At 40.1% G+C, this 72089-nt stretch overlaps 2 protein-coding genes and 1 long non-coding RNA gene across 4 annotated transcripts; 1 reads left to right on the top strand and 2 right to left on the bottom strand.

Annotated features, from left to right (window-relative positions):
* Positions 1-15546: 15546 nt before the first annotated feature.
* KIAA0408 (KIAA0408 ortholog) lies at positions 15547-37583 on the bottom strand. Its single transcript, XM_053974105.1, has 7 exons — positions 37369-37583; positions 30492-30598; positions 26298-26494; positions 23277-23618; positions 22852-22931; positions 20265-21639; positions 15547-18462 (listed from the first exon to the last, which is right to left on the bottom strand). Exons 2-7 carry the CDS (start codon positions 30496-30498, stop codon positions 18292-18294), a joined length of 2172 nt encoding a protein of 723 aa, XP_053830080.1. The 5' UTR covers positions 30499-30598; positions 37369-37583; the 3' UTR covers positions 15547-18291.
* Positions 37584-38272: 689 nt separating this feature from the next.
* On the bottom strand, positions 38273-65704 carry SOGA3 (SOGA family member 3). The gene is made up of 6 exons (XM_053974104.1): positions 64829-65704; positions 64284-64508; positions 60746-60904; positions 40803-40874; positions 38999-40174; positions 38273-38377 (listed from the first exon to the last, which is right to left on the bottom strand). The coding sequence occupies exons 1-6, from the start codon at positions 65702-65704 to the stop codon at positions 38273-38275; spliced, it is 2613 nt and encodes an 870-aa protein (XP_053830079.1).
* LOC128805421 (uncharacterized) lies at positions 55706-57613 on the top strand. 2 transcript variants are annotated; one of them, XR_008436428.1, is made up of 4 exons: positions 55706-55827; positions 56725-56787; positions 56876-57011; positions 57515-57613. It is a non-coding gene; the product is annotated as an uncharacterized LOC128805421 (long non-coding RNA). The 2 variants fall into 2 exon arrangements; XR_008436427.1 differs by lacking the exon at positions 57515-57613 and having other exon boundaries at positions 56876-57414.
* Positions 65705-72089: the final 6385 nt, after the last annotated feature.

Here is a 72089-nt window from a genome sequence, read left to right as displayed (position 1 = left end):
TGTTTTTACTGCCCATTTTGCTCAAAATGTCAGCCAGGCCTAAAACATCCAAGTTAATATATCATAGCAATAGAATTTCCTGTTATGTCATACCATGAAGGACGAATGAAAGACCTAGTCTTGCAAAAAACATTTAGTACCTTCAGAAGAATCTCAACCAACCTTCAGTGGCTCTTTATAACAAGTGCACCTTGCTTTGTGGTGCTCTGAGGTCTGGGGTCTGCTCTAGCAGAACCTGCAGCAAGCTGTATTTGTTCATAGCTAGTAAACAGCAGCATTTATTGTAGATCTTCTTCCACTGCTGTTTGCTACTCACTTTAAAATGCTACTCACTTTCTCTACCAGAAAGCTACACAATTAGTACCAGCAATCGCTACTAGCAATCCCAGTATGCTACACTTCTAAAACAACTTCCACTGAAATAGAGACCCCTCTGGGGTGAATTGCTCCAACACACCATGGATGTAGTAGGCTGCAAGCAGGGGGAAAAAAAAGACTATATTGGTGTATAGGATTTCTTAAGGATTGTCATGTTTCTTATAACATGCTGCTTTTTTTCCCTGCTTTTTCAGTTGAATGTTCCCTTGCTATCACCTTTTCCATCCTTTGGCTCCAGTTCAGTGGATTAGTTGGGCACATATTTAACTTCAAGCAGTTAATCATGGGCTTATATGCTTTGCTCTGCTGGGACTCCGGTTGTTAACTACCTGCTTCCTATCAGGAAGGAGGGCTTTGTATGACAGCAACCTCACCCTTGGGGCTGTGGGAGGTTACTCCAAAGCTTAGACCAAAGGGGCTTGTTCAAGAGCACTAAAATTGCTATTTTTCCTGGGAGCACATCATGCTGTCACAGCATCGATCTTAGCCTATATAAACCTCATTCTTGAGATGGCCACTTTCTGTGCCCTTGCAGAAAGCAGACTTTAAATCAGAGGCTTCCTGTGGTCCTGCACTATTACCAGCCTGCAGCAACAGCTCTGAAGGCAGCAAAGTTGAGCCTTCTGTGGCACTCAAAGCAAGGGGTAGGAAGAGTATTTTGCTAGCACAGTAGTTTTTCTCTAGTTGTGCATGCAGCTGCACTGCATTAGCCTAAAGGTGCTTTCCTGCTTACGTGCCTGCTAGCCTGCACCTCATTGAGCTGACTACAGTTTAAAGTGAATCAGGCCTGGCAGAGCACAAGCCTTGCTTTCCACTGCAAACCTCTTTAAGAAAGGTTCTCCTGGGACTGCAGATTCCTGGAGGGAGTGGAAAAAAAGCTGCAGAGCTGGGCACAGAGCCACTTTTGCAGGGAGAAAATACTGACATAGTGCCATCTGCCCTGTAAAAGTTGTTGGCAGAGTAAACATACATACCACATCTTCAACGTGTAGAACACCCCATAGAAAGAAAGTTTATATCCCTTGCTAAATCACACCCCTTTTCCTTTGGATTTCACTCTGCTTGCTTAGATTCTTACAGAAATGCTTAATATTATATTGTCTGGCTGACTTTACCCCCTGTCACTTTTGACAGGCTCAAGTTAGGGGGCTAATTGGAATGCATGTTTAATGCTTTGTTCATGATTGTACAATGAGGATGGAAAAGCTGTAACGACTGTTCCATGATGCAGGGCCTATAAATAGAGTGCATGGAGAAGGGTGCTCTCTAATGCATTATGTTCTAATCAATAACAACAATCTGACTCCAATTATATTTTATTGTCTCTGAGAAAAGTATTTACATGGCATAACAGCTGTGAATCACAGCAGTGGTTTCGTTAGGAGTCAGATTCACTTATAAATATTTGAGGTTGATGGCTATTGTTTTCTGCACTCAGGCACTGCACAATTGACTGCCCTTGCTGCAGTTAATATTTAATCCCTTCACTGAACTTGCACTACTTATCAGTAGGTGTGCTTCACAAGAGTACTCTCTAAGGCCATAGGAATGAAAAGGTTCATATCCTAGCTGGATGAAAAATCCAATAAGCTTATGAGTTCTTTGTATGGGGAAAGTGTAGAGATACCAAGTACATAAGATCCTTCAAGTAAATGAGAAAGAGAATAAAAGTAAAAGTGAAGAAAGAAAGATGACAGGTCAAAGTCACTTGTCCAAAGTTGCACAGCCAATGAATGGTAGAGAGGGGAGAACAACCTAAACTCCCTAAGCCCTGCATTGTTAGGTCTGGCTGTAGACCTTGGGTTCCATTTTTTGTTTTCTTGATGGTCTGAGTTGTTTTTGCATTACTTTGTGGCTGTGGAAGACTTGCAACAGGTACATAAAGGACTACTAGAGATAACACAGGTCTTGTGGGTCACATGACAATTAACCAGCAATTCAGTCATGTGGCACATATCTCATGTCCATATGACCTCAAGGAAAACCTTCACAAATCAATCAGCAGACTTCAGATACTCAGAACATAAAGAAATAAAATCCAAATACTGTGTACTTAATGAGAACTGGACCAAGGAGAAGCACATATTTTCAGCTTTCAGCCATTTTCCCTCTTCAGAAATGACAAACACTGAGAAAAGACCTTTTGTATCTGTTTCCTAACAGATACAAAAACATACAAAAAAAAAAAAAAAAAAAGAAAAACCTTCAATGTATATACTGCAATATGATAAGTACAATCGTAATTATTATAATTTGATGCATCTATTTTTCAAGTGGTGTTTATGTCCCTGGTTTCTCCAGAAAGCATAATGCTTTTTAACTTCTTGATAGGTGGAAAGCCGGGAGACAGAACACCTTTGGTATTCCAGGACAACATTCACATCTATGTGGAGGTTGCCTACAACAACTAATAGTATGAAGTTCCTTTTGTCTCACAAAAGGGAACATTTTAAGAAACTTGCTTGTGCTTTCTTGCTTTTTTTTTTTAACTGCGAGAGAAACATGACAAGAGTTAGACTGAGATTCAGTGGGAGTAATAGGTAGGAGTCAAGACCAAAATATAAAGTAGCCCCAAAGATAAACCAGTCATTTATCTCTTGTACACAACTATCCTTTGGTGAAACACATTGCTCTCAGTAAGTTACAGACATCAGAAGCCAGGACCTGGAAATACCCATTAGTACACTATTGTCAGGCTGGATCCCAATATAGCTTTGCCTTTGAGAAAGGTGATGTTGGCTTGCTCTTGTCTGTGCCTCTTGGGTGTTGAGACTTTGGACTCTGACAGTGTCCTGGGAAGTTGCTAATGTCTGGAGCCTGATTTTCAGAGAAACTGTGCATTATAGAGATGTACATTTTGCCAAAAGTTGTGTGTCTTTCCCTTTTGTAATGTCCTTGTATTGCTCAAGTAGCCCAAGCAAGCACCAGGTACTAAGGTAAACTTGTACTTGGATTGTCCAGTGGTGATTCTGACACAAAATGGGAATTCACATTAATCAAATCACTGCTTGCTCAATGTTTTAGGGATGCAGCATTTTGCATAGCATAAGGTGTACTTGACTCTCATGGTCGGTTGGTCACATCCTTCTCCTCCATTTCTGACAAAGCTATCTGGTTTCACAGGCCCCACTGAGGCCCATAGAGACAGAATGACCACTGCTGTGTAAATAGCATCACCAGGGTAAATCTGTAAACATGCAATGTTAGGAGGTGGTCAGACCTGATACTTCCAATACCAGACCATAGTTAGTATCTCTGCTATGATCTAGGCATGCAGAAATGAGTCATTGCTGACCTTGAACTTGGTAAGCCTCTGAGCTCACAGGAAAGAAGATTTACCTCACTTTGCATTAAAAAGATTCTTAATATTTGCATAGTCACATGAAATGCAAGGTGTAGGATGCCTCTTGGTGGGATAAATTGCACTGGAGCATTTGAAGATTCAGTAGTTACACCTTGTTTTGATCATAATAATCCCATGCACACAAATTATGATCACTGTGTTTGTTCGTCGGACACAATGCAGTCCAAATCTTCCCTGATGCCTCCAAAAAGTACTCAACTACATTTGTGTTTCTTACATTAAAATGCATGTCTCTTAGTGTTTCGATGTTTTAAAACAATTACCCAGGAAATTATTACTCTCCTACTTTATTTCATCTATCCTATTTTACAAGGCATCTTTTTTGGAACCCTACCTTGGCAGAATACGAAATACACTCTGGTAATCTAAGACAGCAGTTCACTTCCTGAAACAAATGAATCCACTTAAACACTTCTCAGATAAATCCAGGGATTGGGAGCACTAAACAGGATAAAGGTCTAAGCAATAGGATTCTGTGTACTGCATTTGCATTCTTTAATTATCATCTTCTTTAAAGGGAGAGAAGGTTCTATTTTGCTAAACAAGATAGCTGGCAACCTTAATGAAAGTGTATAATACTAATTTCCAGACAGTTTGGAGGCTGCTCCTGAGCAGATGTGCAAGTCCAGCCAGTGAACTTCTTATAAGCAGGACTTTTACATATATATTTCAAGAGCAGCTTTCAGCTATTTTTTCCCTGATATTGTTGTGCTCTTTGTTTGACCCTAAGGAACTGCTAGTATTTCCATTAGTCATTGGCAAAACGCCCATAGACTTCAATGTGAGTTAAATTTATCTGCAGAAAGAGACATGTCATTTAGTCTGTGGTTTGGTCTCACATTAACATGTGCTGCCCACTTCTATGCAAAACAAAATAACAAGCTGCTAAAAGGAAAGTTTGTTCTTTTTCATGTGTGTTTTCTAACCACACAAGTAACAAATAATCATGATAATTTCACTGCCTGCAAGTGAATGTCTAGATCTTCTTGAAAATGATATTTCAGAAGGACCACGTGAACCTATAGGGCTCACTGAGACCTAGGTGCTAATTCCATGACTAAGCTGTGTTGAAGTGACTCAAAGAAAACTGCAAAGTGACATTCAGTGGCTTACCATCTCTCACGTCAGTGAGTGGCCCAATTCCTCTTCTTTGTGTGGATATGCCCCAAGGCATCTGTAATCCATGTTAGGAATTAACTTTGTGTTGGCATAGGGTACCACAAAAAAAACCCTCTGCCCAGCCTGCAGCAGTGCTGACAAGAGCTGATGTTTGTCAGAATAAGAAAAGAAGGCGATAGAGAATAGTATGAAATATGCTCTGTGTCATTTCATAATTCAGGGGAAGTTTCTTATGCAAAACACATTTTTAATCCTATTTTGAGAGAACAGAATGGTATTAGAGACCATTCCAAAGCATAGCTAGAGGCAAAGCAAAATTCCCCTTAATGGATGCTTGAAAAGTCTGAGATATAAAATGTTTGGAAATAAAAAAAAATTAAATAAAAAGAAACAAGACTAAAAGCATATAAAATGATGCAGACAGAAGTTAATCAGGAAGACAATGAAGGCAGCTTCTTGAAAGGAAGTTTTTAACCTGTTTTTTTTTTTTTCCAAATGAAAGAAAAGCAGGTTAAAAATGTATTTTTTCACCATATGCACAGCTAACCTATTTTTCCATTAAAACAGACTCCTCTTAATGCAGAAAGGCAAGTTAAGTGTATTTACAGCTTAAAGCGGTGTCCAGAGTTGTAACAGGACAAGTATGCAGGGCTCAAATCCCAGTCTTGGTGGGAATGCAGCTATAATGGGGGATGTGAGAGGTAGGTTCAATTTCCTTCTCTACCATACAATCTCAGTTTGGCCAGGGAGGGACGAAAGACAATAGCTGGGTAGATGCTGAAACTTGGTTTGGAGACCAGAATCCCACACAAATTCTCTAGAATTACATAGTTCAATGCCTTTAAAACATCGGTCTCTCTGTGCCTCTGCTCTCCAGCTACAAAGTGGGAACAATGTCACTGCACCCCAAACAAAACATATGAAAGCGACAACCCATCAATGTGCACAGATACATACTCCTGTGTTTGACAATCAGAGAAACATTATCTCCAGAATGAATTACCTCATGTTCCTACTTCTAGGGGTTATTGTTATTTGGTTGTGTTGTTTTCCTTTGTTTTTTTCCTCTCCCTCCCAAAAAGTACATGAAACTGCTGTCTGCTGCCAAGGTCTAGCTGGGCTTGTACTGCAGCTGCAGCCCTACTCCTGGAGGAGTTTAGTCAGATGCCAGTGTCAGGAGGGCAGAAGCAGAGCTTGATGACTCTTTCCTGCAGATCAGCATTCTTCTTTCTGCCTCTAATCTTTAAACTTCAGTAATTGAATCTATTATTTTTCTCCAACATGGGCCTTCACTGACAAAGCATCAGACAGGGCAGCAGAAGTGACCTCAGAGTGAATCTAAGTATGAACTATTGTCAACAATGTGGTGTTCTTTTACTTCCATATTCTGCTATAGTGCTGAAACTACAAGTCTCACTGTGCAATAGTACAATTTTATCAAAATGGAATATTGGTTGCCTAGCAATTAAAAATATTGGCAACAAAATATCCATGCTTATGGCTATAGAAGCAAACATTATCTGATTTGGTATAGCTGCACACTCCAAATGTGTTTGATATAACCAGTACAGCAAAATTCAGAAGTCAGGAGGTTCAGAGCACAAAAACACTATTAGATTCACAGCAGAGGAGACACAAAAGGGATGCAGCACTTTTTGACTGTATCCTGCAATTTATACTGATATATAAATCACATAGCAAATATCAGAAGATGCAGTTTGGCATTATGTCCGACCATGCTTGAATAATCAGGTCAGTCTTATTTGGTACTGTTCCAATCTCTCTCAAATACTAGCTTCCTTGTTTTATTCTTATTCATACAGGCCTCACAACCATCTGTGATTTGGCAGCTTCTACTGAGTCAGAAAATGTCAGCAGGAAAGGGGAGGGGTGATTAAAGAGAAGAGACAAAAACTTTTTCAGCCCTCTGCTTGCCTGCCTTTTTAACATTCTCTGTGTGAGCTCTGCTGGCAACACCTACAATTCCTTTCTTTCATTAGAACATCTGATTGTGCTAACAGGGGCTGCCCAGCACTTGATTAAAGACGTGTTCTTAACCAAGAACAGTGCAATTAAATGTGAGAGTTGTATGGATCCAAGACCTTAATCAGGGGCAGAAGAAAAAAGTATTGCAGATTTAGAACCTGATGCATGGAATCTGTTAAATCAAACTGACAGTCACAGACCAGTCCAGCTTGGAATCCAATATGCCTTATATGGTAAATTCAGCAACATTTTAATAACTATCCACTAGCTTAACAGTAAGTTATTTTCATGACAGTGCAAGTGCAGTTCTTTTCATGCACTGTCAGAGCCGACCTTTGGGACACTCTTTTTTTTCCCAGAACTAGGACTAACACTCAGGAAATTTTGCCAAAGCGTAATTGGGTGATATTTGTTAATCAAAGGAAAGAATTCTCTTTTTGTCTGTTCAGGTCCTTCTTTCATGGCTTGTCTCTCACAAATTTAGTGATAGGAAATGCTAGCTAAAAGATTGATCTTAAACACTCGGGGTATGATCCAAGATAGAAAGGACTTCTAATGATCTCAGTGGATTTTGGATTTGTTACTATTCCTTCTGGGCCAAAAAGAAGTTCCTGTTGTCTCTCTTCTATGTCTACAGAGTGACTAACATACTCTAAAGAGAACAGTCAGCCAAAGAAAGTATTATTATAACCATTGTTTTGCACAAGAGGAACACAAGCTGTGGCCCACAGAGCCATGAAAATGCCTCACTCACTCCAGCAGAAATAAGCAAGCCCTAGGTCCCTATTTGAGAATCTCACACAGTGGTTTGAGCCAGATCAGCTAAGGCAGGTCCTGGTAGATCAAACAAATGACAACATGTCCCCAGAGTCACAGTCCCATAATCCATCTTGATACTGTTTCTATTCTCTGGATTGAGAGAGAAAACTTACTGTAACATGCAGTCATTAGACCAGACATATACGTACAAGGAGGTGCCACAGGAGAGCATACATCCATTTTGAGAAAAGACTTTTAAGATTGTAAATAAAGATTTACAGAACTATTATTTGACTTATAGAACTATTTGCCCAATTGCTACACAGTTTGAAATGTAGAATAAGCTTGACAGAGTTATCAAATTACTTGGGATAATGGCCAAATCTCTAAAAAATTCTTCCCTTGCTAATCTATGAAAGCAAATGCAGACTGTACCCAACCAGTAAATTACTCCCTGTGAACTGCATCTAGGCAGAACAAAAGGTACCTTCTCAGTCTTCAATGAGATCTATTGTTAATACAATGTAGTCCTGGCTGTTCTGTCTTTGTAACAAACCAGCCTGCTGCAGTATGTGCCCAGGAACACCTTCTATGCTGCTTCAGGCAAGGACGGTGCATTATCACATTTGACCAATTTTGCTGGGCAGTGGTGACAGAAAGTTTTCTGCACCACAACAAAGGCATGTTAATGGCAGAGTAATATCTTTGGACTGGAATAATGTTGTGAGCTCCAGTGAGCCATCACAACAAGCACAATTGTTCTGACTCAGTAGCAGAGGTCACCTCTCATCAGTTACCTCCTTTGCCACTGCAGAAGGCATTCACCTTCCCAGGATGAGCTTTTGGAATGAACCACAGAAGTTCCTCACCCAATTCAATGTAAAATCAGCTGGGTTTTCCCTTCCTCAGCATTAGGTAGGTTGACATCCGTCAGAGTGTTTGGCCTGTAAGGTAGGTGCAGGTTTCACCATTTCCCTCTTCAAAGGGCAGTAGAAAAGAGCACAGCCCATCTTACATTGCTACAGCTATGTCTGCTCCAATCTTCTGCTTCAATTCCTTCCTCCCACTTACCCCCAGAAAGTCAAGAGTTCCCTGCTATTTCTTTTTCCGCTTCATTTTCCTGCACTTCAAAACTGGGATTGTTAATGCTTGCTCCACAGGACTGCAGGAAACCCTAAAGGGGTGCAATGATCTAACATCTCATATCTAGCATGCTTTCACACTGTAAGCTGCTTGTGAAGAGAAGAGTGGTCTTCCCAACCTCCAAATTTATTACTTAGCTGGATCACAATCTTTTATTCTACTTCCAAACAAAGTGTAGTGATCAGAAGTACTTTGTGTGTGATAGCATTAAAGAATTTTGTGCATCAAAGCCTGTCTGAAATGATGGAGATGGTGACTATCCCCTCCTCTAGATCCAACCTAAAAATAAAAGCTGTGTGTGTAATGAAAACCAAATTGTCTGTGCCTCTGCCAAAGAAATAAGAAAACCAAGAGTGGCATTTCCTTACTCCGGACCTGCGGCAGCTGGCCTCTCTTATAATGTGGAAAGTCAGTGGCGGGTAATATCACAGTCATGAAAAACAGTTTTAGTCAGCAGTGAGTGGGTGTGTACACTGTTCCAGAAAGAGAAGTTGGGTTTTGGACTTTTTACAGTGTTTTCAACAAGTAACATTGTGAGTTTCAACCTCAAACAACCCTAAACTTGCTGTGGGTGTCAAGAAGACCCTTCTTCCTGCGGCCTTTCTTGGTTGGTCTTACAGGCTAGTGATCACCAGTGTGAAATATTAGCAGGAAATTTTAAGCCTGCATGAAGTGTTGTGAGATTTATTACTGTACACTGCTAGTACTTATACATGCATGTAAAACTTGAAGTTTCTCTCTTCAGTCATTTCAATGTCAAACTCTGTGGGAAGCATCAGGACTGGCAGATTAATCTCAGATTTGAATTTGATTTTGGATTTTAGGGAGGTTCAAGTAGCAATTAAAATAAACCAAAAGTCTGAATTTGAAGACAGTTCTTCTCTGATTTCAATACATTCCTGTCAGACACAGGAATGTGCCAAGTGAATTAACTGAATCCAGTCTTCCTGAATTGGGGAAATCTTCACTGTTAATTAAAGTCCTTTTGATGTCTTGAGAGGCTACCTAGAACAGAGGCTAGACAGAGTTAAAGGAATAAAGTAGGTATTTATTAAAAGGCCTTCAAAGGATACACCTTGGGCAGTAGAAGACCCTGGCCAAGGCTACACCCAAGATGGATGCCAGGTGGCAAGTTTTCACACTTTTATAAGTTTTGGCCCATTTACATATTACAGTTAATTGTCCAATTACAGCTTCAGGTTATGAAGTCCCATCCTCCCAGTTTGGTCTCCTCAATTAGCTGTTTATACTTTTTGGGCCTGAAGCTGCAATGGTGTCCTTGGTTCTCAGGCTGGAAAAAGATTGCTTTGTCTAACCAGACTGTGAAGAGAACTTGCTAACACTTTATATGAAGTTCAGAGTCATATACTAATGCAGTACAGAATCTAGAAAATATGAAAGCTAAAACTTAAGGCATCATAATCTACAACCTGTCTTTCTTCAAATCACAGGACAATGTAGGTAAGGGAAATATATATATGTATTCATATATATATATATATATATATATATATACACACATATATATATGTATATATACATATATATATGTAAAGGCAGATGCAAACCTATGTTTGAGCAAAATGTCATGAGAAGGGATTAGGACTGCTTTAGCTGAAAGAAATGATAAATCACTTGGTTCAACTTCCTACCCTAAAATGTCTCAACATTTCCTTCCATTGGGATTTTAGTTGGGATCCCAAGTCCAGCATAACACCCTTGCTTGTTCCATTTTAGCTAAGACTGACTATTAGACTATGTACAGGCCCCACTCTTGTTTCCATACAATGCAAAAACAAGAAGGAAGCAAAAAAAAAACATTGATCAATGTATATATCCATGTGATGTGTACATATCTATGTGTATAGAGACATAAAAGGAAAGCAGGCACTTGGAATTAGTGAGCTTTGATTTTCTCAAATATTTCTCGAAGGATGACAGAGGTGATGGCTCCAGCATTACATGAGCCTGGTTCTCCCAGACATATCTAAATGTATACAACCCATGAGACAGCAGTCTAAGCCAAAATACATGCAGGCTGGCACTAAATGGCATTCTAGGAAAAACAGAATATCTAACACATAACTCATAGGAGGCTTTGCAAGCAGCATAATGCTACTTAAATCACCAGACCATTGTTATCTTAATTTCTGAATGTTTACTTTCATCATCCACTCTCCACTCACTACAGGAGAAAGAAGTTGGAACCAAGCTTAAAGAAACAGTTCACTTCTAAAAACCTTGGTGGGCTGACTGCAGATCACTTTGGCAAGAGATTTTTAAGCAGTTTTAAATTTGTCTTGGCCCTTTGTACATCTAGTTTAGCTTTTGACCAACTTCCAATAGTAAATGAGGAATTCCTCACTTTCTGTCCCAACTGCTATGGAATTTTGTTGTAAAGTGAATTAAAATTGCAGAAATCCATCCAAAAGGTGGTTGAAAGGAATACAGACTCCTGCACAGAAAAGGAAAAAGCTTTTCCCACACTACAGTAGAAAAAAGGACACATTAAATTATTCAGTCCCAAACTGGTTTATGTAGTGCCTGTTGCAGAAAGATAACTAAAGCCATCTTTCTCTGTTTTCTCTCATCTGGTCTGTAGAAATATCATATGTTTTGCAGGTCTGGAGGGCTGTGGAAGAGAAGCTGGAAAGTGAAAAGAAGCCTCCATAGAACTATTTTTACCAAGCCTATTTCTCTTCTCCTGAGGTGGTTGAATGGATCCCCTTCTGATGGAAGGAGAGGGAAGGAAGGAGTAAAACTACAGAGAGGAGAAATAGAAGACCTTTGCATGGAAAATACTGTTAATCTTAAACTGACAAGGTCACGTCCATGTACAGGGAGACCAGTACAGCCATTTTTCCGTGACTAAGCTTGAGAATTTTTCTTATTATCTCTATTTTTACTACTTTTTTTTTTTTTTTTTTTTTTTTTTTTTTTTTTTTTTTTTTTTTTTTTTCTCCACAGTACAAGAGGCAAAATCATGATCAGACCTGTAAGGTAGGCTTATAATATTTTGAGGGAAAAAACGACATGCATAAGCACACTTCTTTCATTAAAAGATTTGATTGCATTTACTTACATGAAATTGGACTTTCAGAAACTGCTGGATCCCATTAAGTCACATGCTATTTTTATGTAAAGATTTCAGCACCATTCTTTGGGAGGAGTCTGTTTACATACAATATTACACATCATTTTTCTGTATGTACTATGTATCTGACTGTGGTGCTCATATATGCAGTAAAGTGTCTTACAGCAAAATCAGCTTCACTGGACACTGTGGGACTTCCTGGAAGAAAAGTTCCTAAGATGTGAGTGCATGAGCAAGTGTTTGTGTGTGTGTACACAAAGATCTAAGAGTGTATGAGCCAGTTTGTGAACTGGCTTCCTCAACTTACATCTCACCGTCTTACCTCCTTTGGTAGCCAGCTACACTCTGAGTAGATATTTTGGCTTCAGAAGAACTCCTATGAAACTTCTTACCAGCAACAGCATGGGTAGGTCAAGTGTCTTCAGCTGAATTAGGGAAAAAAAAAAATCCCAAACTCCCAAAACAATCAGAATATCTTTGTGGAAACTAGAAAGATCCTGCAAAGAAACAAGCACACCATATGTACACCATATCTGGCTGTGGTGTTCTTCCAACAATATCTTAAGCAGCTCTACATCACATATGGTACCAGAACAGCTCACCTGCTGCAGATATCTTGTGATACAGAAGAAAATTTCAGTATGATTTTCTGTGTCACCATGCCGGCTGGCAGTGTCATGTTTGCAGAGTTCACATATGACTGCAATTTTCTTTAATGACAGTCCTTTCCTACCGTGAATATGATTTAGAAATTATTCTAGCTGCAGTAAACTTATTTAGGAAAATTTGAGGGGTGCAGGTCCATCTGCCACAGCCAGTGGCCTCCCTCCATGTGGAAGGGCAATCAAAATCAGACTCCTCAGCATTACAATCCCTGTGATACATTAGCAGGTTAGTAGAAGTCTAAGCATCCACTGAGATCTAATATTAAAGAACCTCTGGCTTTAATGAGTTGACTAGGCAAGGGATTTAACTCAACCAGTAGTATCAGTCAGCAAAGCTTGCTTGCTTGCATTACATAACTTAGACATACCTGTGCAGGGCCTGCTCTCTTCCCACTGTTCATTTTGGGATTGCATCTACTCCATAGTAAAGGGAAAAATTATCTCATGTGATAGACCAGTATATTTTGGGCTTACACATTAGATAATCTGATCTTAAGATATAACATGTATGGACTCCCTACAGTGTCATTTTTCAGTGAATCTTAGCCATAGACACACACAAACATGCACCACTAGGAGGAAACAAATTCCAGACCCTTTAACAGAAACATTACCGACAGCAGGTACTAGAGAAAAGGCATTAACAACATATTCACTTTGATCATGTTGATGCTTCAATCTCTCTTATCCCACGGAAATTCTGGTACAATTCTTTCTAGAGCAACATAGTGTCCAAGACTGAGCACCAAGATGTTTCCTATTACCATCCGAGTAGCAGTTGCATCTGGACAGTTTTCCTTATCTCCTGTTAATAGGCCCATCAATGTCTCGCCTCATGACTCAGAGGTAACACTCTCCAAGAGCCAGTTCTGTTTAACAGGTGATTAAGAACACACCTTGTGACTCAAAATAACATCAGCCCACTGTGAGATGCTCTGCCCAGGGGGAGAAGCTGGGCATTCCCACCTGGATAAATCCAGGAATTTCTAGACAGAAAGGCAGCCTTTCCACAGGTTTCCAAGAAGACACAGCAACCACATCTGCCACTCCAAGAGGACTGCAGCCACTCCAATTTGGACTGCTACCAGCACACTGGCCAAAGCGGGTGTCAGGTTGTATTCTGACTTTGCCAGTGGTCTTCCTTTTGTATCATTGTGTGTATTTTTGTCTTTTGTTTTCCCTTTTCCCAATAAATTGTATTTCTGACTTGGAGTCTCTCACTGGTTTTGCTTTCAAACCAGAACACATAGTTAGCAAGGCACCCTTAGATATGAGGTGCCACGGCCACACAACAACTGGAACAACTGGACACATCAGAAACACGTCTCAACTGATACAAGAACTTTGCCAACAGAAGAGGTCCGAGGGAGAGGGTTAGAACTGAAGTGCAAAAGCAGTTAATTGTCATTTCAAAATGCAAAAGCACGAGTTTTGTATAATGTATGCCATTAACAGTGGATGAAGAAAGTGCATTTTCAGTAATGCAAAACAATAGATCAAGAGCTAATATATTTGTGAATGACAATAGTAATATCAGCACTTTCTAGAACAGCCTGTCCAAAAAATATTTTGGCTGCAGTACAGGTAGAAAGTCCTATGGTATGGCATATACATTCAGACCAATGGCAATAAACCACATAAAAGTACAGACTGCAAATCAAAGAGGGGTGGTAAGGCCAGAGGGAACAAGGGGTTTGATTTAGTGCATTTAGAGCACCTTCCAGTGTAAAGACATGTACACAACTGAAGACACCACTATAAATGAGAATACCATAACTGAGAATATCAGCATGAAATGGTTAGAGTTCTGTATTACAGATCTCAAAGCCAAAGAAATTCTTTGCATAGCAGCACAGTGAGAATTGCATAAGTTCTTGGGCCTGCCTTTTGGATTGCTGTAGATCTTTGTTAATATGCTGTTGAAGACATTTGGATACAAAATCCCCATTTTAAACCCCATTTTTTTAAATAGACAACTGGAGAAAAAAACTGATGTTCTGAATGCTTTGGAAAATTCTATTACACCGATTGCCAATCCTTTCCTACATATAACAGCCAACTCTCTTAGAGTGTGTGTTATAGTGAAGGACAATTGTGTTGTTGCTGGAAAACAAAGTCCGTTCCTTCAGCAACGTTTTAAAGATACATAAATCTGTCACTTATATTGTAAAGAAAAATCACCTAATGGAAGTGTACTCTGAGTTTGAGGAATGATATGCAGAGGTTTTGAAAGGAATTATTCTCCTCTACTCCTTCTGCCTCCAGCAGAGGGTCTGAGTCAGGCCAATTTTCTAGCCTCCAGGCAGCCTGCTCTGTTACATATGCAAGTAAGATCTAAAAGATTCTTCTCTGTAGGCTTCTACCTTGCCACACTCCTCCATAAAAAAGTCTGGTAAGATTATGGCTGTATGTCCTGGCATGAGGGAGAATGATGCTTTCTGTCAACTAAGTACCAGACATCTGATTCCTAGTGATGTCCCCATTTCAATGGGCAGCTGACTGTATCTCCAGGGAGTTACTAAGACATGCAATAAAGAGAGACTAATTCAGAGTGCAAGTAAGAATAACATATGTCTGCATTAAGACTTCAGACAGGGTATGGAGGAGTAAAATTATTAAAACCTATTTCAGAAACAGGCTTACAAAGCTCACCACTTCCATTGGTGACACAAGGATTAATAGGAAGGTCAAGTTAGGCTTAGATCATTTGTGTTTCTTGCACAAGTCTGTGCATATGTGTAGATTTCCTTGTCAGAAACAACACAGGGGAACTTGAAAGCCCAAAGGAGCTTTTCCCCCTACAGCAAATAAGTGAGTAAAGCCTTTACTGTGGTTCAATAACCACAGTTATGGGAACTAGAAAAATCACCACAGTCCACTGGCCCCGTTAAAAGGGCAGTTGAAGAGAGTATTTAAACAGTGACAGTGGCAATTTTCTAAAGTAAGGCTTTCCATCTAGCCATCTGCAGACCAAAATCACCAGTTTTGATACTTTTAGGCATCAGAACCAATGTCTAAAATTAGATGGACACAGAAAATCTTGACAAAATGGACTCATCCTATTAGTTTATTTCAAAAACCTTCTGTTCATTTAACTTACATACATCAGGGAATGTTGTTGGTATTTGATCCTTTTCTGTGATTCAACAATGTGGTCTATGTCAAAGGCAACCAAAGAAACTGAAGGGAACTAAAGAAACACCTTCACTGACTAATCAAGGGAAATGCTTTTGGAGTTACATACTTCAAACAAAATTGCATCACAATTTCTCAGAACAAAACTGCTTAACTTCACCATAAAGGTAATTTAAAGAAGTGTTTTTGCAGTCAACAGTGACTGAAGTTAACCACCACATTTTTTTTACAATTCTCTCATATTACCCTTTCCTCAGCATTAGGCATTCAAAGCTGGTCAGCTACTTAGGTGTTTAAAAGGTCAATTTGCAAGGTATTTTGGTTTGCCAATTTTCATAGTTAGATAGAATATTAAACCATGTTCCAAATTTACCATGCATTATGTCTAATTTTTCTAGTTCTGAGGAAGTTAATGGAGTGCAATTTCTGAATTAGGGCACACAGTCAAATTTATAGAACCTTTGATTTTTCTGGTACACTTTTTTTCACTTGAGCACACAGATTTTTGTCTCTATCCAAACTGTATGAATTTTCTTCAAGATTTTCTGTCCTTGTATCTTTTCCAGCAATAACTTTGCAATAATGTCTGAGTAAATTTTGATGAATTGTTGATTTGCTTGAAGTCTTCATGTATTGTGGGATAGACCTAGAAAGGACCAGAAGTTTAGATAGAGCAAATTATTCTGAGTGTATTTTTTGCCAAGCAGACAGCCACAATGGCATGATAAATTGGGATTTGTGGCTCTAATGCCTGCTCACTCCAATATTTGCAAGCCTGAACTGTTACCAATACTACCACACAGGCTATTGCTCAGAACACAGAACCTACTGTTTTCTCTCTCTTCAAAATCAAAGTTGTGCAAAGGAAAGAAGAATAAGGTCCTTAAAGTAAGGATAAAGGTATGAATTCTCAACATGACTGGAATAGAAAAACAGATCACTACCAAATTAAGCACATTAATTTTTCCCTATATTCCACATATACAATTCACTAGGACAAAAGCCTATACTCTCTCTGAAATCCTTTTTACATTCACATAAGAAGATGTGCACATTAGTGGATCCCGGGATGATTTTTGAAATTTCTTAGAACACACTATGATTCTCCAGAAGAAGAAGAAAAGTTGCCAGACAAGATCAGGTTGATGTTGAAGAAGTGCCTTTTTACTCCTGACCTAGACATGCTGTTTAAAGGTAACCTTTCTCATCGTTACTGCACTGTGTATCCAGCAGCAGCCTTACGAAAGGTGCAAAAATTCCAGGATGAAGGTCACTGTCCTTCTGAAAGTTCAGAGTCTGGACAGCATCCATACTTTTCACTCTGTGAGCCAGGCTCAGTGCATGTCATTCAGATGGCAAATAATACCAAGTCAAGTGATGGCAACACCAGAGTCACAATGCCAGGTGTCAGGATTTCGGGCACCATTTCAGGCATCATAGCTCGATGCAATATTTCCCTACTAGATGCAGCTTGTTGCCAGAGTGCAAGTAAACTTCGTAACTGACTGCCATGAGTCAGTCCAGGAGCAAGGAATTAAATGGCTCAGGCACTCTAGTCTAGGAGAAGAGTAAAAAAGGAGTGTAGCTGCAGCACTGGGAGCAACGGTGCTTCTTCTCCTGCCTTAAGTGAAAATAAACAAGTCCATTGTTATCTTACTTTGCCAAACCTCAAAGTATAATGCTAGAAGGAAAAATAAGTTTTACAGAATTGAGCATATTCAACTCTCTTCTTCCCTTCATAAATTGTATGTTAGAGTAGCTGAATCTACCAAAGTGTTTACAGTATGCTATATATATATAATGGCACATTTAAGCTTTGTAAAGGGTTTGGAACATTTCAGAAATGTCTCTGGCACTGAAAAAGGCTAATGTATTACAAATCATATAATATTTTAATTCAGAAAAAAATATGTTTGGGAATTTTGACCTAGCATTAGGGTTAGGAAACTGAACGAGGATGCCATGAAGCATGACTGACAAATCAGTCAAGCTAGTCTGCTTCAGATACATATTGTGCAAGGCATTATCACTGCGATCAGTCACAAAAATGCATATTTAGTTTTTTTACATTAAATACTACACCTTTGAACCTATGTAAAAGATATACAAAATATAAATGTCATCAGGACTGTATATTTCAAACTTTTTAAAATAAACACAAAGTATATCTGTATATATGTAGGCATATAGGTTGTAATTTCAATGTCAACACTAGCACAGTTTGTCTCTTCTAAATACAGGCCTGTATACTTCCTAGTCCAACACATGCACCTACAAACACATGATCATGCATACAGCTTTACGTTCTGCTGTTTGCAGAAAAGTCAGAATATACAGCACTATACATTTTTCAACTCAAAATTGATTGACAAATTAAGAAAGATGCCGTTCAAAAGAAATTCCTTGTGAACTATTAAAAAAACCCCCAAAAAACAGAGAAAACCAGGGATATCTCTATTTCATCTCAATAAAAACACTGAAGACCATGGTGATGATGACCTAAGATTCAGAACGCTTTGTCCGGCATGTGGCGGGGGACACTCTTGGACAAAACACAACAGTGTGGAACTGGTTGCCACGACACATACCAAACACAGTTATAGTGAAGGCATAGAGCTTTCACAACACCTTCCAACCCAGCTCTGGGTTCAGACTACTGAGGTCTCTGACCGAAAGGAGACAGAGTTGTACACTGTTCTTCTCACAGCAGGCGGTGCTGATGGGGATCTGGATGCCCATCTGGAAGGTAGGCGTCGATTTGCTGGCCGAGCAGGACGGGAGAAGCCCTTCTCACTTGAACATTTAGCTGGCACACATATCTAGAACAAAAAGGCAAGTCCTCGCTTTAACAAGTTACAGCTTTTGTGGAATGCAGCGGGAATGCAGGAAGACATTTGTGGTGACCTCAGAACAGGTGGTTGGAAGCTATTAAAAGGAGTGCAGCAATGCACAGAATGCAAAAGAACAGCTATTTCTATGTACAGGGATTCTCATATCAGTTGTGGTTTAAAATATATGAAGACAAGTGGCAGACACAAGGAAACGTATAAAATGATAGTGCAAGACAAAATTGACATTTCCTCTTGTCTTTTAGTTTCTAGAAGTTTATTTGTCAATGAATGATGTAAAATATTCCAAGTGTAGAACTCAGAACACCATCTGATATTACTGGAGTAGGATCTACATACTTCTCAGGTATTTTTTGATAGATTCTATTTCAGGAAACTCTGTTTCCATTAGTTCTGTGTGAAGCTGTTTAACTTGGTAACTAATTCAGAATGGTTATGTGTTAATACAGTGTCATGTCTACCAGCAGAGCCATAGGGATGCAGAGGAAATTCAACAGATTTTGATCATAGCTACACTGATTTAAATTTGAAATAATGAAAATAAACCCAGTGCCTCAAGCCACATATAGTTCTTTACATCTCTGAAATATTAATTCTGCTGGACATAAAATGGTAACTCCTGGTCAGGCAGTATTCTACACTTAATTTCTACAGATAGAAATGACAATATAAAATGTGAGCCCGTGGAAAAAGTCATTATTCCTTTCCTCCATATTAACTGATGAAAATTTGTTTGCCTGTCAAAAGTTTATTGGATGAAAAAGAAATCAGAATCTTCATAGCTTTTTTCTTTCTGTGCTGAAGGAAAGATGTGCCTGTTAAGCAAGACATTGCATCACAGCAAGGCTGTCAGAAAGACATGCAGAAGAAAGTCTGCATGGTCAGATTCTCAGCTGCTTAAATCTATATAGCTCCACTGAAGTCTGTGCATTTGTGCCAGTTTAAGGCATACCAGCTGACAGCCTGAACCCATTTAAGTTTCCCAGCTCAAAACATACCTGCCTTATCTTTTTTGAGATTCCAAGAGGCATATCTCTTTGTGTTCTTTGTGGACTTTTACAGAACCTGCAACTTTACAGTGTTTTCCAAACCATCTGTTTGTCTTTTCATTAAGAAAGAATGTTGGCAAAGGCAGTATTTCTAAACTTCTGAAAATAAACTTCAGCCAAATATAAATTAATTAGTCATGCCATCCTCTTCTGTTTCTGTGAGCCTATGCTTGAATATATAGGAGAAGCTGGAACTGAGACATGAGTTAGAGATGGTTACTTTATTACTGGAAATTTTATGGAGTCACAATACCCCTTGTCATAGGCAGTTCCAAGGAAATCCTGATCCAAGTGGCACCCTGGATACTGAAAAACAGTATCTAAGACCTCTAGGGTTTGGGGCATGGCCAAGTCTGCTTAAGCCCTATGGGAAGTCTTATGACATAACACATCAGCTAAAGGAAGGAGAGAGGGTGTTAAAACCTGGTTGAAGCTCCCACTAGTTCAGTCTTAGCATAACTGCACTGTAGTAAAAAACTAGCTTTGCAGAACAGGAGCAGGGATAAGAATCTGGCACATCTTCACTGCTCATTCTTACTTACATGCTCCTGCCCTCCCACAGCTCTTAATCTGCAGAGGAAATGCTCCTGAATCCAGATCCTGGCCTAAAGTATCTATTTTTACATAATTTGTTACAATATAATGTTAGTCTGCCCCATTTAAGAGTCTGAGGCTTGCTATGAAATGGAATTGTTTTGCTTTTGTCATTCTTATGAACCTTACCTCTGGTAACTTCTGTCTCTCTTTTCCTTGCTTGAGTTGCTGCCCAGTATGCCTGGCTGAATTCCTTGGAAAGTCTTGTTTTTCTTGCTCAATCTGGAGCATTTCTAAATACTGGCTCAGTGTCTCACAACCCCCATTGGTGAATTCAGAATTTGCCTGTGTCCTCTTATCTTTGCAGCATTTTGCATTACACGGAGAAGTCGCAGTTGATTTTTCATAGGTTTTCAAAAGCTTTTCAACAACACCATAGTTCGACCTTGAGTCAGCTGAACGCGGGCGGCCGGATAAATTACTTGGTCTCCAGTCATGCTCGTGAAGCATGTGCCTATAACCACTAGTATTTGGAAGTCCATTAATGTGTTTTTGTTGCCCTGCTGTCCTGACAGCTTTGCTGGGGTTGTTAGTTTCTTGCTCCTTTGCTACAGAGAGCTTGTGATTTGAAACACAAGACGTATTTACAGTTTCTGCCCTGCTAGTAGCAGAGTCACACAGTGGGCCACAGGGTTTGTGATCTTCTGATGCTGTTTGAGGCACCTGGTTTTCCTGCAAAGCATTGTTACGCTTATCTGTGTGAAATACAGTCCGATTAAACTCATCAATCTTTGCTGCTAGCATTTCATTTCTTTGGGTCTTTCCCAAAGGATACCTGGTGTCATCCAAAAGATCATTGTGCGAGGTAGCAGGGGCATAAAAATCATTACTGTAAAAAGGGCTGCTGTGAGACTTGGTGTTTTGTTTCTGATGCATCTTGTTGCTTTGGACCATATTTCCATCTGAGCAACTCTTTTGGGCTGACAGTGGGGAAGGCTCATTTTTATTGTCTTTTCCAAGCTTGCCCATATCATATGCCCATGTGTTGTGGCAGAAACTTGTTGGAACATTGCACTCAATTTTGGTTACAGGTATTGCAGCAATTATCATCCCAGGGACTTTCACAGCCTGCCCTTCATTTGCACAGGCTATTGCAGATTTATTTTTGTTTACAGGTGAAGGATTCCTGAGTTTCCCCCCATTCCAGCAATCCTGAGACTTGCAATTGCTATTGATACCTGGATCTCTTACTGGTGCTTCTGAAAGCTGAACAACTGCAGAAAGTGAGTTTGTTAGGTGCCGAGAAGTGCTCCGTGGAGGAACTGGTGGAGCTTCTTTCTTTTGCCAAGGTCTGAAATCTGTTCCTGTGTCACCAGTAAGACTACCATAAGAAATGCCCTTCAAAGCCTTGGTAGAGCTCATCAGATTCTTCCTATTATTATGTTCCTCTGTTTCAAAAGCAACTGAAGTCTGTGATTCATTGCTGGACACATGGTTCATCTCAGGCAGAATAACTGTGTTTTGGGTTTCTTCAAATTCCCCCAGGAAAGGAAGTGACTTCATTCTGGAAATAACAGAAGAGGTCTTTTAGGGATGAGCAATAAGGAACATTCCAGAGGACCTCAGCATGGATTAATTCTCCCCAGAAGCAGGTGTTTTAACACTGGCTATTTAAAAAGGTTTGGGAGCAGTTTCGCTGCAGCTGATATACCCAGCACAATTGAAATACACACAAAAAAAATTGAAGAAAGGTCAACAAAAGGAATTTGCATTCCTTTCCTTTGCCACTAAAATTCTTTTTCTGAGTTTTTTAGATGATGACTGTTTTCTTATCTCTGCTACAGTAAGTACAGTAGGATCTTGTTCTAATGACTCATAGGAGTCTACCTGACTATGAACTGAATGAAGAAAGCTGTAGGACACAGTGTATCCCTTGTTTAGGTTCATAACCTTACACATGAGATCTGTCGTTTGATATATGATAAAAAAAGAATCTTGAAAAGTTATGCATCACCTATGAATCCATTTGCTCCAAAGATACAAAGAGTAGCCCAGCTAAAATAATGAATTAGTGACAGACTTTTAACTGATCTCATGGTGGAGTGTGAGAAATCCCTCTGACCTTTGGGAGCATCTGAGAAGGTTCAGTTTTACCTGAGAATTTCTGCTCAACTCAAGAGGCAGTCTGGTGTTTAGCTTGCTAGAGAAGACAATGGACACTGAATTTTTAACAGATGATGCAATGTTCACTTGCCATACTTTTCAGAGTCTGACTTGCCATCTTTCCATTAGTACAAATGTATGGTAGTCCTTCCCTCTCTTGCTTTCTTTCTGCTCTTGGATCATCAGTTCCTGACACATCTCCCATGCTTAAGGCTAGATTTGGGCTTTAAGTAAGAAATTCCCAGCCTGACAAACCCATACAGTGTTGTATAAAACTACATGGAAATGGGGCCAGAGTAGACAGAAATATCTGTTCACTTTCCCAATCCTCTGTACAGCCATTAGAAACAAATACAATTTCATCTCATATAAATACTAATCTGAATTTGTATGTTCTGTATGTAAAATCCATTTTGCTAATAAAGCCTGCCTTTGTAGCATATTTCAGCATATTTAATTTCATTTGAGTGGTCTATGCTGAGCACTGAAACACTAGGAGGATAGGAACTGCCCAACTAATAAATCCAACAGCAAACCTACCTTCAAAGTGAAAAACATAAGGAGAATTATTCATTTCCTTCCTCTAACATAAGAAGTCCAAAGATGTTTTTACCTTCTGTGATTGGACTTCTTTCGAATTTCCTCTTGATAGCTGCACAATTCTTCACTGACTCTGGCAAGTTCTTTAAGAGCCTTTATAAATATAAAAACAGTCCTTTAATATATACATTTAAAACTATATCTCCAGAATTAATTTGAAACTTGTGGTTATTTGCATTTAAGATTCACAGCAGAGGGAAGTATTATGAGGAAAGATACAAAAATGCCCCCACCCTATGAGCAGACGTAAAGAGCATACTGTTAACACATTCAAACAGTGACAAAACACTCATTGATAGCAAACCTAGGAGCAAGTAGAAACAGTGACTTGTGGAAAGCTAAAATCAGGGAGATCAGTTCTTTAGCTTAACCTGGTGGGCCAAAGTCCTCAGTGTTTTCTTCCTCCTTGTAACTGAAAAATGCTCATACTTTACTTACTATATTGAGGTCACCAATATAATTCTTGGTATTTTGCTCTGAAGTTTTAATGGTGAGGCTGTCTTCAGGTTCTTCGTGGTTCTCAAAGGCCAGATTATCCACTAACAGAGTATTGTTTCTGCTCTTGTCTCTGGGTTCCTTCCATTCGTGTCCTGTTATACCAAGCAGACTCCCTTTCTCCATTCTGTTGTTTGCCACATTGTATTGATGGTTCAGCTCTGCTGTGTCACTCTCTTGCAAAGTAGGGGAATGCATGGACAGTTGCAGCATCTTGCTCTGAATGGCCTTGCTATCATGGATGGTCATATTGCTCTCCCTTCTGAGTTTTACCTCCTGGTAAAGCTGAAAAAACAACAGAACCTTCTATTAAATCATGGTATTGTAATAAACTTTACGTCAAAGCCCCCATATTTATCTTCTGTTTTGAATGATGCTTCACTCAGCAGCACTGATTAGAAAGATTCTAGACGTGTTAGTAGGAAAGTGCTGAGTCACCTAGTGTGACAATTCAAACACCATGATTGCCACAGGATAAGGCTGCTACCATTCTCAAACTCTGCCACAATTTTAATGTATGGCTTCCAGCTCTGGCTGGGACTGGAAGAGATGTCACGAGATAACTGGCCCTGTCTTGGGCAGAAAGCTGCATGGTTGTTTTCCAAGTAATATCAGCACACTATGTGGTGGACACAACTGTTATCTGATGGATAGGGAATGTGGGGGAATGCGACAGAGAGAGAGTGTTCTGGCTATGTTACAGCCTATTAAAGCATATTATTTGAAGGAGAGGAAGTGAATTCTCATAAAATACAATGCCATCTACATTAGAGCAGACTCTTTCAGTTCTCAGACAAGTGAAATTCTTTCCTATGACTGGAGTGATAAATCAGTACTGCAGAATGGTATTACTTGACAATGTGCTGTCACCCTCTTCTTTTATGTTATCTGCTGAGATCCAGTGGCTTCATTAGTAAATGGTGTTAATTCTGGTTACACAGCACATTCAAACTAGGAACTGTGGTAAATTATAAATTAGAAAAAATGGCAACATCATAAAAATCTCTTCTGCTTACAGTATAATTTCCAGTGCCAAGAATCCCACAGCTCTGTATAAACATTCATTCTTAACTTGCTCTCATGAAGAAAGCACACAGGCACCTCTGAACAGCCATCTGCCTGCCCTCTCACGGTGCACAAGGCCATCACAACAGCTTTTGGAAGGACAGTGGAAAAGAATAACAACATGCAGAACATGTGGCCATTTCATGGGTACTGCTGTGGATTAGAAGTATTCTCACGTTCAGAGACTTAACACTTGACCTCATCCTGGGTTTTCAGATTTCACTCCCAAAGCCCAGCTGCTCATGGAAACTGAGGGCTGAACTTTGCCATTTCCAAGAAATAAGAGCCTCATATGTATTCAGCATACCAATAAGAAGGAAGGATACCACTCCATAATATCTCCTAAACACCACAAATTTTTCTAGAGGAATTAAGTTTGGTGGGTTAGAGAAAACTGCCAAATTAAAATACAAGCTGATAAGTAAGTACAAGTTTTATTGAGGAAATCCTTCTACAAATAATCGCATTTAAAGGTATATATATCTCCTTTTCTCCAGCCATGTGGCTTGTGGAGAAGAAATGTCAGGCATCTGAAATCAGCAGCAGCTATAGCCACAGCTTAAGAGGGGATCTAAGGATTCCAATAACCTTGAGATATAATCTGTAGTTTTGTTTGGTCCTGCAGTATCCAGCAAATTGCTTCATTCTCTTCCTCTTAGCCCCATTCCATTCTCTATCGCTTTTTCTGTCTCTGTCTTGCTTTCCTAATCTCTGTGCTAATAAAGAACACAATGAAAACGGTCCTTTTCATTACTGTCATTCCAAATCAGCTCTTATACCTAAGAAAATGAAATTCAACTATATATACAGATCACATTACTAGCTTTTGAAGCATTCTCAGCTTGGCAGTGAAATTAGGGAAGACTGCACAGAAAAGTCCTAACACAAAAGACAAAATGTGGCAAAGACCATCATACCAAAGTCTGCAAGAATTGTGGGTAAAATATAAGAGAGTTGACATTATGGAGTTCTGCTGCAGGCTGGTTTAATGGGCAGTGCATGGCTGCTCTTCCTTTGGTTCTGACCATTTCCTTCTCAGTTTCATATGAGCAATCTCTGCCATAAATTCCTGTGTTGCTCAGCCACACGACAGTGCTGGCAGAGAGCAAGTGAAACTACTCTATGTGTATATTAGATGAAAAATGTGGAAAGCTCACTAATGAAAGATCTTGCCTCTATAGGCTGCCAAGCAGACTCAGTTAATGCATTAGAGAGTGTCAGAGAGTTTGGCTGCAGGGACAATTTGGGGATAAAAGAATAATAAATAATTGCTGTGACTATTTCTGGAAGGAGATGCATTGCAAATAGCATTGCAAATGTTTGCTAGTATGTGTAAACACAAGTGGTTTCAGAACTTTCATGCTATTTACTGTACCTGTTTTCTCTCCCAAGGGTCATCCATAAAAGGAACAGATTCTAGCCAGAATAATTCTGTATCATGCAGTATTTCATATATATATTATTTTTAATATTACCATTTGCCCCAGCAGACCTGTGTCATCTAAAGCCTTTTTACTAGATAATTATGATACCTAAATTTTTTGTTACTAAATATGCATTTTCTAAACCCCATATTGTTCAGTATTTACTTGAAAAAACATGTGTAATATAGGCAACATGTCTCATGCCCAGTTAAATTGTCAGCTGTCCATAGAGCCAATAATCTCATAGATCACAAAGCCACATTCACCTCCTACCTTGTATTTGTGACTATTAAATGAGCAATTGCAAATACTGCTTAATCCCTGGATTTTTACCCTTCCACCAGCTGTTAGAAACTTCCAGTGACACAAAAGAAATAGGATAAAATAAAATAAAATAAAAAAAAAAATTGAAGCAACTCAATGTCACTGCACTCCAAGCGAAAATGGTAGTGTTCAGATTTTTGTTTAAAAGTACCTCTTCTATTTTCTTCTGCATGACCTTCCATTGACATTCCCATTCTTTCCTTTCATTGTCAAATCTCTCCAGCAATTCCATTTTTTCTTTATTCCAGTTCCTCTCAGTATTCTTCAGTTGTTCATGCAGGTCCATGGCTAAAGTCTGTGCAATAGCAAAGACAGCTCTCCTTTTTTTCTTTCTTCCCTGAATGTTTCCTAGAAGTTTAAGGGAATAAGTCTTACTTATGTTTTATTCTAGCTTTCAGCGAACAAAGATGGCCAAGAAAATTCCCAAAAATAATAACTGAAATGAGCTTGCAGGAGACAGTATCATTGATATTTGTCTAGAGTGTGACTCAAATATAGATGAACTAAGCATTATAGGACATAAATGCAAAGTCAGAGATGCCCAGTCTGAAAAAGGGAGGTGGAACACATTCAGCATCACAGAATTCAGTAACATCTGCCACAGTAGGCTCTGTACCATGATCACTTTGCATCTCTGCCATTACTCTTCACTATAAATGTGTTTTCAATGAATCTGAGTCTGTATAGTATTGAATGGCACTTCAGGATCTTGGAATCCTGCAATATCTGCCCTTGAGGGTGAAAGCTATTTTTATATTTGTTCAAAAGACAACTGCCAATGTAAAAGTATCATGTTTGCTCACGCACTCCCTGCACGCATGCAAGGAGCATGACAAGGACTGGTACATTCTTCTGGCAATTGAGGTCTGCAAACTTGATATAATCAGGGAATTCTCATGGCCACATGAATGCTTTGGAATTCCTGAAGGAAGACAGGACAGGAAAGCTAATAACAGGTACAAACACATATACAGTAGAAATCATTTATATAGAAGGGACAGAAGGTCACCAAAAAGGGTTCAAGAATTTTGGATTTACAGATCTAGATCTATAAATGTTAGTTTCAGGACCAGCACAGGGAAAACTAGAAAATATTCTCCAATAGCACAAACTCCAAGCTAGTTCAAAACCTTTCTCAGAAGATTTGATTAATTAATTCTTCAGTTTCTTCTTCCCCTTCAGAAGTCTTTAGCAACTTAGTGTTTTTAAATGAAAAAAAAATTAATTGAACCACTAAATTGGCAAGTTTTAAGGGAAATATTTTAGATCTGCTTGTCTGACTTTGGAGCAAAGCAGTTACAAATCTTATAGGCCTGGTGTTCCTCTTGCTTTCTTACGCTTTACACAAGAAACCCCATTACCATCAGCACATTTACTATGCCAGCAAGTCTGAAATAACACTAATTTCATTCAGTTATGATGGCTTCTGTGATATAGTGCCTGGTACACAGGTGTTGATACTTGAGTTTGTTAACTTCAGCTCTCAAAGCCAGTTGTTGTGTTACCTAGGTGGTCATGGAATCTAGTTCTAGTAATAAAATGCCTCTGCATTGCTTTCTTCTCCTGCCAGAAATCACATAGGTAGGCAATTGAATTTTCAGAGTTACCTAGGAGTAAGCCCAGTTTATCTTTCTGCAATTTGTTAATTTCCCTGACTGATGATCAGTGATTGCAAACTCACAGGAACTGCTGATTTTACTGCCCACATTTTCTATGATGTAGTAAAAATTCATTCCTGAGCAAAGTTCTTCCCCATCCCCTATGGTAAGTCTTGTTGATTTAGCTGTGGTTACCATGTAATCACCATTTACCAGTGTCTGCTTTATTTCAGCTGACTGGGAAGACAGTGTCAAACTTGGAGTCATTTTCTTTCATGTGCAAGTAAACAGAAGAGCTCAGATGAAACCCAACAGGTTACTTAGGTCTTTGGGTCATAGGAAGTCCTCCCTCAGGATCTCCCAATCCATCATGGGCCCAGCCTTGACTCAGGGCTTGCAGAACAGCACCTGCCTTGGAGCTCTGAAAGGACAATCTGTCCCTCAACTACCTACAAAAAGATTTCAAACCCTTCTTCTTTCCCCTGCCTAAAAACATACAGAGCAACTTCATAAAACCACAAAACACCTTGAAACTAGGAGCTGCTGAAAGACAGCACAGAATTCTCATCAAAAAAGAAGCCAAGTACTGGTTTGCTCACGGCCTCTTAGGGAATGCAGCCAGGCTACAGAGACTGCATCTCTCCAGGCCAGTGTTTCAGCTTTGTGCCAGACTCCAGTAAGCGCTGACCAAAAACAACTTTCAAAAAAAATTCTATTACACTTAAGTTCTATTGCAATCTAAACATCTATTGCTAATGAACTTTAAGAATATTGCAGTACTTTCTCACCTTGATAATTCAAAGGTTGCAATTTTTAGCACCGCCATTTGATTTTTTTTTTTTTTTTTTTGCTAAATTTATGTCTTTATAACCTTTCAGGGTACCTCTGAGAAATAAACAAAAGTCAACTCTCTGCTCCACTATAATCCTTATACTAATACACGTCAGAAAAAAAAAAAAAAGAAAAGAAAAAACCCCATATGTAAATGCTGTACAGTCATGAACAAGAGAAGCAGACATAATCTGTCAACAACTTGCACAAATGGTGATTTTGCTAGTGCACTATTAGTAATAATAACCATGCTTTAGTCAGCCATATATTACTAGAAAGGTCAATACTGTATAGCATATTTGTTTTTACACATGTAAGAGCAGATATAATATGTACTCCTTTCAAGCATGAATATAGCATTGAAAAGGCCTCTGGTGTTTCCTTAGTGCTGGAAACTACTACTGCCATGTTGGCATTTATCTTAACAATTTTCAAATTGTTTCATATGGAACTCTGATTATAAAAAAAGACTGAAGACAGTCAGAGGAAATCAAGTCTTGAAAGCGGATAGTTACAGAAGTTACAGATGGTTACTTGTAGCTCTAAGATCCACAAAAGGCTTGTATTGTTTCTTAGACTTCTCTGATTTCATCTTGACATCAATTCTGAGAAAAAAACTCATGTGTATTGATGTTAGCAGCTGGATGACTATACAGCTTTGCTGCTATTGTACAGTGGATCAGTTCCTCAGAGACTTTGACTCCCATTTCTACTTCTCTTTTCCCCCACTTTCTCTTTTTCTTGGTGTTTCCTTTGGGTTTGTTTGGGATTATCTTGGTGGAGTACAATGTGCAGTCCTGGTAATACACCCTCTGTGTGCATAGTGCACCGAGATTTCCCTATGGGTATTTCACATGGCTAAAGCAACCCAAGGCATGTAAAATGTCACATTATCATTTGCTCTGTGGATCAGAACAATATCTGTGCTCTTGCAGTATTGGCAATTTCTCCATGTCCTAGACAAGGTCAGAAGCTCATTACAGCAATCAAATTAAGCAAATGATCAATTCTGTCTGCATCAGCTGCATTTTGCCTTAACTTTTCCTTTAGCCCTTCCTCCTCTCAAGCAAAAAATGTTTTAAGCCACTATTTAATGTTAGTCATTACTCCTCCATATCTTACCCTTTCTAGCCAGATATTAAAAATGCAAGATAGTTTGCAAACAACCTCTAGCAACTTCTGAAAATAATCAGCTTGACATCAGCTGAGATGTTATTTTTCACCAGAGTTTAATCACATTGGATGTGCATAACCACTCAGATACACAAATCTTCCCTTGTTTTTACAGAAAAAAATGCAATCAAATTATATTTCCAAATAAGTGCTGTATTTTGGATGACTGAGAAAATTGTAAACATATGTATTTGCTCTATTATAAATGTGTGCCATGTGTCACAATAACATGCACTTTATACATTAAAAGAAAGTACAGTTGAGTGAGAGAAGGGAAAGAAAAAAGGAAGAAATTAGAGTGAAAGAAAGAGAAAGAAGAAAAGGGAAAAAGAAAAAAGAAATGGGAAAAAGAAAAAGGAGAGAGAGAAAGAGAGAGAGAGAAAGAAAAAGAAAAGAAAAGAAAAGAAAAGAAAAGAAAAGAAAAGAAAAGAAAAGAAAAGAAAAGAAAAGAAAAGAAAAGAAAAGAAAAGAAAGAAAGAAAGAAAGAAAGAAAGAAAGAAAGAAAGAAAGAAATGAAAGAAAGGATTCTGTCATCCCTGTTCTCTTAATATATCTCTGCCTGCACTGAAAAAACTAAGTGAACTTTAAGAATAAAGACTACATATAGCATATATGAACTTCACATTACCTATAAATAACATTAAGAGGGATGTTTAAATAACTGTTTGCCACATCCAAAATTTGCCTTCTTTTTTACTTCTAACTGTTCAAAAACATTGATTTAAAATAAACTGCAACCATACCTTTCATGGAATAAGAAATCCTTTAGGAGTTTTTCAGTCCATTTCCAGGCAGCAGAGAAAGCAATGAAACACGCAGCTAGCAGGGATCCTGTTCTGTGAATCTTGATCTTTAAAAGAAGTAAGAAAGCTAAGCAAGACACAACCTTTCAACTGGGGCAGCATTTGCAACTCTCTTTGAATAAATGCTCAACTTTTGCAAACTGGAAAACAGTTCCGTTCAGCATCATCCCCGCAGCTGGCTTCCACGTGACGTCAGTGCACGGAGGATGGTTTTAAAGCCATCTCTTCCAACCCCCAGCTTTGTAACTTTATATCTCCTCATATTTTGTGTAAACAACTCCAAGTCCAGGACATTTTTAGGTTTTATAGTGCAGTCCAGTCTTTAAAGCTTGCCCAAGCAGCTAGTGTTAATATCAAAGCTGTGACAATAGGCAATTGTAGGTTTCTTTTACTGTTGCCTATGCTGTAAAGGAAGATTTTTTGCTGTCTTTCAGACCCAGTTTTCAGGGTTATATGCTTTAGTATGATCATTTTGAGCTTTGCAACTTGATCCTCCTTAACTGCTTTGTAAAAGGAGTTTTGTTTAAAGCAGTGGTTTTGTTGGTTAACAGCTATCCTAAAGAGCTAAAAGCAAACTACTCCTCCCTAAAATCCCTTTCTGTATTCTAAATATGCTCTCACTTATGAAATGCAGAATTATTGGGCACTGTGTAATCCTACTGTCTTGCATTCTGGGAATGGCAGCAACGGTTTCTTTGGGATATACCCAAATATTCTTGATACTTTATAATGTTTCTGGATCAGATTCTACAGTCTGTTAATTCACTTTGTATCTCAGCAAAGCAAAACACTTGAAATTCAATGAAGAATCTCCCTTGAACAGGGAAACTCATCTCTGGCACAAGGCTGGTAAAGAAGGTCCAAAAACACCTTGGGCTGGATATAAATTCCTAGGAGTGTCCACAGCAAGTGTTGGCATGTGATGAGGGAAGGGAGTGTGACAAAAGCAATCCAGCAAGTGAAAGTCCACAGGAGACCCTGAAGCCAGAGCAGCAAAATTCAGCTGCTCCCCCTGCTGAGCCGCAGGCAGGAGAAGCCCAGCTTGCTCCTCAGGTCTCTGACCACCACGGTAACTCTCCTGCTGCACCGTGGGTCAAACTGCTCCCATTTTTTGGCAGCCCGAGAGAGACCCTCAGGGGAAAGGCTCACATGCACCGCCCTGCTGGGTACTCTTGCTTGGGTGTGTCTGCAGACAGCAACTGAGACAGGCGGCAAATTCACCTTTCAGGGAACATTTTGCCCCATGTGTGCCTGGAGAAGGGCCACTTGATTCAGGCAGCACAAAACTGGACACATCGTGCTGTCAGGCAGATGTCTTGGAATGCCTTAAGCAGGAAGATATTTTTGTGGGCAGTGCAGTTGATTACAAGAAGATCAGTGAGAAAAAGGGCATGATATGAGGATTCACACATCCTTTGCTTAGTCAGCACTCTTCTTGTTAGAACAGTAAGTTTTTATCTAGTAAAATCCATTATAAAATCCAGTATAAATCTGGGTGCATTTTATAGTAAATACCAAACCAGGTTTCAGGGAAAACACATTTTTTCTCCTTATATGGTGTAGCTGTAAGTCTCAGCAAATACATTAATTGGGTGCTTATTCTGCTCCCATGTAACTTAAATAATGGGACGTCGGTTATTTGTAAAAATTGTAAAGATGATCTAAAAATTGAAAAAATGTGCTCCAAATACACAACTGAATGTTCCTGAAGAAAATCACCAGACTCTAAACTCTGAGGATTTAAATCTAAAGAAACAGCATGACTTTCTTTTGTGAGGTTAGGTCTCAAGTGCCAGCTGACATGGCTGGGAGTGAAGCCTGAGTGCTTGAGAGCAAAACTGAACCCACAGCTGGAGGCCAGGCATCAGCGCACTGCCTCCTCCCTGAAGCCAGCACAGCTGCACTACTGCACATGAAGGCAGACTCTTCAGACATGTTTTTTTACTCTTATCCATCAACATAGGCTATTATTCTTGTGTCTTTAATATTGCTAACTCCATGCCTCTTGTCATGCTATGAGGACTCTTTGAAGTAAAAACAGTAAAGATAAATAAAACAAAAGGCTAAATCTCAGGCTTGAGTTCTCAATCAGGCAAAAACCTACATTTCTGTCAGTGTGAGGAATTAGACATGTGTGAGACTCAGGGGTTCATTAGGAGACAAGCACTGGACCCACCTCATAGGTCCAAGGAAAATGTTAAATTTATCCTTATATAGAAAAGCTGAGACAAAGAAAACATGAAGTGAGTTGTAAAAACATGGGATCGTTGTTCTATATACCCTTAAGTGTAGCAGTAGAGAATTCTGCTTTTGAGGAAAAGAAATTATTCAGAGACTGTCCCTACTGTCCCTCCTCCAGCATCAGCAGACAAAGCAGCAAATGTGGCTTCTTGGTATCTGGCACAGACAAAATAAGCAGGAAGACTACTGTAGGCTTATTACATCCAACATATTGCTTCCACAGGAAAAGTATATTTTGTCCATATCTGGTACCAGCATCACTTGGGTCAAAAGTCAGCACTTCAACAAAAAAAAAAAGGGTGCAAAGGCATTTTAAACAAGACCTCTGCTAAATTTCTCTTCATCATGCAAGGCTGGAGACAAAGCAGCATGAGTTTCAGCATAAGCTATAATCTGATCATATACTCAGGGCAGTGGCTAATTAAACGTACTGAAGACCACTTCAGGCCATCTTTATCTGTGCTGCACCACCTTGGTTATGGCATACCCATTCTACTATGGCCACAAAAGCTAGTGATAAGAAGGAAGAAGAGCACTGCTGCCACTGCAATCAACCCAACCTCACCATTAGATTCCTGAATGATGTACACCTTGATAATCCTGGTATATACACTTTGGGAGTGGCTATACACAACAAGAAATAGGCAGAAGAGAATACAAACTCTGTCTCCTCTTACTGTTGTGTGCTTCTGCAATAGGATATAACTCAGTGGAGAAACAGAGCCAAACTAAGTGTTATGTCATGTTGCTGCTCCAAGGTTACATTGGAAATCGGTGGCAGATACTTTAGATGTTTACTTTAAATAGAGCCACCGTAATTTTCCCCATAGGCAACTGCATGTGTAATGGCAAAAGTTGGATTTGAATATCACTTCCCCTGGCATTAAATCAGAGACAGAAATGTAAGCCAATGGGAACTACATCCCTGATACTGATGCATTTAGAAGTCCCCTACTCACCTATCAGCTTCTGGGGTGATTAAGGAGAAGGGCATGTAATACCCTGAAGCTCTGCTTGTTTTTGTAAACAACCCCTGAAGTTCATGTGCAGTTCATCTCTTTTTATAACACATATCTAGACAGCCATGTTTTTGGCAATTCTCTATTTTCCAACTGCCAGGCATATTTCTGCACTATAGCACCTGCTCTCTTCTAGTTTTGATTCTGAAGCACTGGTGACATGTGTCAGCAGACACTTATTCTATCTTTCAACTGGAGCTTCGGGCATGGATATTTTTGGTTGAAAGAAGTATCTTTGAGCCTGGAGAAAATGGTCATTCTAACATAATGGGAATTTTTCAGTAGCAGTAAAAGAGAATATCTGTAAAGGGATTTTGTCAGGGCATTCAAAACCATCTATAAACAGGAAACAAATTTAATTGAATTTTTCTGGTAGCATTAAAAGAAAAAAATGTACCTATTCCATAAATTACGTAAGAGTTCATTGGAGATAGTGCCAATTTCCACAAGTGCAAAAATATCATAATGAGATCTACAGAAGCAAGATCTTTTCCCTTTGAAAGAATACAGAATAAATCCCCTGGGAAATAGGAAACAGAAATTTAATATTTCAGGGAAGTGCTAAATGAAGGTAATTTCACGGTTCAAATTCAATGACTTTTTTCCCCTGGAACATTAATATTTCACCAGAATATTCCAAAATGGGAACTGTGAATCTGTTAAATGAGATTTCAACTGATAGGTAACCTGGCATATCCAGCTCCTTGCCACATGCAAACAAAATCTGTATTCTTCTTACTATTTGTCTTCAGAGCTCCGAGCTGTGCAGCAGGCAGAATCAGTGAATCAGCAGTGTTCTGGCTGTCTCTGCCCTGCCTGACTCTAATGCACTCCTGCTAGAGGATGCTGATGTGTTCAGCTGCATTTGCTCACTCACTGTGAGATGGTCTTCACCCACCAGACCAGTTACTGTGTGGGGAGACCCTGCTTCCTTTCTTGGCAAGTATAATTACTGCATTTCGTAATATCAAGTTATTTCAATTTAGCAAGACATGGAACACTTATTTCTTTGGCTAGATCTTATCTTTTGGCTATGGATAAATGTCCATACTCATTCTATTAGCTTTCTCAGCATCTTTTAAAGTTGTGCAATATCTGGCATGAAACAGATCAGCAGCTCAAATCGCTCCCTTCAACCTTAATGCAAAAATACAAGAAAAACACATCTCATTTCTCACTGAGATTTCTCTGTGAGGCTCCTCACCATTCTCTTTGCTCATGAGAGATTCAAAGACTGTGTGGAGCTTCTAAAATAATTTTGCATGCTTTAGCGTGCTTTAGTTTCAGACTGCTGCTTGTGCAATAGCTCCCTGAATGTCCCAAAAGGTCTCAGCTTTGATTTTGCTTTGTTGATGCCTGGTGGAAAGCTCCAGCTTTTATGCAAGAAAAAATACAGTGAGAAATCAATGGGGTTGTAATTGCCAGTGCTGTGCAGACATTATCTCCACTTCTCATCTCAGAAATTCATTCTTACCTTTTCTGATGTCTGAGAAAGAAATATATCTTTCCCAATAGTTTTTCAGGATTTATTCAATGTATGAATTCAGTGTGTTACTACTTTATAGAGTATTACTGTTACTGTTGTGCTCTCTTTAAATCAAACCTTCTCTACACATTTTTATTACATAAAACACCAAGAAAGGTATAAGCAAGTGTGGGTTAAAAACTAGAAGCCCAGAACTACAGATCATAGATTAAGTCTGACTTTTTCTTTCTTATGGAAATGGAGTCGGTAACATTTAAGAAAACACAAGGGATTGGTTTTACCCCCACAGAAGATACTAAAGCAGAAAGAAACTGAAAAAGTCAGTCTTGTGCTAATATTTGGTATGACAATTTTTAGCCTCAAATTGTTGTATTTTTAATGTCCAAATTGCAAATTCATGGGGGAAAAAACTCCTAGTATTTCCAGCAGCTGCTGAAAAACAAGAGGCCTTTTCCAGTTACAGAAATTCACTGTGAATTATGGCTTGATCATATCTTGCCATAATAGTTTTTAATATGTGGAACTTAATTTTAGGTAACTGCCTAAATTAGAGCATCTTAGAAACTCCTCAGAATCACTTTGGGCCTGACTTTATCCTTTACTGGGAAACCAGTCAAAGCTATCTATTAATCTCACATATATTGATTATAATTTCCTTTAGACATCTCACTAACTATAAAATGGATAATGATGACAACACCCCCTAGTAGGAATAAGTATTTGGATTAAATCAAGGAGTTGAGTGATTTAGCTGATCAAGGTTACTGCACCTGCAGAGTATGTTGAGGGAAAGCTAGACAAAGAGAAAAATACTGTATTGTTTAATAATGAATATTTTTACTATTTTTTTCATTCACATAACAAAAGTTTTATTGTCCCATCTCTTGCTGCTCTCTGAGGATTTTCCCTCAAAATGGTGTTTCAACTATTTCAAGTAGCAGAGCACAACCTAGGCATGGAGATTAATTGCTCTCAATGGGGAATGAATGAAGTGAACAGAGAGATAACATGATAAATCAAAGGGAATCCTTACCACTAGCTAGAAAAACAGCTGCTTTATTTATTACCACTCTTTACTACTACATTATTCAACAGGGAAACTGCAGAAAAAGAAATGTCATTAATACACATACTTGTTCACCTTTCAAGAATTCATATTTGTGGAACTCGGTGGTTTCAGCATGGGTTGAATAAAACAGAAAAGTGAGCTCCATCAGGCATTTCAGATGAGGTTTTCATAGTGGGAGATCTACTGCTTGTAGGAACTGTTATTAAGTGTGAAAGAAAGAAATGAGTCACCTGTGCCCTTACTTCAGCCTCTCCCAGGCAGGAAAGGAATATTCAGTGACTATTGATGCACACCCGTGTACACAGGCTTCCCTCACTATGGTCACTGGCTACCAATGGCACAGTTAGACAGGGCTCACTCAGCAAAGCAAGAGTTACCATGTCCATTCAAAACTCCTGCTGAAATCTGGGGAGAGAACATAGAGCCGTGGTGGTTACAAACTGGGAAATGTTACCTGACAAACTCGACACCAGTCAAGGTGACTTACACCAAGCCCATCAGTTCAAGTCAGACTGTAGCATGGTAATTTTTCTAGAGCACAGAGAGAATGCAGCCAGCCTTTATCTCTCAGAAGACTCCTCAGCTACTCTGATACCTTCTCCTCATGCATCTCATTCTCAGAGGCTCCAGCTCCTGGCCTCTGTTCCAGATATAGTGCTCTATATACCAACTATTTTGACTGGGGCCTAATGCACATAATGCAGTGTTGAAAAACATTATCATCACATTTATGCAAAATATACATACAAGCTCTGATATAAAACTGCAGAATACACACAGAATGTGGCTTTACTATTCATATGTGGCTAGGATACAAATTCTTTTTCTAAGAGTGGGAAGAGAAAAGTAACAAGAGTCCTCATACCCACTCCGCATTTTTCTATTTTGTTTCTGATTTGGTGCAAATGAATGAATATTAAATTGGTTCCAGTCCTCAGGAAATTTTTATTCAAAAATTATAAAACCAGACAAAGTGAAAAATTCCATTTTCTGTTTGCTTACCTGGAATACTGTGGTGAGCAGGTTTCCTATTCGACTGGGTGACTTTTTGGTATGTTTTTTTGCAGTTCTTTTGGTTTGGCTTTGGTTTTGGCAAACAAGTAGTCTTCAGTGTTTTTACAGCAGTGGCTATTACAGAAACTATGTCTCTTGCACTTCTTATCTTGGAGGGTGGACAAAATAAACAAACTGAAAATAACACTACAATGAACAGTAAATGATGAATGACTTACAGTACAAAAAACAGTGTAAAAAGAAAGACAAGTTTAAATATTGTTGTGTATGAAAGGGATGAAAATAATACAAGGATGAGAATAAGTAAAATGATAGGCTGGAACATCTGGGAAAGTAAATACAAAGACAAAGAGAACAGTCAGTTAATGGAATAGCAAGTCCAAAGTTTCAACCAAATAAATAGTGAATCAGACTATGCTTGTGGAGGGACCAAGTGCCCATCTCCCATTTACTTCAGTAGGAGTTCTGCATGGTCAAGCCCTGAAATGTCCAATTGTTTAATATTCAATTGTTGTTATTTTTTTAGAGAAAACACTAATTAGTTTGTTTTCAATTTGTGTAGGTCCATGCAGTGCTCTGCCTTTAAGCTAATGGGAGCTCCACAAGCTCAGAACTACTGCTAGATCAGAAAGTGAGCATGCTAAATGCCGTCTCTGTTCGATTTCATGCAATACATGTATAGTAATTGATTAGCTTTAAACTCACTGCGTCTGTGACTTTCTGATACAAGGAAACAAAAGACTAATTAGTCAGCATAGGAATAAGAATAGCTTTCGGCTTCACCTGGCAACTATTTCAACTGTAAACTAGCATGAGAGCACAAAGTAAATTAACACAGCAAGAGACTTACAAAACATTGGATAACTTCATTAGCAATAACAAGATATGCCAACTATAGGATTGCATGATAAAATAAGGGTAGGTAATTCTCATTTTTCATGGCAAAAGATCTTGAGTCAGCAAGGAGTTTGCTCCCCAAAACCTCTCTGAAACAATTCTGTGCAAAAACAAACCACAACAAAGATGCTTGTTACTGCTGCATGCAAGCAGTGATTAACAGGCCTTCAACAAGATGTAATCTATTATAACAATTACAATATTCATATTACTGTGTGGCTCTGTGACTCCATAAAGTAGATTTGTATGGTTTCTTTTAATCTGTGGTTTGCCATATTCTCTACAGTTTTTGAAATTTAGTATTTCCTCTTGCTTAAAATTAATAAATTTTTCCTTTTATTCATCCACTAAGAAAACAATCATGTCCATTTATGAATCATGTTCATCTGTACCAAAAATACTGTTTGCACTGCCTTTAGTGGCAATGAAGGCCCAACTCTGTCAGATGCAATTGCAAAGCCAGAAAGGAGTAAAATGGTCTACCTCCTAGAGCATAATTTTCATTTTCAGGAGACCAGATTTATTCACTGTTCACAAACAACTCTATTGGTAGAATATGTTTCCATATGGCCAAATGAGGATTTCAAGTAATATAAGAAACAGTGATTTTTGTCCACTGCCTAGAATAAAGAATTTTCTTTTTGTGCCATAGATCAAATTTGAGGTTTAATTTGCTTGGCAGAGCCTTTTTACCTGTAGGCCGTAATAAGTAAAAGTCTACCTGACTCACTGACAAAGGTTCATCTGCACTTCGATCGTCCGAAGACTTTGGAACTTCAAGTCTGTCAATGAAAGCCTGGAGCTCTTTCCTGAAGGCCTTCATCTGCGCATTGATCCGGTACAGAAGCTCATGCTCACGTATTCTGCTTCCATCATCTTCCTCGTCCATCAGTCCAAAGAGGTCCCCATTAGCCACATAAATCCTTGCCTCTGTGATGATGGTGCTCGTGTCGGAAATTAAGCGATCTATTGTCTTGCCCAGCCGCTCTGCTTCAGAGCGAATGTCCTTCATCTGCTGCCTGTCAGTGAAGCTTTTCTGCCACCCAGACGGCGTTGGATAAAAAGACCTCGTGGGTGTCAGGCACCGAATGTTGCGCACCTCTTCAGAGTCACTTTCCCCCCCAATGGGACCTTCCCTTTTGCGGTGAGGGGGGCGGGAATCATCATCACTCTCCTTTTTTCCTGCATCGCTTTCCGCATCGCTGTCTCTAGGGCTGCCACGGATACCCAGATGGGAGGCCAAGTCGTAGCGCTGCATGTTGGACATTAGGACTCTGTTCTCATACTGGAGCTGCATGACTTTGCCACTCAGCTCATTGATCTGCATTCGTGCAGCTTTTAGCTCCTCCTGTAACGCTTCTGTCTTGGCGTTATCATGGTGCCTGGAGCTCTCATGGGCCCCAGACTTGTACTTGTATTTGTTCAGCTCAGCTGTTATGCGTTTGTTTTGTTCTTCTAAATCAGCTACATTTCTCCTCAGCAATTCTGTTTCATCTTCTACTAGCTGCAAATGCTGTCGTAATTCTGACAGGGATTCATTCTGCTCTCCCAGGAGTGGGTTAGTGGTCCCTGAAAAATCATCTCCTCTTAAATCATCAAGCTCTGCTTTCAGTCCTCTGTTTTCTACTTCTAGTTCCACTATTTTCCTCCCGAGAATGTTAGCTTCCTCCTCCACAAGCCTCAATCGAAGCTTGAGTTCAGCTTCTCTTGTGGTAGGTGGCCCACCTGCTTCGCCTTTTGGCAAGGGACTGTCCAAATCCCCATAAAACGATCTGTATTTTTGCAGCTCATGTTCAAATCTATCTTTCTCTTTATCAATTTTAGCCATTTTCTTCCTCATCAAGGCTGCTTCTTCTTTAACAAACTGTAGCTGGCATTTCAGGTCTTCATTGTCATCCTTAGGGAAAAAAAAAAGAAGTATTTGAAGAAACTTGAAGTCAAACAGAAGACTTCCAGTGGATTGCCTTAACTTACAATTACAATTGTAATTAATTGTGATTAACAATCACAGGTACATGGCTTTAGATAATAAGATATTTTCCTGCAATATTTTTTTTCACTCATCAATAAATTAAAAAGAGGGGAAAATACTATTTTACTTGTGACTAAAATTTACACAGTCCCCAGAAGCACCTTGGGGGATGGTAAAAGGGGGCTTGTAAAAAACCTTATATTTTCTATGGCTTGCAACATTATCAGACTTTACAGCGTTCAAAAACCCTGAAGTCAGCACAAATAGAGCCTATAAATCTTGTTTCACTGCTGCTGCCATTTACTTTGCCTAAAATAGAGAGTAGGTGAAAGCTGGTGGGTTCTGTTGCAGCACCAAGTTTGTTTAGATGATCCTTGAGATTAGTGTCTGACTGCAGATCTGGGGTAAGAGCTCTTCCATTTCACAGCATGCAGGAAAACAAAGGACAAAGCAAAAAGCAAGCCAAGTGCAAATATGTAAACCATGTACTCCATTTCCATAGCTCCTTGAAGTCTCCACATAGGAATCAAGGCTACAGTTACTTGCAACATACCTCTGTTGGTGTCTGTTGTGACTTTTTTTCTGATTTTGGTAGGTCTTTGCTTCCTCTCCTCTTCAGTGATTGCTGCAATTACAACAAAAGGACATGCACTGATTTTTTCTGAATTATATACTAAAGATGTATATAATTTGTATGTCATTAATTTTAAAATATAGCAAATCAAACAAAACTATAAAGGAATTAATTTCTTGTAATTTTTGAGACACCAAATACAGAGGAAAGATGCTATAGCCCAAAAATGAAACAGCAATGGCACACAAATAAGGTTTTAGTTTAATCAGCCTGTTACCTTTTTTATTCAACACATTTTAAGACTAGAGCATTACAAATGTTTAACACACGACAAGAGTGGTAAGAAAACGGGCATCCCAAGTGGTAACTTGCAGGTGGGAAAGCTGAGACAAGCAGTGAAACCCAGCTCGCCCATTTGATATTAACTCTGGTGGGGTCAGGGCACTCTAAAAAAGCCTTAGTCTTGGACTTCATGGTAGGACAGCTACATAAAACAGTGTCACTGAGATCTGTAGCTGACTCCAGTGTGCATCTACAAGCACACCTTTCTCTGTGTTCCACCCTCAGGCTTCAAGCTTGCAGTGTACTGCAGTCACACCTCCCTAAGTGTACACTAGAGACAAACTCAAACTCACACATAGCTCTGGTCACTAGGTTTGTTCTGTTTTCAGATCATATTCAAGTAAATGCCATTTAAAACTGCTTGGACTACAAAATTCTTAAGAGAAACAAATCATACCAGCTCATGAACAGAAACATACAAGCACAGAAACAGAAACACAGATTGGCACAAACATATGAGTGAGATTCTTTGGTGTCCTCTCATCTGCTATGTAGCCCAAGAGAGTAGAAAAGAAACTCCTCCTTTCAGAGTAGGATGCACTGGGATTGAAGCCAGCTAGTGTATCTAGCAAAAATCTTGTAGCTGCTGACAGCAGAAACTCTTTATGGAAAAGCAGCAGCAGTGGAAAACAACTGCCACCATCCCACTGGCAACACTCAATACTGATCACCAACAAAACATCAGGAGAGAGGCACACAAATGAGAGAATACGTTCATATGTAACACCCCACTTGCAGCTGTTCCCAGTTTCTGTGTTCCCCAGGTAAACTGTAGGTCCCAAGGCAGGACAGTGATAACAAACACCATCTCCTTCTGAGACTGTGCTGTAGTAGAAACATCCTGTGAGAAACATAATCTTCCCTGCACCAGCCGGGGGAGAATCCATCTCCATCTAAAAGCCATCCAGTTCCACAGACTGGGAATTAAAATATATTCATAATTCTCAAGAAACAGAGTACAGTGGGTGGGTATGCTGCACATAACAATCCTGTGCACTATTTGCCTGCTGGTACTAATCATCCTCTTCCTTCTGCAGATCAATTCTATTAAAAATTCCTACACTCATGGACTGTTCACTAAAAAGGAAAAGTTAATGGCATAGAAAGATTCACATGTAAATCAAAATTTTATGTCTCTTGTGGAAACATTGAAGGCTCTCAGTAGATCAAACAATAAAACAAATCAAAGATCATAGCTAGATAGCTGGATAGCTGTAAAATACAGGTTTCTAATGGAATCCAGAAAAGATATGAAAATAGTTAAATTAACTCATTTATCCCTTTAAGTATTACCCAGCAACTTTGGAATCCAGTCTACAAACAAAATGGCTCTTTTCCAGAATCACCCACAAGTTATCCTGTTGTAGAAATGGTACATGGATTTTTGAAAGGGTTTTTTTGTTATTTTCTTTTAGAATTGGCAATTTTATAAAGCCCTAGACTTTCAAAGGAGTAGGATCCTCCTCTGTATTACCATTACTTATGCCACTATGTATCACCACTTTGAAAGCAAGATTTTTTTTCAAATCAGTTTACACTGCAAACTTTTCCTTGCCCTGTATTTATGCCAATACCACCCACTGATAATAATATTAAATAAATAAATAAATAAGCTATAGCTAAGCTATATTTCTGCTTTATTACCTGCCTTTTGCTCACCTTGTTGAACTCAGCATCTCTCCAGAAATAATGAAGTTCTGGAATGCTGGGCTGAAACTTCTTTTGTATCCTATGACTTTTCAGAAGATAAGAGATATAAGAAAAAGTACTTTTCTAGGTTTGATGTGAAACAAAATCCCCTTGTTTTTCTCCTTTCTTGCTCTTTTTTTTTTTTTTTTTTTTGTGTTCCTTTTAGTAGTCAGGATAGCAACATTCTAATTACAACAGTTGTGGCTATGCAATGATTAGGCACTACTTTCTATTCTGCTCTACTTGAATTACAACCAACTCTCCAGAGCTGGTATTGTTCACAGAAAAAATCCCAGCATTTAGCAAATATTTTATAGCAGAAAGCAATGAAGAACATGCACAATTCAATTAGCAGGATGATGTGGGTAAGCAGATTAGGCCCAGCTGGAATTGGCATGATCTCTTTTCATATGAAAAACACCATGAGACAATTTCTGATCACTAGAGGTTAAGATCTCACACATCTCAGCTGACAGAAAATATCCTCACAATCATAGTGCCCTACAACATCACGTCAGGGTACTGAGGCAATGGCAATATCACACTAAACAAAGAATGCCACATATCAAGAGGTGCATTCTGCTATAAATATTAAATTTTTGCTATAAATACTAAATTTTTGAGAGTTTCTTCCAGATGTGCATTTCAGAATTTACAGTGGCTACTCTTTCTATCAATTCTCTCAAGTCTTGTACTACTGCAGTCTTTCAGTTCAATTTTCAACATGAAAAAAATTATTGCTGCTAATGAAATAAGCAATGAAATTCATCACAGCAAAATGGAAAAAATAAAAAAATGTTCAAACTAACATATGGCAGATCAAAAAAATAGCAGCTCAGGCTCCTGCTTGCAAATCTTCATACTAAACCAAGACTGGACACTACTAAAATTGTCTGTACATTGTTTGTCACTAAAAGTCACCTCTGCTGCTTTCTCAACTGTAGCTAAAAATCTGCCCTTCATATGCTGGAATTGGTTTTGGGAGTTTATTGTGAAGGAGAGTTTGTGGGCTCAGATAGTTTTTTTCCATATAATTTAAAAAATCCTATTCAGAAGTATCCACAGCCTAGATAAGACTGCAGATAAGCCCTATATTAAATGCAAACCAGATCACACACAAAGGGCAATTCTGCTGCAGTGTTCAGCAGCATCAATTCTCCAGTGACCTTCTCTGGAGTTTATCCAATGTCTTGCTGGAGATGCTAAGCACTTCTCAAGATGGCATAATCCTTCTCTTGCCAGCCCTAAATTGCAAGCCAAATGTGCAGTCCTAACATCACCTGTCATGCTCAGTGCTTCTCAGGTGGAAAGAGACCTGAAATCTACTCAGAGAATAACACAAAATACAGAGATAATTTCATCAAACTCTACTGAGTAGTAAAGCCATAAATTGAACTCAAAACCTTCCAGCCTTATTCTAAGTTACAATAAATATCTCAGCAATTAATAAAGAATCCTTAAGCAAAACCTACCAACCATAGCAACCATGGGAGGAATTCCTGACATATCAAGGGATTTATGCCTGCAGAGGCCCCATAACAGCCTTTATCCTTCCTCACAGAACAGGGCAAAGGGTGTGCAGCTCCTCGAATCTCCACAGCAACCACAAACCTTCTCATCTGCACAAAATTGTGCTGTATTTGGCTATGGTTAGCTGACTCTCAACTGCTGTGACACATCTGCAATGCTTTCGAAAATCAGAGTAAACTCAACACTTTACACTTTACAGTCTTGAAATTTGATGAATATTGAACATAGGCTGCATAAACTTGCCCATGTGTGGCACAGAGTGGCTATGACCAGGGAAATGTAAATTTGCCCTAAGCCTCTCCCTGCATTTTCCCTTTAATCAATATGGCTGTGTAACTCATAGAGCTGGATCAAATCAGACACAAGACAGATTTTTCAGTTTTCTGCCACTGGGACTAATGTAGTAAAAACTAAATTGACACTATCCATGTTGGCAAATTGAAAATTTATATTCTCCAACAAAAAAATAAAATCTTTGTTTTTAAAATGTCTTCCTTATTCTACAACTCATAGTGCAATTTGCCAGCTGAAGACCTTGGCTTTGTCTGTCACTAGCACAAGTACACAGAATGATACAATACTTTACTCCTTCCACCACCATTAAAGAGCAGAAATCTTGAGTATTTCTGTATTCTACTTGCTTGCAAAATTAAACCACAAATGAAAAAGCAGAGGATAACTGAGATGCAAAAAACACAGCCTACCTGTCCACATAGCAAACACTAAACATATGCCTATTAGGGTCTTCATATTTCAACTAGTTTATTTCAAAAACACTGCTGAGGAACAATACAAAATTAAAACAATGTTTACTACTTGGCTAGAGAGAGAAAATTAGTTCTCATGCAGTTGAATGACTTCATATTGTAGAAGTGAAAAGATGAGCTGGCCTCCAATATTTGTATTATTTCATTTGAATTTATTTAGGAGTTATTTTAGTTATCACTTTTAGATCCTTTACTATTATTTATCAATTAAATAAGAAAAAATACAAAAGAAGGGAAAAATAGATACAATATTTGTACTTTATCTGGAGAAATGTTTTGCAGTTTGAACTAAAACCACATTGTTAGAGCATATCATAGTAACTCTTGTGGTATAACTAAGTAAAAGCATTCTTTGCAGTGCATAACTGAAGCAGCATATTTATGCTTACGTGACATTTGCTTGCTTCTTTTCCTTATTCAAAAAAAAAAAAAAGACAGAAGATGAAAGACTGCCTTTTCAAAGCTCTCACTACATCCCGGTCAAATAGCCATCCAAACTGATACTTTGCTTTCTGTGATTACATACTCCTTCATCCAGCAGGATATCACAAAACAGTGAAAGCAATTTCTCTGAGGAGGAAGAGGTCTTCTGCCATTTGAACCTTTCAAAACATGGAAGAGCTATACATGGTTATTTCCCCAGTGCTATCCAATCAGGCTTTGTTATAGATGCAGAAATCACAATCATCTTACACTTGGCTCCCTAATCCTGAAATGCAAAAGAAGATATCACAATATCCTGAATATTTTGAAGTGCAAGTGCAGGAATAACTTATTGTACTGCATACTTTTCCTAGGGCTTCCTAAGTTGGTGTTTATTTGCCAGCTCTGCTATTTGTCTATTCTGAGAGGAGAGATTCAGTCTTTTTGACAGGGTTTGCACAATGCCTAGTACAATGCACAGCTCCAGCCTTTATCTGGGACTGACAGCACGACAGACAGCACGTCAACATAGTTAAAACCACTACCACATAACAATAGCAAAAATCACAGGCACAGATATGTATATAGCAATTATGAATTAAATACATAAGAGATTTCATCAAATGTAGAGTATTTTTTCTCACACCTAGTACCACATGCATAGTTTTTCAGTCTTCTTAGAAGGATATCTCAGAAGAGATTCCAAATAGATTTTCATGAGAATGGGAAAGTGCCAGCAACCAGATGAGGTTCATTGCCTTGGTTACACAAATGCATATATATTATCCAAAGTGTAGTTACAATATCCCAACAAAAAAGATTTGTGTCAAAAATGAAAAGTAGTGAGAAGAAAAATAAGAATGATTCTGCATGTAGTGTGTACCTCTACACTGCTCATTGGAAATGTACAGAGAAGCCAGTTCTGCAAAGTGTTGGGCTGATCATACATGTCCAAGAGTTGCACCAAATGCACAAAGTATTTTCTGTAATGCGACATATGGGGAAGTTTCAAAGGTGTTAGGAAAGTTTGGTCATTGAAAACAGAGGATCAGACTGCAGTGCTCTGAAGTTACACCAGTGTGATCCAGCCACAAATTAAATACATTTTGATGAGCAGCTAATGTAAAGAAGGTGCTCTAGTAAAAACAAACCATGGAGACTAAGAGCTGAGATGGAAGGAAGGTGTTTTATAAGTTTGGACAGCCCCACACCTACTTTTCTCACTCTGGTACCAGTCTGATTTGATATAACCTAAGCCTGCATCCAATACTTTTCCTGGTATTTCAACAATGCAAAGTTGGAGATGAGGGGAGGGAGGATATTGCAGCCCTGGCTAGAGCAGAATGTCCAGCTGCTTCACTAACTTTAAGAAGCTTGTAAGACCCGTCACTTGATCCCCATGTCCTGTCCTCCTAAATAATGACTCTTCCTCCTAACTGAAACTTGCTCAGGTTCTTATGGGAAATGCTTATCCAGCAAGGGAAGGAGCTGTGACTCTTAGGCTGACTTAAAACCTCAACATAGAGGTTGACCTAAAACTATTATTTAAATGTTCCCTTTGCTAGAAATGTGAAAATCTCATTCTGAAAGGAAGCTTGACAGTCTTCCACTCGTTATAAATATTTGATCACTGGAATGTATTTTTAATTACCTATCATGAACAAATATTTGACTCTTCATCATTTATCATAAATGTCACTGAACCAGCAAATCACCTGCAAATTAATACCACAGCAGCCCTAATGGGGTTATGCAAGAATCAATTCTAGGTCCTACTCTAATTAACATTTTTTCTTAATAACTGGAAAGAAGACCCATAAAATAACAACAGGACAAAAACTGCAGGGTAAAGGTTGGAGAAACACTAAATATTGAAAAGGAAGGTCACTGATACAAACCTTTGTGCAATCAAATAATATTGGTTTTAATATGACTAAATATGAATATACAGATGTAAGAACGAGGAATAAAAGCTATGCTAAGACAACAGGAAAACTGCCTAAAGAATAGAGAAGAGCTCTTGAAAAGCCACATCTCTGAAAAAAAACTGCAGGGTCATAGACAATAATCAGCTGAAATTATATTGAGGTGTAATTTTGTGACCAAAAGGTTTATTAATATGGGATATAGACATCAAAACTGAGGCTCACTGTGCAGTAACTAGAAAGGGTGTGCTTCTCCACAGAATCAAACCAGCCTCAGGCGAATGGAAAGATTCACTTCCAAGTAGTGTCTACCTTTCTCTTTTGAAAGAGGTCAAATTCCTAACTTAGGTTAAATGCTTAGTTTTCACATGGGTAAATGATATCAACCCTAAGCATGAAGATTAAAAAAAAAAAACCAAAAAAACAAAACAAAAAAAAAAAAAAACCAAACAAAAAAAGCAAACAAATAAAACCAAAACAAAACAAAAAAACAAAACAACCCCCCCCCCAAAAAAAAAAAACAAACAAACAAACAAAAAACCCCCACCAAAACATTGATGCCAGACTCTTGAATTTAGCAAGGCATAAAGAAAGTATGTTTCCTGCCTGGTAACTAACTTTCAGCAAATTCAGATGAGAAGGGAAGTGCAAATTTTTACCTGTTCCTGGGACAGTTCAGGAAGAGCTGTGGTAGACTGTTCTTAGCAGTTAATTTTTAACACAGACCAGCCCCCTTTTCTGAAAAGTAGGCACCAGCTTGAATAAAATAGCTGGGGTATTTTATGACCTGCGTTATTCAGAAGACCAGACTGGTTTACTGTATAAGACAGTTCTGTCCTTGTAATTTCAGAACACATGAAACTTGACCAAAATTTGGAAACTGAGCAACAAACTGAGAAGCCCATCCCAAGAAAAATAAACCACTGAATGCATTTATATGTATCAGCAAGGCAATAATCCATTTCAAAAGTCGTTCTGGAGGACTGCTACTGGTGCTTCTAATTAATCATTTAATCAATGATTTAAACTGCTAGCATTTGTAAATTTAAAATAATTTAGACCAGCGTGTAATTTAAAAGACTGCTGGTTATCCTAGCCTGTATTCATTGCAAAGCTAGCCAAAGTCAATTAAAACAATCATGCAACCAGGATCAAGCAAAGCAAAGCGGACTTGATACCTGCAGGTTTTATTCTACACATCTTGATATATGCAGTTGTTAATACTAGCAATGAGGGGGAAAGGGGGAAATCACATCATATGTCAAAAAATTTAAGCAGAAAAAAACACTTCAAAAAAGTACACCTGCACATCTAAGAGGTCAATCCATTGCCATTTACTTAATAAGAAAATCCAATACTTGGAACTCTTAGCTATGAAACATTATCAAAATCTGAATTTTTCTAATACCAGGAGTATGCATTTCTTGATACTATGAACACTGAAGTGAAAAAAAAAGCCCAAAACATCAAAAGCCTGGTGCTCTTGTTCCTGGCTAGCATTGATTCTACATGATTCAGGAGGGCTGCTGAGCTGATCCCAGAACCCAGCACACCTATAGCTGGGTGCTGCCCCTGTCAAGTGATACACATTACAGCATACAGCTATAAATGTGTGCGAATGAGAGGGTCTAAAAGATGACAGGGTCTAAAAGAAGAGGGTCAGAACATACCATCCTGCTCCCTGAAGTGTCATATTCTTCCAGGGCAGTTCAGAGGTAAGGCACAACCAGCACATTGCCAGTTTATGAAGAATCAGCTGGCTGCCTTGAACAGTGGCACACAGAAGCCATTTGCTGGGCAGCGTTCCCCAGCACTGTATGTGTACAATACTTCCCTTGTTGTACTTTGTTCTTCCCACCTCGCTCCTCACTGCACATGAGGTATGTGCCTGATGGAGAGTTCAGCGCTTTGCATGCAGACACACTCATGTGCAGCTGTGTGACACAGAACACAAGTGGAAGCACAAACCTCTGTGCAATATCAGTGCCACAGGGAAAATGCCCTGCTTGGCAGCATGTAGCTGCCTCAGATCTCCTGTTCATTACCTGTGTTTTGCCTCGGGAAAAAAGTCTGTTTGGACACACCCTGAGCTCTCCTGTTTAGCAGAAGTAACCTGGAAACCATTTCCTTTTTCCCTATTCAGAAGTGACATTTTCTACCCCTCATACGCTCCACTGCAAAATGGGAAAATAGATTCTGCTTGTTATTAACAAGAACAGATCAGAACAGTGGAGGCTGAAAGAGACCTCTGTTATGACCAGCCCCCACAACTGGCCTCAGCAAAGCACCCTGGCACCTCCTCAAATGGACAAATGTTTTAAGTCATTAATCATTTAATAAGTCCAGTCTCTCACAACCTCTGAAGAGCTAGTCCAGTGTCCCCTGCTCAGAGCAAAGACAACTGAGGCAGGCTTCTCAGGGCCATGTCCTGTGCAGTCTTGAACTTCTCCAGAGATGGAATCTCCTTCCTCTATAGGCAATGAGTTCAGTGTTTGAGCACCTTCACGCAAAAGTTTGTTCTTGTCCTGTCACTGAACACCACTGAAAAGAGTCTGCCTCCTTCTTCTTTACATCCTGTCAGATATTTCATAGAAACACAGATCTGGGGCCTCCCCAGACACTGTGCCCCCAGGCCCAGGAGCCCCATTTCAGCTCAGTCCATGCTTCAGATCCTGCTTGAGCTGTGTGAGATGCAGTGAGTCTGTCTTTAGCTCAGCACAGTTGCTCCTGTCATGGACACCTGTGCACTGGTTTTCCAGCTGAACCTTAGACCTGATTCATCACCTTGAACCTGACTGATAATCTGGACTTCATAACCTTTCATTTCTAAGTGGACTGCAGGCAAACACAAGTGATATAGTGACATTATAAAGCACTTGCAACAAAACATTAAGTTTGGTTGATTTTTTGGGGGTTGAGTGGGGGTGATGGCAGGGAGAAGGACACAGGAAGATGTTTTTAAAGGAGAAGGACCAAGCCCCATCCAAAGGCCAGAGCATCACACTAGATCTTTTGTATCCTACTATGTGCCCTTAGGATACTAGTTAACAAACAGTATCACTTCTACTTCAGGAACTACATAATAGTCAGAGCAGCGCCCAAAAAAGCTATGCCTGCTTCACTAGGCTTTTCTGATTCTGGAAGCACTGGGTGATTTATGCCAGCCACCTCAATTCTCAGAACCATTATTCTGAAAACAGTGATGAACAATTACTACTGAATAGTAAATTTAGAAATTCTTGTGATAGCTTTATTGTATATGTCTTTGCTGACCATGTTCCATTTGAGGTCCTGCCAATTTGTTTCACCTGTTTTTACACTGGAAACTGCACTGAGGTCACACCCTGAGGGCCCATGACATGTTCCAGAACAGCCATCTGTACTGTGACAGGACAAGGTTCCCTTCCTTACACTGACAGCTGAGTTCAGCCAAAATGCAGAGCAGCATGTACCTCCATGGTGCTACTTCATATTTACTCTCCTAAAGCCAGCACAAACTACCTACAGCTGTGAGGCTCTGCCAAACTCCTGTCAGGAGCACCTGAAGGATGCATTGGGAAATTCCATGTGCAGAATAACTGAAAAATCTATCAGGCTACAGAGTTCTCTGGAGGTTTCTGAAACTGTGGATTTGCTAGAACATCCAGAGAATGTAAAGACAGAAAATTCTTTACATATGGGGTTGCTGAAAAGCTCAGTTTAATACTATGAGAAAGGTAGCCCTGAAACCAGCAATAACCACACACACTAAACAATAACAGAGAAATGGCAACTTTTCTTTCAATCTAAAACACACTCATATTTGACCTGTATCAGCACATTGCAAATACTCTGTTATTTCAGGTGTTTCGTTGAAGGACAGATGCACTTAAGCAGGACTAAATACAGTAGTGTAAGAGACAGAAAGCATGTATAACTATTACTCATCAAAGCCTTGGTGGGACTTCCAGTAATATGATGACATTTGGTGTACATTGATTCCATACAAAAACATGGATCTAGACCTCTGGTTCAGCACCTAGAAAATGTCTCTGTTCTCTCTCTATAAAGCCTTCCAAGTAAGAGAAAGCAATTTTGCAAAATCCTCTAAATCTAGAGAATCCTAGCCTACATCTATTTTCCCATTCATGTTTTTGTACCAGTACAAAGATACTGAATTTGTCCTCTCTATCATGCAATATCTTTCTTTAAAATCTAAATAAATTCTACATAGTGTCTTACAAAAAAAAAAAAAAAAAAAAAAAAAAAAAAAAAAAATCCACCTGCCAAAAATGAAAAAATGAGCAAAAACAAAATGTGAAATGGAATTTAAAAAACACAATGTATTATTAACAAACAAACAAAACAAAACAAAAACAACTTAGGCAAAACAACGACAAAAGAACCAGGGTGGATTATATGCTGTCTCTGATACTGTGAAAAGTAACATAATAGAACTAATTAAGAATCACCTAAACAAGGGAGCTCATTTTTACACTTTTAAGTGACCTGGCAACTTTTTGTTTCAATTGAGCAGCCAAGTTGGTATCCTAAAATTGCATATAGGGACACTTGAATGTCCATTTGAGTAAAGCAATACTGAAATTGGGAAGTACAAAAATAAGAACTTTTTTCTATGACTGAGAACCATTAAAGAGCCATCTAATATTGTATTTCCCAGACTTTCCTCCATTTGTTAATGTGGTATCATATTTTGGCAGCCTTAGTGAAGTCAGTAGTGAGGCTGCCTACTCAGCAAAGAGATAAAAAAGGTTTTCTTTCTCCTTTATATCTCGAAGAGGTCATACCCCAAAGTCTGTATCAAGAGAAATACATCTTTTACTGCCTGCCCTATGGTGAGTTCATGCTCACAAACCATTTTCTCTGATAACCAGTTACCATCTACCACCTGCTCCACAGTTCCCACCCTGTCCATTACTTCCACGGACAACTGGGCATGCCAGGTGACTGCCCCCTGCCAAGTAATTCCCAGCAGTAGGAAATCACATGGCAGCAACAGGCTGGACTTGCTGTTCTGCATCTCGTTTGCCATCTCATCTGGCTCCATACCAAGTCACAGAACCTTTGCCTAGTTTTTGCACTAGTAAATGAAATGGTCAGAGACTATTCTCAGGACCTGATGCCAACTGGCTCTTCACAATTCAGCCTCCTTTCAAAAGTGATGACAATACAGCTGAACTTCCCTACAGCTTCCTTTCAAACAAACAGGAACACATCCAAATTGTCAATCAGTAACAAGCTCTGACCGAGGCTAGACCCTAAATCACGCCCAAGCACTGAAGCAGTGGTAGCTGACCCAGGTCAAAACCATCTAAGGGACATTTTAGTAACTGCTTGTCAGTTTGTGGGCCCTTCCTTAGCTTGATTTACTTTATATATATAGATTTTGACTGCTGGAAGCAATTCTGTAGCAAAGAACAACTTTGAAAAGAATGATCCAAGCAAAAAAAAAAAAAAAAAAAAAAAGTTTCAGGTGATTGAGATCAGAATGTTGGGACTGATGTCCTTTCTGTAAAACATAGCTTCTATGTGTTTGGAAGCTCCGGTTTTATTCTATGTTTCCATTTCAGTTAGGGTTTTTGTGGGTTTTTTTAAGATGGTCATTACTTTTTTTTTTTCCTTTAAAATACACCTTACTGCAAAGAGACTCTAATTTTACCTGGAGACTGTATATAATATCAGTAACTCCTTTGACAAGACAGCTTGCAAATCTAAGGCTGCTGCTATATACCACAGAGATGAAGGAAAATAAAATAAGATTCTGACAGAAGGAAAGAACTCTCACATACCCATGAAATCAGAGTAGCAGGATTATGTTTAGAGATTCAAAAGAACTGAACAGTCTTCATTTTGTGATGGATAAATTAGTTTCTGTTTTAAACCTAATCCAGATATACTCTTTTTTTACTACAGCTGCCACTCCATCATTACTTCCCAATCAGCCATCAATCCTGCCACTTCTTTTACACATCCTTGTCAATTTTCAGACCATTCAATAGAAATTCACAAAGCAGCACACCAACTTCAACGACTGAAAAATATCCCTTCCAGGCATCTTTACTCACAAAATCTTGTCACAATAAGATATTTATGGAGCTTTATTCCTTTGAAGTCATTCCCTATTTATTACCTATGTTTTGGAATACATTATTATTGACCATCAGGCTGTTTATATTCAATTTTGAGTAACTCTCTTGAAGCAAATGGCTCATGTGAATTGTTGATGCCTGATAGATAATTAAAATCTAATTTTACAAAATTTAATTGTCAGCTGCTTCTCAAATACACTTTTTTTTCCTGCTTATGGCATGACATTTTCAGAGAATCACTACAACAGATTCTGTTACAGAGATTCATTTCTTTCTCCATTATGATTCTTTTCTCATATTCAAAGAACCAAACTGAAGCAAACTCTGCTTATCCCAGTCCCTGTGAAATCGCAGGGTGCTCTGAGCAAGTTTGTCAGAATCACATCCTCACAGGTTATGAATAGCATCCCTGCTGAGTACTGTTTTTAAAGGAACAAAATACTTGGGCAAGACACCAAAGGTAACAGAATACCACACAAGCAACTCTGACTGGGGGCTACACATCTGCTGGGATGTTATGCTTAGAAATCACTGAGCTGTGCTTGGAGATAGAGGACTTTTTCTCTCTTTTTCCTGTACAAACCCAGGCAGACATTTGTTTCTCATCTCTCTTTGAAAAGTCTTCCAATTATCCTGTGGTTCTCTTCATCAAAACAAGTTTCCTTTTTTTTGAGAAAACAAACTGAAATTCCAGATCACAGAAACTCTCTGCTTACAGGTACTGCTGGTAAAAGTGTTGCTGATAGACTTAGTATTGGAAATTCCAAAAGACACAGGAAGGAGCTGGTCTTGTGAGGGCCCTATTAAATCCTCCCCTGCTGCCCTCTGGTGCCGGGAGCAAGTAAATTACTGTAACTCCCAAGAGTTCCACTTACTGCACTGAGCAGCTACAGCAGCCTCTCATCTCACTCTGCTTAACCTTGCTCCCTCCATTACCAGCTGTTTGAAATGAGGCTCTAACTCTGAGGAAAAATGAAAATATGAGGTGCAATTATTATGTGCTTGGGAGACAGCATGATGGAGGAGACTTAAGCTTTCTCCTTCAAGCCAGAACAACCAAGTGTCGATCTCCAGTGATTCATAGGCATGCAGCATGGGCAACAAAGAGAAACTAGAAATCCATGAACACCCACATAGTTATGACCTCACTGGAATCACAAAGACCAGTCAGGATAGCTCACATGCCTGGAGTGCAGCAATGGATTAAAGACAACTCTAAAGGTGAGGAAGAAGGGTTTGGCTCTACACAAAAGAGCAGTAATTGCATTTGGTGCTGTCCTGTGACAGGTGATGGGCCAGCTGTGAGCTACAGCAACAATCAGAGGACAGAGGAGCACCCTCTGAAGTGTCTCCTACTGATCAACTGATGCACAAGAGGAAATAGATTAAGCATTTTTCAGACAGCTAGCAGTCACATGATTTCTGCAATGAATTAAAGACAATTTTTGCCACAGGTGATTAATAAGTCAGCTGTAGCAATTACTTTGATGGACCTCTTGCAAACAAGGAATCAGTGGTCAGAGGTTTGATGGTCACTGGTAGCACTGACTGTGAGATGGTGAAGTTTATGGTCCCTGAGAGAAGGGATCAAGAAGAGTACCGGGCGAGGAAGTTCTGAAAGCATCCAAAAACGTAATGTTACTGTTGGATATGGCTGCCTTGCCTGTTGGAAATGCTGCAAACCACCACTCTTTATGAGACTTGTTTCCAGTTTCTTGCAACCTCATTACATTTTAAGCATTGCAGATTTTCCACACCAAGTATCTGTCCTAAGTTACCAACACTGTTAATATTTTGGGAAATTTAAGCAAATTATTCAGCTCTTTTCATGATGACAATATTCTTGTTTGCTCATAGTAAATTATTCTAGCAATTGTTCTCTTGAGACATTCCAATATGTCTGTGTTCCAGAACATTTTTGTGTTTATATACAATGTATATCTCATACTTTCCTAACTCATCAAAAGGATGACATAACCTTTTAGAAATTTTCCATTCCTATATATTACCAGGTAATTATTCATTGGAGCTTACCAGTTTGAATTGCTGAAAATTCAGTATTTATAAATTACCTCACCCTCTCCCACTGCCAGCTATCAATCTGCACGTTTTCTCCAGCTGACAGATTATGTTCCAGCTCCAGGGCCAGAAGGCAAAACCAACTAGTCCTGCAATTGTTGCTCCACGAGGATCTGGATAAAGCTGAAGCCAGGCATTAGAACCAGAAACCTTCCTTCAGGTGCTCACAGTGATACAGTTGCTGTTTCCTAGCACAGAGTGATCCTCCACTGTGCTCAGTCCAGATGCAAAAATGACAAGCTAAAGCTTGGAAACAAGGAAAGGAACAGAACAAACCAAGGAAACTGACAGATTTGCATGAGGGGGTGGAGGAACCAGGGGAAAAGTAAAAATTTCACAGTAAATAGAAGTTGCAGCTAAGAAATGGGGATAATATATCTGAAGCAGAATGAGAACAAAATTAACTAGAAAATTCTTGAAATCTAGAGAGGATACTGGACACTCATGAAGAGCTGGAAGGATGCAGGGAAGGAAGGAATGGTGGGAGACAAGGACAAGACAGGGACTTAGAAATCAGAAGACAGCAAAACAACTACTACTATCAGACATAAAAGGAAAAGAGAAAATTAAAAAGAGAAAAAGAAAGAAAAGGAGAAAGAGAAAATTAAAAAGAAAAGAGAAAGAAAAGAGAAAGAGACAGGATCGAGACTGAGTGAAAGAATCTGGAGAATGTGAGACTTCGTGAGTTATAGAAGAAAGACTTGAAATAAGTGGTTGTGGTTAAATGGCAGGAGAAGGGGCTTAAAGAAAGAAAGGTTTACGAGAAAGAAGAGATACTGGATTTTCATCCTAGAAAAGCGAGGCAAGCTGGTATTGGTGATCAAGGGGACTGGGACAGCATCTTAACAGATCTTTTGCAGTGTGGGTTTGTTTGTTGGTTTGAAGTGTTCTTTGTGGTTTTTTTTTTTTTCCTTTTACAGGGGTGGGGGAGTCAAAGTTGGAGTTGCTTGGGGGTTTTTAATAGCAGCTTTTGTAGTGAAATTTCCAGCTATCCTTCTGATGTCTATGCAGCTTGAACACACAGAGGTGTATAAAGAACTAATCTGTGCTTAAACAGGGCAGGCAAAGGTTGCAAGTGTAAGCAGAAAAGTGTAATTACATTCCTGTGGTCCCACAGCAGGTTAGTGTCAAAATAAGGAACAGAATTCAGATTCTTCCTCCCAGCTCCAGTTCCCCAGATCCTGTTGTCTTCTTCCATTTCCATGCAGTGTATGAACCAGATTGACAAGACAGGCACCACTACAGCAAAATACAGACCCATGAAGGGAGACATAGACTCCTCTGGCTGCAGTCTGAACTGAAGGACAAAAGACATCTCTGGTTCATGTGCCATGGTTTTCACAGGTTCTGTATCTGAACTAAAAGTCTATGCTTAGAAGAAGAAAATGGTGGCTTGACAACACCACCCTAAAGCAGCTGTAAGAACTGAGCTGCCTTGCATCTGCCCAGCTTGGAGCAGTAGCAGAGCAATCTACACCTATCCAGAGAGACACGTCCCCAAAAAACACTGTGTTTCTTGCCATTGCATGTCTGCATTGCAACGAAGGTTTGTAAAGCCCAGGGTCCAGTATATCGATCATATTTTCCTCCTATTTCATTTGTCTCACAACAAACCACTAAACCTCAGCTAATTGGGTGTTTGCTACATAGCTACAGCAAACAAATTCATTTTTAGTTCACAATATCAGAAAGGTCTACAAGCATTAGCTAGGCTTTACTTGTTAACAACAAATTAATGAAAGTTTAATTAATTAATGAATGAACAACATGTTCATTATTATTAACATTTTTTTTTTTAATATCTGAAAAATTACATCTAGCTACTGTTGGCTTCTCTTTCCTGCTAGGAAACAATTCCTCTACTTTGTTTTTGGCTTCCCAAAAAGGATTACAGTTGATAGCAATCAATATTAAAGAAGAAATCAGCAGCCGTTGCTACAAATAAAACCAACACAGATTAAAAATCTTGTGTGTCTCTGTGGATATATGCAGGAATAACTTTCAATCAAATAGCTGCAGTTTGGAGGACTAAAAGCAAAAGTAACTGATAGAAAATGTATGCATTGCTGGAACACCTTCCAAATCCTGGATGCTTGCAAGCTTCTGCTGCCATCAACAATAATTTCTAACTTGTTGTGGAATTTATTATAATTTTTTTTCTCCAAAAGCTCCAAATCAAGAATGCAAACTGCAATTACCTCTTTATATTAATGGACAAATACATTCACATGTCTATATTCACCCTAATGTTCACTGGAGAACTCAAGATTTGACTCTAAACCAACACATCTGCTAGCTTTTATCTTTTCTACATATTTTCAGTCAAGTCTCCATGCTTTTTGAAACAACAGAGAATCCACAAAGAGAGAACTTTGGCTTTGGTCCTGCCCTAGAGACTACCTACCAAAACATTATGCTTTCTTTCTTTCTTACATTTTCTATTAAGTCGTATTTTAATTCTCTGATATCTCACACTGTTCATTATTAAAGAACAAGAAATTTCACATGGCATCTATTAAAATAGATTTTAAGAATGGAAAGGTTGGAGTTTCTGCAGTACATATGCAGAAGTACAGAAATAAATTATCAAAGCACAGAAATCAGTCATTACATTTTTTACTATGTTGTGAAACAAAAATGTTTCTTTGTCTTTAGAGAGATACTTTCCCTTATTCTACGCACAATGAAGCAAAGATCACAATCCAGACAAATCCATATTTCAATTTAAGCTGAGTAGAACTCCCTTAAGCAGGAGGTTCCATTGGTTATAATGGCTGCATTGAAATGGAAAGGGCTGTAAATCCATGAAATTAGAGGAAATAACTCACAAGCAAACAGAAAATTAACATTACGACTACCTGACAATGACATTTAAAATGCATGAAACCTTCAATTGCCAGAGAAGAAGAAAAATTATTTGTTACAGAAAAATTCTAATGCAGACCACTTTCGGTTGTTTTCTTTTTTTTTTTTTTTTTTAATTAACATTTCAATAGCTTCTTCACAGATTCTAAATTTCAATTCTGTAAGATTTACTGTAATTTATAAGCATGTTTCCATGGGTTGCCCAAGTCATGGCATATTTGCAAAGTGTATAGTATTTTGGCTTTGCTTCAAACTTGTTTTTCCTCTGACTTGCACCTCCTCACCTATCCTCCAAATTCTCCCATTCTGTGCTGAAAATCCTGGCCTGAAAATCAGCATTCACCTGCTCAAAACAACTCAGCAGCCTATTTGAAATACATAAATTCTGCCAATTATGATGACACATATAATGACTGTGCAAGACAGTTCTCCCTGCTTCAGTATAAGGATGTATTTCTGACTTTTTGTCCACTCCACCCCTACTATGGTGTCAAGTCTTACTTCATGTTTTCATTCTGGCTCAGTGCCCCCATTCTGTGCCACTGGGAAACATCCATCTGCTTCAGCTTCATGAAAACCATTATTGTGTAACAAGAGACCCTAAACATGACACCATCTCTTCTGGAGTCTCCAGCACCCTTTCATTGATACCAAGAGCAAAACCAGAAAGGGCTAAACACTTAAGCCAAAGAAAGGAGTGGAGAGTAGTATGGGAGCAACAGAATCATAGTTCCACATAGCGGGCCAGAGGGAAGAACCACAATAAGGAGAAAGTGACTAGTGATGACAGGGATGAAGAAGTCCATTAACTGGCTTAATATCAAAGAACACAAACTATAAAATTGCCACCAAACATCACTGTAATCTGAGGATGCTTCAAAAAAGCAAGACAAAAGAATTTTACAGCAGTATAACCTATTAGAGAGAAGGGGGAACCAGAGATGAGAACCTAAAAGAAAGTAGAGTCTGAATGGACAAGAATAACAAAAACTTTGGAGTAAAACCAATCTTAAGGACAAGTTATAAGGAGAATTACAGAAAGATCACGCTCTAGTCCAAGAAACCAAGCTCTACTTAATGGCAGTAACCAGAGACAAAAAAGAAGGGGAAAGTTTCAGGGAGATGAGGGGAAACATGACTAAGGCTCAGATTTTTTCCATGCCCTTTTAAAATTAGCAGTTATCTGGGAAAGCAGCAGAAGGTGGAACAAACCACGTGTTTAACCTCTACTAACATGCTTGAAATTCAGTTCCTGTAAAGAAAACATTTTAATATATTTAATACTACATCACTTAAAGGACTCATTTGCAGTTCCTAAAAATACCCTATCATCATACAGCTGAAAATTTTCTGCCTTTTTTGACAACTGAAATACATCTCTTCTGCTTCATACAAGATCAAAGAAGAAACTGGTGTTCCTACTAGGGTATATTCCTAAAAGTGAAAATCAGGGGCATTCATTGAATTTTAAGTCTTAAAGAGGAAATAGGAGAGCTGTTTTTAAAATCTCTTCTGAGAAGTCATTCTTAGTCAACAGTTTCTCCTTTTACTGCTGCTTTGTTATCTCTGTCAGCCTGGCTAATACTGCTGTAATGCAATTTTCTGCTTACTTAATGGCACTGTATCTTGCATCTATATAATGGCAGCTGGAGTAATTTTGAAGATTAATTAGATACAATGAAAAATTATGCTTAGATTTAAAAGCCAGGTAGAGTCTCTCACTTTCCAGTACTCCAAAGAGCATGACTGAACAAGAAGGAGACGTGGCTAGATCCCCAGTCTCAGTGTGCCTGCTAGTCCCTAGTAGGAGTTAGCATTGGAAGAACTACTGGTCTTTGTAAAAACTCGTGGGAAACATCATCTGTAAAGTTAGATGCCTCCAACACACTTAAGCACACTTCCTATATGAATATTTATTTAAGTACAATGTATCAAAGCCTCTGAACTCTTGTTACCACTAATTTCACATTTCCCTCCTAGCAGAGAGAGAAAAAAAAGGTACCACTTGGTTCCTATTTTGCCTAGAAAACACCAAATATTTTAGTTTCTTCTCAGCTTCACAATCATCAAGCTATACTTCAGCACTCCTTGCAACTTTCAACTTTTGACTGCCATATTGTTTGCCCCCAAACCAAGTTGTAGAAAAAAACAGTTCATCAGTAAGAATCTAAGATCTTCAAATAATTAATGTAGAAGTAAATAGCAATACTAACCTCTTTCATTTTTTCCAGTTCATTCTGTAGTGCTTGTTTGGCAATTTCAACTTCTATAAGCTGCTGTCTTAATTTTTCATTTTCATCTTCTGTTATAGTACGTTTTTCTTCCACATTTTCTAACTCGTGATGAAGTCTCACCGATACATCTTTTGCAACCTAAATGAAATAGTATATCAAAAGAAAGGTTAAAAAAAAAAAATTACTGCCGTAGTGCTTAGTGCCTAAGCAAACATTTAGAGGTTAATTCTGGGTGTTTTGATGGAAGAGGTATGTAAGGAACCAGGTAGACAAGAACATACACAGACAGAATTCTAAATAATCCCAAATTCAAGCCAACTCCTTCCAATAAATGGTACATTATCCCTGCGGACTTCACTGGAAACCACATCAGACATTAAACCCCAGCTCCTTCTTAGGTTCTGTCTCATCAACAGTTAAACAGGAATTTCACTATTCCTGGAGACAATGCATCATCTATCTTCTCTCAGCCATAGCTAGCTTATACTTTTCAATGCACTAAAACACACGCCCTTCAAATACTTGGCATGCAACATCATCTAAAAGCAGGGCCCATCTTCTCCAGGCCTTCCCTACCTGTGTCTACCTGTGACCACACATGGATACATGTTTATTTTGACTCTGCTAGATTCTCTCTCCTTGGTGGACAATTAATGAAAATATTTTATTAGCTCATTTGAAGATTAAAATACAAACAAACAATATTATTACTGATGTTGGGTTCACACAAATGATGCCTGATATTTTCAATTAAAATGTACACTAAGTTTTTTTTGGTTGTTTGGGGGGTTCTTTATGCATTTTCACACTAATAGAGTTAAAAGGCATATGAAAAGATCTAATTCCTCTTCCTCAGGAAAAGTAATGAGAATCTTGCCCTGCAAGCCACTTGCACTATATTTTGTGAAACCACCAGAAATTATAATCACACATCTAAAATATTTAAATATAAACTAATCACTGTGTTGATGGTGATTTAGACACACAGACACATAGTTTGAAAAGCCTCATTTCCTGCTTTTTTTAGAACACTGGAAAGCATAATTAATCCAACTTAGCATTAGCTAGGGCAGTTCAGCGAGCTGTCCTTCATGGCTTTCACTCAAACCATCTTTACATTAGTATGTCAGAAGTTCTTTGACATACTAAAACTCTAGAGAAAAAATAATAATGGTAAGCAAGCATCTAGAAAGATCCAATGTATCAGAAATCAGCAGCAGCTAGTGACTCAGCCTCCCTTGACAAGAAACCCAGTGTGTGTGAATTACAGATACAACACTGCAGTGTAGCACAAGATCATTCAATAACCTCCCCCACTGCACATGCACTCAAGACACATAATGCCCAACAGAAAGAGTGAGTGGAGGGGAATTTCAATTATAACCATAGTCCAAAGAGACTGCAGAATGAGCTGAGAAACACACCACAGGGCTTTAGATTGATGTCTTTTCCTACACTTAGTATTAAACTACTCATCTTGTTGTCCAACCAAAGTAAATGGAAAATCATGGGGGATACTTAAAACAGCACCCTAATGGAACCTATAGTCAATAGATACAGTCTGGATCAGTAAATAAAAACAATTCATAATATAATTACTGGTAGCTAATCTTTTGACACAAAAATTGATGGAATAGCCATTAATGCAGGAAAAAATACAGAGCATTCTAGATAACATGGGAAAGGGACTCACTTATGCAAGATACATTTTAATCCAGTCATATGCAAGATACGTTTTAGCACAGCTATCTGCAAGACTGTATCTCTGAAGGATCAAGTTCCCTAGTAATTGCAATATGAACAATGCAAAATGGTCTTTCTTCAGAAGAGGACTTGAAAACACTACAGAAAACCACACGAGTTATAATTATGGTTAGCCAGCACCCAGAACTCTATTAGGAAGAAATTTGGCATTAGACATTCATCCCTATTCCAAAGCAGAACACATTCATGAAGGGTGAGAACACTGCTCCTTTCCAATGAGTCAGTCACACTGGGAAACACATGGGACAAATACTAATTAAAGCAAGCTCTTTGTCCAGCTAAATCCAAGGCCTTAGCTTCTATCTCCTGTATTGGCAGACAAGCACCTCAGCAGAGGTGCCCTTAACAATTCCCTCCCCAGTCTGCATGTGCATGACTTACTAATAAAAGTAACACCGAGCCAACAAAGAAGCCAACTCTATAAACTGGAATCACTATTCATTTGGGATATGAAGGTCCACCTTCAAATTCTACCTGCAAACGTGTGTGTCTCAACTGATCACCTAAGCATCATTCTGCGTGTGCAAAATGCCCCTTGTTTCAAACAGAAATCCCCATGAGAAGGGGGTGATTTTGCTTCTGATCAGGAAGACTCTATTGTGCCAAGAACCACATGGGCAGCTGTATTTATAGAGCTGTCACAGCCACAACAGAAAATGTGGGTTTTGAATACGCACAGAAAAGGAATATCAAATAGAAATGTTAATAATAGTGATGACAAGCTTGAAAACTTTCAGAAAAGATGATCCAAACCAGGCCTGAGAATAACATACTCTCAATCCATCACATTTATCAGAAAGAAGTTAAAAAATAACCTTGTTCGTAATCGTTAATTAAATTCACATTTTAAACTGCAGCCCACAGAGCCATTGTGCCATAGGTAATCCTAGGCAGAAATGTGGCCAATAAGTTCACATTTGTTATACAGAAGTCTGCACTTCCATGAGAAAAGGTCAGTTGTCTGGGAGACTAGTCAAAACTGGAAACTGGAAGATGTTTAGGTGTCCTGATTCAGCAGGAGTCCTTCAATATCTAGTGAATGGAAGCAGAAATTAAACTTTGAACTGTGTCAAGAAAGGTTGTTTTCTCTGTAATTGGACCAATTTAGAATGGAGATGATGGCTATTTTACCAAAGACAGTCTTTAAACAAGGACTGAAACTTTTCCTTAGCAAGAGGCTGTGGTTCATTCAGATCTTATGGATGAAATGCAGTTGATGACACACTGAAATTTGATGGGTCTTGTCTACGGTTTCAGGTGGATGTGAAAAACCCTGGATTGATTGAATATGACAGCAGTTTTTTTACTGACAGAAACAGAGTAAGGATTTAGTGTTGTGACTGCAAGTATTCAATCTGCTTACCAATAAGCATCTAAAATCTTTCATTAAAGAATAACAAAATCCTGTCAAAGTCAATGGGGCTGTTTGGTGAGGTTGGTTTAATTTTGCAGTGGAAGGGTACGTTTTGCATTCATCATAAAGAGTCCAAAACCTTTCGCGTCTAATTTGCTTTTGAGTAACTGCTTGCACATTACCTTTACAAAAAAATGATAGGACTGAAGCTGAAAATAGCCTATCTACATACAGCAAGGGCTCCTATTACCAAGAAGAGCTTGGCCATTGCTATTCCACAAGCTGTACTGGGTGCACAGTGGAATGGATGGAAATGCCTGAGTCATGAGGACCAAGAGCACAGTGTTGTGTCTCCATCTGAGAGGCTCCCTTCCCCTTGACACCTGCTCATGTCTGTACCTTGAGGTCCTGCTCCATGCTGCGTATGAGCTCGTTGTCGATCTCGCCAGTCTGGGCGTAGCGCAGCCTCTTGCGCTCAGCCTTGCGCAGCCGGTACTGAAGGATCCGGCAGTTCTTGTTGGCTCGCTCCAGTTCATGGCGCATTTCTTGAAGCTGACAAGCATCCTCCTCAAAGAAACTGTCCCTCATCTCGTCCATCTCTGTCCTCAGCTCATCTATTTCGTTCTGGCACAGGGGCAAGAAGGGGACAGGAATGCAACAGGTGGGTCAAAAGCACAAATGTCAGCACGCACAGGGGAAAGCAGCCAAAGTGGAGCTCTGCCCCGCAGGGAGGGCAGGTAAATACAATCCAGCTCATTATAAGCCCCGCAACGAAGCAGGGAAGAGGCACTGCCCGCACATCCCACAACAGAGCCATCTTAACGCTGCTTCCAGCGCTCCTGCGGCAAGAGAGGGAGGCCGGGAAGGTCCTCCCGTCGGGAGGCAGCCCGGTCCCCGCCCGGCCCTGGTTCTCCCCCACCCCCGCCGCCGCCCCGGCCCCTCACCTTGAGGCTCTCGTTCTCCTCCCGCAGTTTCTCCATCTCTTCCTGCATCTCCTCCTGCAGGTGGGGGCTCAGGGCGATTTCGGGGCCGCAGCTCCTGCCGTCGCCTTCTGCCTCGCCCTGCCGCAGCTCCTCCGCCCCGGCCGCCGCCATGGCAGCGGGCGAGGAGGAGGAGGCGGCTGGGGGAGGCTCGGCCGGGGCGGCGGCCGCGGAGGCGGCGGAGGCAGCGCTGCCGCTGCTGCTGCTGTGGTTGGTGCCCTTGGTTTGCATCTGGGCGGCCGCCGCCAGCCCTTTCCTGAGGTGGAACTGGATGAGCTCACTTTGCAGACATCCCTCCTTCCAGTACCCGCCGCCGCCCGCCGCCGCACCGCGGCCCTTCCCCGCGCCCGAGGAAGATGGAGGCGCCGGGGCCGCCTCCCCCGCGCCCTTCAGCGGGGACCGCCCCGCTTTCCCCCGCCACTGCTTGGGCGGCGGCGCCGCCGCCCCCTCCCGCTCGCCCCCGCTGCCCCCTGCAGGGGGCGCCTCCTCAGCGGCGCCCGGCGGCGGCAGCGGCTCCTCGGCGGCGGCGGCGGCAGCGGCTCCTCCTCTCCCGGCGGCGGCGCTGGGCGGCGGTTCAGCACCGGCACCGGGCTGGACAGCTCCCCGCGCCGGCTTCTCGGCGGCGCGGCCGCGGGCGGCTCGGGGGGCCTGGCCGGGCGGCGGCCGCGCCGGGGTGGCTTTGGCGGCGGCGGGCGCGGCTTTGGCGGCGTTGGGCGGCGGGCGCGGGGCGGTGTCGCGGGCCCGGGCCGGCGAGGATGCTCGCGGCTGCTTCCGGCCGCTGCTGCCCTCGGGATGCAGGCGCGGCTCGGCGGCGGCGCCCCCTGCAGGCGGCTGGCTCATGGCGGCGGCTATCTCGGGGACGCGTCCATCACCGGCGGTGTCCTCCGCCTCCTCCGCCGCCGCCGCCCCGAGAGCTGGGGGAGGAGAACCAGAGAAGCGGTCGGGGTGGGGACAGGGAGGACGGGGAGACGGGCTTTCCGGCCACGGCGGCGACCAGCCTGCCCGCTCCCCGCCGTCGCGGCGCCCCGCCGGCCCCCATCCCTGACCCGCGCCCACCTGCAGGCGGAGCGGTCCCCCGGAGCGGCCGGGGAGAATCCAGTTGAGGCCGCAGCCCAGAGCCAACCGGAGCGGCTCATGGAAGGGTCCGAATGGCTCGGCTGAGGCTGAGACCTGTTCCCACTCCGCCCGCACCTAGGGGCGTTTCCCCAGCCCCGATGCCGAGCCTTCCCCCGCCGGACCTCCCCACCAGTGATGAATTTTCTCCCACACGCAAACTTCCCTCTCCCTTGTCCTCACCACTAAGCCTGGGTTGCTAATGCACCTGTCTGCCTGCTAAAAGGCCTCGTCCCAGTGTCTATATCACAGCCGGGTGGAGGAAAGCTACCATACAAAGGGCTGCACACGTGGAAGCAACTATAGATTTCCCTTCGGCTTTGACAGCGACTCTTCCGGGGCAAGGTGACTCGGGATTCGAGGGTCATAAAGGAAAGGGGTTTTGCAGTCAGCTTCTAAACACACATTTGCCCCAGTTTGTTATCCAGAGGTGCTGTCAAGACGTAAGACCGATTCATATTTGTTATCAGTTATGCATATTGATAGGTTATAGAGGACTCAGACATAATCACTCCAGCAGATTTTCAAAACAGGGGAAGCAAGGAATTACACCCTCACCCAGAACAAAATGTTATGTGGCATTCTCTGAAGGATGCTCACTTGACAATTTGCCCCTATAATGACACAACCAGAGTTTTCATGACAACAACAGATTATGAAAAAGACTGTTAAAAGCCATATCATGCTGCTAATGTCCCCAGTATATTCTGAAAATAATAGTCTATGATCCACAAAATGTTATCACACAGCCTTTTTTCAACTCTCCTTAGGGAGAAAACATGGGCAACAGCAGAAATGACAGAATTCCTAACATGGCCTGCCCATTCCCTCCTAGAACATGGCTTAATCATTCCCTGCTAGAGCAGGGAATAAAGAAAGAAACACCACTGGCAAAATCAATGTAGAGACTGTAACGTGCCCTGACAATTGGTTTACTCCCTCTCATACTAGACAATGAGGCTGTGTTTGCTCTGCTGTCACTGGCAGGAGGACATCAAATGCACTGTCATTAATAACCTGATTTAAACCAATATTCTGGCAATTAATGCTCAAAATCACACAATTTGGCAGACACTTTCCAAGCATTAATTAGTAAAAAGAAAGCACGGGCATATAGAGCTATAAAACTTGTATGACAAGACTTTATAAGAGATTTCCTTGCATTTCTATTAGCCACCACAAATAGAATTCCCACCCTATCGTTGTTTGGAGCTATACAGGTATGAAATATAAAAGAGGTAATTCAAATTAATAATCAGGAACCCTATGTTGAATCTTTTAGGGAACTTTCACTGCAACTAAGACATCATACTCAACTGTGACCTGCCAGAACACAACTCCCTACCCTGCATGCCCCAAAATCCAAGATCTGCTACTGCCTGGGGTTAAGCTGGCTGATTATATATATATATATATATATATATATATATACATTTTTAACTGACACAACGAAAGCCCTGTTTGAGACCAAGTCCGAAATCTGTCCTCACAAAACTCCACAGCTCGACCTTCTCCCTAGAGGCAAACCCACGTGGCGCCGGGACGCGGCGTCTCCGCAGGTTTTCCTGTCGGGAACAGCAGTCCAGGCGGAAAAAGGGTAAATAAATGGAAGCAATAAAAGGGACAAGTCCGGGGGCTCCACGGGCCAGCGCGGGACTCTCCCGTGCCCCGAACTTCGGGCAGGGCATCCCCCTGGCCCTGGCCCTTTCGTCCTACCGGGCGCCCACCTCTGCCCCGCCGAGAATTCGCAAAGGCGGCTTAAGCTTTGGGAGTGCTTCTGCCTTTTGTCCTGGTTTAAAGGAGCGGAGGGGATTTTTGAAGGTCCCCCTCTCATACCTGACGGGTTTGTTACATCTGCATTAGGAACAATATTTCCTTTTGGGGGAGAAGGAAAAAAAAAAAAAAAAAAGTAGAAGGAAAAAAAAAGGCTTGGATGTAAAGCATCTGCATTACTCACCACCACTTTGTCCGCTGCCCGGCTGGCGAAATGCATGCACGGAGAGCCGGGCACCGCACACGAGGTACCCGCCGCTGCCAGAGCCTCTCAGGAAAATGAAGCAATATTCATGAGCTGACCTCACTGGGCCTGGGAGACGGAAGGAGTGGGGGGGGGGGAAGGGAAGAAAGCAGCGAAGGGAAGAGAAAGGAAAAGATTAAACGGCGAGAACCCCGCCCAGGCCTGAAGGCTGAATTACGTCCCTTCATCTATCTGCACATGGTGGAATAGGATTACAGCGCAAATGGGGAAAGGAGCAGGCTGCAAGCAAGGGATGCGCCCGCTTTCGGTACCCAATGCATGCAGGCAATCGATGATAATCAATTATTTAGCGTCCCCTTCAGGGGAGCCTGCTCGGACCGGGCAGGAATGTCGGGCATCTTCTGTACGGGCAGGGCTGCGGTGACAGAGCTTTCTTTCCTTTGTTCGCCGCCCTTGCCTGTGCCACTTCGGCGAGAGCCCGCTGCCGCCCGGAGGGGCAGAGACAAAGGCAGCCCCGTCTCTGGGCTGGTGGAGACCATTCCCTGGGGTTATTTACGCGCCTCAACACATCAACACAGGGACCAACGGGTCACTGACCCTTTCTTTACTCGTGTCGCGAGCAAATCTGTTTTACCTCTCTGTTCTATCGTGAGACGAATTTACCTTTGCTCTGAAGCACCTCAGGAGGCTCTTAAGACTTTGCGCTTGAAGTCTTTCCCAATTACAAACAAAGAAAAACGGGGGAAAGGCTTGCTGTCTTTCCCCTCCCTCCTAGGAGGGACCCTTGCCTTGTGATGGCTATGTGTGGGAGTGTCCCTGACACACCTGTGTCTGTGTGAACACCCAGCAAGAATAGCCCCAGGGGCAGCAGTGCTCCTTTTGGGGTCCCTCTCCCTTCTCCTGAAGCACCTCGGAGATCGGGGAAATCCTGGGCTCTGCCTCAGCCCCGGCAGCGCCTTCGCGGCGGGAGGGGCGGCGGACACTTCCCTCCAACCGTGGGGAGACTGGGTTTCCGGCTAGAAACTCCTCCCGAAGGATAATTAAGTGATGATTTCGTGCCCATAGGTATACCAGCATGTACATGCATGCATACGTCTATATATAAACTGTATGTAAAGATATATGCTGTGCATACATATGTACACAAATGTGTGTGCACACGCATGTTCTAGCATGCCTACAAATATACATACATATGCATGGGTTTGTACATTGAATGCACATATATACTTATCTCTGAGGTTCTTGTGCTGTCCTTGGGCGAGGGCAAGCTCAGGGGAGAATGGGTTGCCCCCTTTCCAGCTCCTCTTCTTCTGAATGAGCTTTATTCATTTCTATGTCTTAATGGATTTTGTGTATGATGACTGGACATTTTAGTTGTTGATTTACTCTCCACCTCTGCTGATATGCCAAGCAGGACTCGACACATCTAAACCAGCATATCTGGCATGCAGAAAGGTGCTCCCCCCATGCAGGTACGTGTCCTCCAGACTCAAGCCCTGGGACTGCATGGACAGGATATATATAGATGTGATGAGTTGAGGGCAATCAGAAAATAGGAAATGGAACATTAATGCTGAATAAGAAAATCACTGGGACGATGAAAAGCTACTTTTAAAATTATCAATATTTAATTATTTTTTAGGCCGTTGAAACTCATAAAAAACAACTGCAATCATACCAAGTAAAGAGAATAACTGGATGAAAATATGAGGAATGAATAAAAAATATTTCTGGAGTTGAAGCTGTGAAAATTTTCTATGAAAGCACTAGATAGATTCTGCTAGAACATCTAGGTTCTGATCTCAGTGAATATACAGAAATGAAGTATTAAGGACATCATAACAACATAACATTTCATTTACACAATATCATTCAGAAGGACAAGCACAGCAGTCCCTACTTTTAAGCACTGGACATTATTTACCATCCTTTCTGCTCCCTTGGTGGGTGAGTTGCCTGGATGAACTTTCTACAGAAAACAATTATGTAATGTGATGGCATCTCATACCACCTACAGCAAGTTTGATCATATTTTTGAAAGGTACAGATTCTTATTTTCTCATAGTAGTGTCCAAATGAAAACCAGGTCATTAGATTATCTTCACCTACATTGTCAGGCTATATGTCTGATAATAAAGATCAATTTATGGTGGTAAGAATTGCCAGTTTCTCAGTGTGGTTTGGTACAGTTGACTTAATTCTCAAAATTTCCATTCTGTCTAAACATCAGTGACAGAGTTATAAAAATTGACATGGGCACAAAAATATTCTACTCATATAATTTACTTTTCTGGGAGAAATGGATAAAATCAATACAAGTTAAAGTACTCTTTTTCTAATATATTGAATATTCTATTCAATATATTAGAAAATCGCTACTTTCCCCCTATTGCTATTTCCACTAGGAAATTTCCTGCCACATCTCTGTGGGCATTTTCTATTACTAACAGATCATGATATAAAAGATACAATAATTATATCTACCCTTGAGAAAGTGCAGTATGAAGAGACCCATATATACAAATTAATACAGCAAAAAAATCCATTTATGAGCAGATTTTATTGTAGATTCTCTAAAAACTTGTGGATTGAAATAGTACACAGAAGGAAAGGTCTTAACTTCACACAGAAAACAAGGGAATCTCAGCTGACTATTGTCATTCAGAAATTAAACACTGATATGGTACGCAACAGTTGTACAAATGCACTGGCTCAAATGTCAGGGAAAACAATGGAAATAGAATACTAGAAATTTTGATTACCAAGAACAGTTCTGGTTCCCCATCTCAAACCAGGCATGGTGGAGAGGGGTAAGGTTCAGAGGAGGGTGGCCAGGGCCTGAAGTGTCTCTGCTCAAGGAATGATGAGGTATGGTAGAAGTCTTCAGATTGGAGACAGGGTGACCGAGGACAAATGTGATGCAAGTCCCTACAATCTTTAGTAAGGAAGGTAAACAAGTGTAAAAGGTGCACTGTTACTCACAGTATCTTCCCACACAAATGGTGCAGAGATACAAATGTGAAGGAAAGAAATAAGCAGGTGTTACATTCCAAAAACCTAGAAAACAGTCCTTGTGGTTAAACTATTCAACTCCCTGACATGGAGTATTGGGAATATAAGGGTCTACGTGAGTTTAAAAAGTGACTGAAGAAAGTAATGGAAGAAAAATTAGTTGGAGACAAAAGAAGGCAAACATGCTCAAAAACCACCTCTCTCCTCTGACTATTTTTTTTGATCTGAGAGATGGTCTGGGAGAGGTAGTAATATGTGTTGTTGCATTCTCTTCCAACATCTGCTATTGCCCACAGCTAGACACCTATCAGTAAGATAAAAAATCTTTGATCTGGCTCTGTATGATAATTCTTATCCTGTAAGTATCACACTAGCTTCACCCCTCTCTCTTTTCCACCTTATTTCATTTTCTGCATTTCTATTTCATTCTTCCACCTTAGATTCATTTTTGTGCAGAGCATTGGCAACCTGCTGCATCCTGGTAGAGCATACCTATGACTTTTTCATTACTTTTTTGCCTTCAATAGCAAGAATTGTTTTGACTCAAATTAGACCTGTGAATACCTTGTTTTCTAGTCCCTTTCTTTTCTGTGTCCCCTATTGCTTGCTCATGTAGAGACACATTTTTGTGTTCAGCCTACAACGGCATTAAGTTGTATGCAGTTATGCAAGAGGTGGAAGTAGAGGAAGAGAAAGGAGAGGAGGAATTTCTCCTCCAAGCAGAGTTTAGTTTAAGTAATATAAGTTTCTTTTCCTAAGTTAAGAAGAGAATCCCTTTACATAACACCCTAAAAGTGTGACCGAAGCACGACCTCCTAGCTTTCAGCAGAGAATACTTTAATAACAGATTTCAGAAGTGGCTTGGAGAGGATGCTTTTCCAGGAAAATGCCTGGGTGGCTCACAATTTCTGTACTTTCTCCACTTGCTTACTCACCTCCTCTGCCCTCTTGGGAATATGCTGGGTTATGCTTGTGCAGAAAGAGAAGCTTCTGGAGCATGCTGTGCTAATTCATGGTATTGGCACTGCCCCAGCTGGCAGAGGCTGCAGTTTATCTCCCTGCCCAGGAGGATGTGCTGGACATGACTAATTCTACCCCAGGCCAAGGTCTGTTTTCTCT

Source organism: Vidua macroura, chromosome 3 (assembly GCF_024509145.1).
Source record: "Vidua macroura isolate BioBank_ID:100142 chromosome 3, ASM2450914v1, whole genome shotgun sequence".
In the NCBI taxonomy this organism is placed as follows: Eukaryota; Metazoa; Chordata; class Aves; order Passeriformes; family Viduidae; genus Vidua; species Vidua macroura.
Note: the sequence above shows the minus strand (reverse complement) of the source record. Positions and strands in the feature narration are given on the sequence as shown.

Bases quoted from the DNA above. Each gene is read 5' to 3' on its own strand.
- KIAA0408 (XM_053974105.1), bottom strand. The intron at 23,619-26,297 runs GTACTTTTAAAC...TTGTTTTTTCAG, and splicing joins TGCAGAAGAAAATAGAAGAG to CTTTACCAGGAGGTAAAACT. The intron at 21,640-22,851 runs GTAAAAACATCT...TGTTATTTCCAG, and splicing joins AAGAAGTCCAATCACAGAAG to AATGAAGTCACTTCCTTTCC.
- SOGA3 (XM_053974104.1), bottom strand. From the start codon at position 65,704: ATGAGCCAGCCGCCTGCAGGGGGCGCCGCCGCCGAGCCGCGCCTGCAT. The intron at 64,509-64,828 runs GTGAGGGGCCGG...CCCCTGTGCCAG, and splicing joins AGGAGAACGAGAGCCTCAAG to AACGAAATAGATGAGCTGAG. The intron at 40,875-60,745 runs GTTAGTATTGCT...TTGTAATTGCAG, and splicing joins AACTGGAAAAAATGAAAGAG to CAATCACTGAAGAGGAGAGG.